Source organism: Lithobates pipiens, unplaced genomic scaffold (assembly GCF_037356315.1).
Source record: "Lithobates pipiens isolate NorthernLeopardFrog02 unplaced genomic scaffold, aLitPip1_a1.2 Scaffold_13, whole genome shotgun sequence".
Taxonomy (NCBI): Eukaryota; Metazoa; Chordata; class Amphibia; order Anura; family Ranidae; genus Lithobates; species Lithobates pipiens.
This window is the reverse complement of record NW_027507718.1, coordinates 231639959-231712047: the sequence shown is the minus strand read 5'-3', so window position 1 is coordinate 231712047 and position 72089 is coordinate 231639959. Positions and strand designations below refer to the sequence as shown.

At 46.0% G+C, this 72089-nt stretch overlaps 1 protein-coding gene across 2 annotated transcripts; it reads right to left on the bottom strand.

The window, feature by feature from the left end:
• Positions 1-19062: 19062 nt before the first annotated feature.
• LSM4 (LSM4 homolog, U6 small nuclear RNA and mRNA degradation associated) lies at positions 19063-47759 on the bottom strand. Of its 2 annotated transcripts, none has more exons than XM_077476327.1 (5): positions 47619-47759; positions 44125-44166; positions 42507-42605; positions 25605-25788; positions 19063-20920 (listed from the first exon to the last, which is right to left on the bottom strand). In XM_077476327.1, exons 1-5 carry the CDS (start codon positions 47619-47621, stop codon positions 20826-20828), a joined length of 423 nt encoding a protein of 140 aa, XP_077332453.1. In that variant the 5' UTR covers positions 47622-47759; the 3' UTR covers positions 19063-20825. The 2 variants fall into 2 exon arrangements, with proteins under 2 accessions (XP_077332453.1, XP_077332452.1); XM_077476326.1 differs by lacking the exon at positions 47619-47759 and adding an exon at positions 44444-44527.
• Positions 47760-72089: the final 24330 nt, after the last annotated feature.

Below are 72089 nucleotides of genomic sequence, written 5' to 3'. Positions count from 1 at the left end.
TATATATATATTTTTTGTAACTGTTGTAACTGTAACGGTTCCAGGTTCAGGTCTCTCAAAATGCGATGGCATCTTGGGGGACCCTGTGAAAGTGTGTCCTAGTCTGTGCAGTGCAGTACCCTACGCTAATACTCAACTAGTGTATGGTAGAGTTCAAAACATTCACCAATGCAAAGACCAGGATTGTCAGGACAGGACAATAATACGCCTATATCTGCGCATGCTGCAGATACGACATCTTCTTTGGGGGGCTCGTTGGGTAGGGGTACTCGGGAGGACATACGGAAAATGCCTCTCATGCAGCCGGCTTACTGCATTTGGATTGGGAAGGCGAGGTGGAGCACCGTCTGGAAACAGAAGGGCTCTGACAATCTCTTCCTAGAATTTAAGGAAGGATCCAGTCCATCCTGAAGCTCTGTATAACACATGAGCATTCAGCAAAGCCAATTGAAATAAACAAACATTTTTTTACCAGCCGTACGGGCAACTAGGTACGGCGCCAACAACTGGTCGTTGAGGTCCATCCCTCCCATAGTAAGGTTATTATTCGTGGACACAGAGGGGCGTCTCCACAACACCAGTCACCCTAGGAATTTGGACCATCGTGTCTGCATGAAGGGAGGTAAGAACGAAAACATTCTTATTATCCCTCCACTTCACAGCGAGTAATTTACTACACTTCAAGCAGTCTCTCTCCCCCAGCCTAAAATGGGAATCTACAAGCCTCTGGAATAAGCCCCAGCAATTAAGTAGCACGGTGCCACATGCTCCAATCTGATGACCAAACAAGTGTCTAAAAAGTGGCACGCTTGTGTAATAATTGTCCACATACAAATGGTACCCCTTTCCGATTAAGGACTACACCAAGTCCCACACAATCTTGCCAGCACTCCCTATGTAATCTTGGCAGTTCTGCGGCTCTACATGACTATTTCTTTCCCTCATAAACCATAAAACTACATGTATAGCCTGTGGCCCTGTCACAGAGCTTATACATCTTGACCCCATATCTGGCACGCTTGCTGGAAAGATACTGTTTGAAAGACAAGCGGCCAGAAAACTTAATCAGGGACTCATCAACGCAGACAACTTGATGAGGAGTAAACAAGTCTGCAAAACGTTGAGGTGGTTTATGAGGGGTCGAATTTTGTAGAGCCGATCGTATCCAGGGTCTCAACGAGGACGACAGAGTTCATTGTTGTTGAAATGCATGAACAGCAAGATCTGCTCGTATCATGCCCTGGTCAGGGAGGCAGAGAACACAGGCATATGGCGAATTGGGTCAGTGGACCAATATGACCGCAACACACTCTTTTTAGTTATGCCCACGAGGAAGGATAGGCCCAGAAAGGTCTTAAATTCGGAAACTGTAATTGGTTTCCAATCTCTGACAAGGGAGAACTGGGGATTAGCGGCGATGTATTGACCAGCATACAAATAGATCTATAGTGAAACACAGCGAATATAAATCAAGTGACGTAAAATCAACTGTTTCCACCTGAATGCCAGGTTGGCCAGTGAATGGGGGGGAGGGGTACGGGTGCTGCAGAAGTGGTGGGTTCCTAATTAGGATTGCCGAATGCAGCAGGAAGGGCACTATGGGCTCGACGGGCCTGCCTTTGTCTTCTTGGTTGCAGCAGGACACTACTTGTGCTTACCACCTCACCAGCTTGAACTGCACTTATGGGACTCGCCACATATTACTGCAGTGCTGGTTTGACTACGACCAGGGTGTACTAGGCCACTGGTGCTTGCCAGTTCACCAGAAGGATGAGCAGGACTAGTACTTCTCTGCTCCATATGAGAGTCCTGCAGTTCTTGCACCTCAACGGCAGAAGATCGAGTCTGGTACGCCTGACCTTGGCAGGGACCACAACTCTGTTGTCAGAGCTATCTGTCATGGAGCCACTGTCGTCTACAGGATCGTATTCTGAGCCTGAATCCGACAGATGAGTGACTTCCTCTTCACTATCTGTCATGCTCAGAAACGGGGAGGCTTCTTCACTAGTGTACCTTCGATTTGCCATTTTGGGCTCTAAATTTACTGGTACACTAGTGAGACTCACAGGTTAAAAAAAAAAAAAAAAAAAGCCGTTAGCGACTGATTCAAATGCTACCAAAAAAATCTGTTATCGATCAGGCCTGACTCTGCGAACGCTGCAGTTATGATCGATCGACACTGCACTTGGGTGGGCTGGGCGGAGGGGCAAAATGCAGGTGCTAGCTGATCCCGCTAACATTGCGTTTTTGTGAACTCTAAACTGCTGGGGACGTTAGTATAGATCTGATCAGATATTGATCTGTCCAGATACTATACCACTAAGGGAGGTGTATGCTACATGCGTGGGTGTTAGCGGTACTGTCACTAACCTGACGCTGCCTGGGGTGACGCAGACTAACTTACCTGTAAACCTAACTGATATCATCGGGGGTTAAACCTTTATTGGGTAATAAACGTCAGGTATAAAAAAGAAACTAACCAACGTCACCCTTAACACTTATACGGTGATCACTGGTGAAAGGGTTAACTAGGGGGCAATCAGGGGGTAGTATATGGGGGTACCTGACGCTATAACAAGCTGACGGTGAACCCAATTACCTACCTGGCTAACTAGTGCCACCTGTGACACTAATACGGCAATCAGAAAAGATTGCTTAGTGACACTGGCGACTGGGTGATCAAGGGGTTAAGCCTTTATTAGGGGGGTACCCTAAACCTAAAGGGGAGTACCACTAACTGCCCTAACACTTATAACAGTCACAAATGACACCAATGCAGTAATCAGTAAACAAATAAAAACTGCTATTGGTGTCACTGTGACAGGGGGTGCAGGGGGGGTGGGGGGGGGGGGGGGTTTATGTGCCTATGTGTGCTAGTGTCAGTGTAGTGTTGGTTCAGACTCACAGTAGATGTCTTCTCTCCTCGGAAGCCGGAACGAAAAGGCTGCACGAGGAGAGATGACATCACTTCCTCTGCTTCTGTTTACATTACAGAAGAGGAAGCTTCTCATTTGCCAGGAGCGATTGTAAGGGAGAGGCCATGAATCAGTGGCCGCCCCCTCAGGCCTTTGTATGACACTACATGTAATATTAAAACCCCAAAACGCAGCTTCTCTCTCCCATTTGCCAAAACCTTTGAACCTGTCAAGTGGAGGTACTGCCACAACAACTTCACGGCCCAAAAATTCTTATCTGAATACCCAGTATAGTAGCCATAATGGTGCCACATTCCGATGAGCAAATACAAAAAAAATTGGATTTTTTGACTTACCATAAAATCCATTTCTCTGAGTTAAATTGACAGACAGCGCTTCATTATTCAGAACCATAGGGTGATACTGCCCCCTACAGGAGTAGGACACTAGGCAGAAAAAAAAAAAATAGGATTTTTGTACTCACCGTAAAATCCCTTTCTCTGTAATTCACCGACCGACACAGCTCCTCTCTGTAACTAAATGGGTTGTATAGCCTGCCATTAGGAGAAACTAGGCAAAATTGTTACACAATGCACAGAACTTTAATCCCGCCCCGGGGGGGGGGGGCGGGCCCTGTGCTATCAACCCTTCCCACTGCTCCAAGCAGCTTCAGTACGTCAACAAGCAGTATAACGTAGAAAAAAGGAGGGGTGGGTGCTGTGTCGGTCGGTGAATTGCAGAGAAAAGGATTTTACGGCAATTACAAAAAATCAAATTTTCTCTTATATTCACCGACCGACACAGCTCCTCTCTGTAACTAAATGGGAAGTCCCCAAGCAGTGCCAAACGAGGGGTGGGAAAAAAACAGCATAAAAACTTCAACCACCATAGCAAGTGGGAACTAGTGAAACTAAACCCACAAAAAAACAGCAGTGTGTGGAAAAACACCATTATATAACCGGGTATCCTCAACAGAAGTGATCCCCAAGACTGCAACATTGCAGAAGTAATGCAACAGTGCATTAACCGAAACAGTACTGCGTTTTTATCAAAAAAACAGGAAAAAATTTAATTTCAACTATACGGCCGCCTGGAGAACTTTGCGGCCAAAACAGGCATCAGCCGATGCACTGACGTCTACCTTGTAGAACTTGGTAAACGTATGGACAGACGACCAGGTCGCCGCCTTAAACACCTCAGCGACCGACGCTTGGTGTCGGAAGGCCCAAGACATTCCGATAGCTCTTGTAAAGTGGGCTGTGACTGGAAAGGGGGGCACCTGCCCCTTCAAGGCGTAGGCTTGGACTACAATCTGTCTGATCTACCTGGAAATGGTGGCCGACGAGCCATACCCTTCTTTGGACCAGCCACTGAAACAAACAGTGAGTGACTTCTGAAAGGGAGCCGTAGCAGACAAGTACACCTTCAGAGCCCTAACCACATCGAGAGGTGAAGGGCCACCTCTTTGGAGTGCTTCGGCTTAGGAAACAACGATGGCAATACAATGTCCTCATTGATATGAAAAGCCGAAATCACATTCGGTAGAAAGGACGGTTGTGGACGCAACACCACCTTATCCCTGTGGATGACCAGATAAGGCGACTTGCAGGACAAGGCCGCCAGTTCCGAAACCCTGCTGGCCGATGTGATGGCCACTAGAAAGACCACCTTCTGTGAAAGGGTCAGCAGAGGAATCTCCCTGATATTTTCAAACGGCGGCTTCTGAAGCGCCGACAACACCAGGTTCAAATCCCACGGAGGTAACGAGGACGCACCGGAGGGACTACATGTCGCACCCCTTGCATAAAGGTACTCACTAAGTGAGTGAGACGCCAGGGGTCTTTGAAAAAAAAGACAGCCAGAGCTGAAATCTGTCCCTTGATGGTGCTCAACGCCAACCTCTGGTCTACACCTTGCTGAAGGTACAGCAGGATCCTGGATATAGAGAAGGAGTGCGGATGCCACCCTTTCTCCTCACACATGGAGATGTAGGCCTTCCAAGTACGATGGTATATTTTCCTGGAAGAAGATTTCCGCACCCTCAGCATAGTTGGAATCACTGAGTCCGACAGACCCCGGTTCCTCAATACCTGGCTTTCAATGGCCAGGCCGTTAAAGCCAGCGATGGTAAAGCAGGGTGAAGGATTGGACCTTGAGAAGGAGGTCCTCTCTCAACAGCAGTCACCAGAGAGCGCCTGCCACCAGGCGTACCAGGTCTATGTACCAGGCCCGCTGAGGCCAATCTGGGGCAATGAAGAGTACTGGAATCCCCTTGGCTTCCACTCTGCAAAGCAGAAGTGGCAACAGTTTCAGTGGACAAAAGGCGTAGATCAGCTGGTACTGATCCCACGGAGACACCAGCGCGTCTGACGCGTCTGCCCACGGATCTCTTGTCCTAGACACGAATCTCGGCACCTTCCGATTGAGCCGGGAGGCCAATAGATCCACATCTGGTGTGCCCCATTTCAGGCACAGCAGCCTGAATATCTCCGGTTTCAATGCCCATGCTCCTGGGTCCAGCATCTGTAGACTCAGATAGTCTGCCTGCCAATTCTCCACCCCCGGGATGTAAATGGCCGACAGGGCTGGAACGTGTCGCTCTGCCCGAAGTATGTGAGCGACCTCCCGAGCAGCGGCTGAGCTTCTTGTTCCCCCTTGGTGATTTATGTACGCCACAGCCGTGGCGTTGTCTGACTGTATCCTGGCCGGACACCCTTGAAGACACGTCGACCACGGAGGCACAGCCTGATCGCTTTCAATTCGAGCAGATTAATCGGCAACTTGGATTCTTACATCGACCAGAGGCCCTGAGCCAACTGAATCCCCATCACTCCACCTCAGCCGGACAGACTGGCGTCCGTAGGGATCACCGTCCATTTCAGAGGAAGGAACGATTTTCCGGACTGAATCACTGGGGACCTCAACCACCAGATCAGGAGTCCCTGACTGGCTGACTCACCTGGATCTGCCGATCCAGGGACAACGGGGATTTGTCCCATTTTGTCAAGATCTCTTTCTGCAGGACTCTGGTGTGGAACTGGGCATAAGGTACTGCCTTGAAGGAGGCTACCATGAGCCCTAGCACCCGCATGCAAAAGCGGAGTGACGACCACTTGCGGTTCATCAGTAGTTTGATCGCAGATCCGCGAGTCAGCACTTTGTCTGAGGGGAGAAAAACCCTTGCTTCCCTGGAGTCCAATAGTAACTCCAGGTACTCCAGACGCTGAGTCGGTACCACCACCGACTTCTTTAGGTTCAACAGCCACCCAAATGCTTGCAGGGACTGCAAGGTGATCGCCACATCCTCCTCTAATTCTGAGGCGGAAAAAGCACTTTGGTAAAGACTCGGGGGCTGATGCCAGGCCAAAAGGAAGAGCCACAAACTGGTAGTGGGCTTCCCCGACTGCGAAACGCAGACACTTTTGATGCCGAAGGCATATGGGTATGTGCAGGTAGGCATACTGAATGTCCAAGGACGCCAGAAAGTCCCCTTGATGGAGTGCAGCGACTACTGAGCAAACTGATTCCATTCTGAACCTCTGCACTTTTACAAAGTGATTGAGGGCTTTTAGGTCCAATATTGGACGTACCCCTTCCTTCTTGGGAACCACAAACAGATTTGAGTAGAACCCCTGGAAGCGTTCCGATTCCTGAACCAGTAAAATCACCCCCTGATTCAGCAAGTCCCTCATCGCCCCTAACAGGGCCTCCCGGCAAACCGGGGACACGAGTATGCTGGAGGGAAAGAATCTGTTTGGCGGCCAAGAGAGAAACTCTATCTTGTAACCTGTAGAAATCAGATCGCAGACCCATTGGTCTGATAACCGGGAGGTCCAACGGGCTGCAAACTCCCGAAGATGACCCCCCCACCCGAGACATGGGTGGGGGGCAAACCTTCATGCGGTAGCACTTTTGTTTGCAGGCTATGCGGTTCCAGGGACGCTTCTGACCGCCCGTGGGCGTCCTGTCGGGCTGGGGTCATTTTGCCGAAGCACCGGGCGGACGAAAAAGCCGATTGTGAGCGGAAAAGGAAGGCCCTTGCCTTTGGCGTGGCTCCTTAGCCTTCCTGGCCTGTGGGAGTAGTGTACTCTTACCACCCGTGGCATTTTTAATAATGTCATCCAACCAGGCTCCAAAGAGCCGTTCGCCAAGGAAGGGAAGACCCATCAGGGCTTTCTTGGATGCCTGGTCAGCAGACCAGAATTTCAGCCAAATGAGGCGCCTCAGCACCACGGCCACCACTGAGGCCTGGATAGCAGAGGGAGTGTATCCAGGGCCACGTCACAAACGTACTTAAGGCCATTCACTAGTTGGTCTGCTAGTTCCACACAGACAGGGGAGGCATTCTGCTCTCCCAATTCGCGGTGCAAACGTTTTGCCCACTCAGGCAGTGTCTGCGACACCAGTGCGGATGCCAGTACAAGTCGCACAGCTGACCCCACAACCGTAAACAAGGAATGAGCCACAGCGTCAGCCATGGAATGCAGGAGTCCCCTCAACCGGGATCGTGGTTACTTTATTTAACCTAGATACTGGGGGGGGGGTCCATGACCGGAGGAGCCGACCACTTTTTGAGAAGGCTTTCCTCAAAGGGTTAACGCACCATCAAATTCTTGGGGACCGAAAATTTCCGTTGCGGGCGACCACATTCCCTGTAGATGAATTTGTCAAAATAAGTCAAATACGGGAACACCTTAGGTGAACGTGCTGGCTTGCGGGACCCAAAAGGGGCTGGTACATCAGCAGAGGAATCCGCTGGCTCCTGAATCTTCAGGATATTACGCACAGCTGTGATAAGTGCTCCAACAAGCGCCTTGTCGTGCCCAGACCTGGAGAGGGAATCATCCTCACTATCTGAACGGTCCTGGTCAGCCACGTCCGATAGGTCAGAGCAGGGGTCTCCAGCCGCAGCATGGCCCGGGTCTGCATCAGAGCTCTCCCCAGAGGAGGGGGGGCAGGGGCCTCTTACGTGCACCTTTCCTGCCACGTGCCGCCTCTATCTTAGCAACATAGGAGTCCAGGACCGCCGTCAGGGTGTCCATGCGCACCGCACTAACTGCAGGTGACCCAGTTGCTATAGCCTGGATTTCGGGGGAAGAAACACCAGTTTCTGAAGCCATGCTGACCCTAGCCTTTCTGCCATCTGCAAGGGGACTTAGGACAGTGAAGGTCCCACCCTCCTGCTGCCGCCGCGTGGGGGGGTACTTAGCGCTAGACTCACCACCCTGGGGGCGTTCTGTGATAGCCACAGCAGTGTCTGTAGTCCCTAGGAGGTTCCCAGTTGCAGAGAGGAGAAAACTGTGTCAGCAGCAGCTCCCACCAGCGCAGCTTCAGCGTTCAGCAAAGAGCCATCCAGCGTCCTGTACACACACAGTGGATCCAGGAAGCAGCAAGAGAAAGCACATGTAATGCTGCCACAAGAGGCCAGCGGTGAAGAGGGCGCTCAGGCTTTAAGAAAATGGCCGCCAATGTAATCAATAGGAATCCTAAAGAAAATGGCTGGTGAAGCTCACCAAATCCAAGATGGCCACCAGAACGGCACCATGGGGTGACAAAGCAAAAAAAAATAAAAAACGTGCTGCCTGCTAACAGTCAGAACAACCTCCATAAACATGTTTTGGGACCCCCAGACCTGGACCAGGACCAACGCCAGCCACACAGACCCCCCACAGGTGAGAAAACAGCAACCCACACACTGCCCGCAGCGCATGCAGCCACCCTCCTCAGAGGGGGGGGGGGGAGGGGCGATAGGGACTTGGGAGAGAAGATAGGGAGGTGAGGTGGCCCCCGAATCAACCCCCCAGGGAATGCCCAGCTGCTCACTTAACCGAAGCAGGGAGAGCCGTACTTACCAGTCCTGAAGAGCTGGGAGACATTCCATCACAGACCCACTCCTGCGCAGTTACAGGGTGGCTGCTGGCCTTGGTATACTGTGATCCAGACATCAGTAGCCCGGTCATATGTATACCCCGGAGCATTGAAGCTCACCGACCACCTCTGGAGCTGCTGCCTGCTCACACTCGATGGCCGGACTGGGGAGACTACAAGGATATCATTAACCAGGAAGACGGATTCAAGAGCTGCGCCACAACCACTATAACTAACCAAACCAATATAAATGATAAATAAATATTTTATATGTGAATAAATAAATTGATATAAATAACATTGATCCCGCATAAATTGATAGGAAAAACTTTAAGGTCACAGTTCATCAACCCAAAGGAAAAAACAGGGCTTGTAGAATAAAATCCTCTGTAAATGTTCTTTTCAGGACACCACGGTGAATCCACACAAAAAAAGCAAACAGTTGCCCGTCACCGAGAAGTGGATGCGCTTACCAGATGGAAACCCAAATAAAGCCTTATTATTGAATCATCTGTGTCTTTTTCCATACATCAGACGCTCATGGATCAGCTTTCCCCCGTGTGTAGCAGCGTCACACAAACACTCCCACCATAGGCAATCCCAGATAACACTATTAGCAACTCAAAGAGAGGAGGAAGCCCTCATAGTGTAAAAACATATGGATAATTGCACTTACATTTAACGCCCCCATTAACAACGTCATCTGTGATGAAACACGTCTGGGAAGGCACGCAGTGACGCCACCACGCTGTACGAGGGGAAGACAGGCTCCCGAATGCTGGCCGGCTTTTCGTTTTTTCTTTGTGCGATTTTTAAATGGAAGTTAAATGTAAGTGCAGTTATCCATGTTTTAATAAAATGTCCAACCGGTTTTACACTATGAGGGCTTCCTCCTCTCTTTGGAGTTGCTAATAGTGTTATCTGGGATTGCCTATCATGGGAGTGTTTGTGTGACGCTGCTACACACGGGGGAAAGCTGATCCATGAGCGTCTGATGTATGGAGAACGACACAGATGATTCAATAATAAGGCTTTATTTGGGTTTCCATCTGGTAAGCGCATCCACTTCTCAGTGATGGGCACTTGTTTGCGGTTTGTGTGGATTCACCGTGGTGTCCTGAAAAGAAGGATTTTATTCTACAAGCCTGTTTTTTCCTTTGGGTTGATGAACTGTGACCTTAAAGTCTTTTCTATAAATTTATGCGGGATCAATGTGATTTATATCAATTTATTTATCATTTATATTGGTTTGGTTAGTTATAGTGGTTGTGGCGCAAGCTCTTGAATCCTTCTTCCAGTCTATTTAAGTGTGTGTATCCCACTTTGAGCTGCTGCCTCTATTTTGTTTTTGATAGTTTATATTTGTTCACACCTGAGCGCAGTTTATTTTTAATTTTATATCATTAACCAGCCTGTCACCCAGCCAGCAGTTGATGAAAGATCCTGTGATCTTCAATCTTGTGCAAAAAGCAGCAAACCTGCAGGAAAAATATGGACCAAGAGGCCCGCATGGTTTCCAAAGTCATTCTCCTTGCTAGGCAAAATAAAAACTGAAGCTGCTAGGAGCAGTGGGAAGGGTTGATAGCACAGAGCCCGCCCCCCTGGGGTGGGATGTTCTGTGTATTGTGAAACAATTTTGCCTAGTTTCTCCTAATGGCTGCTATACAACCCATTTAGTAGAGAGGAGCTGTGACGATCGGTAAAAATAAGAGAAAAAAGACTTGGCTACGCTAGCTGCCACACACAAAGTGCCATGAGCAGGATCTGGATGCTGCTCATGGCATGCGTGCCAGAAACCAGGAAGTGCGTTCCAAGGAATAGGAGATAATGTCAGTGCCACCGGAAATACGTACAAGTTTAGTAACAAGCAGTGTCAGAAGTATTAAAACTCCTTAGAGGGGGTGGGTGCTGTGTGCTGTGTCTGTCAATGAACTAAATGGATTTTACGGCAAGTCAAAAAAACCCATTTTCTCTTTCGTTCATTGACAGACACAGTGCTCCAATATTCAGAACCATAGGGACTTCCCAAAGCAGTACCAAACATGAGGGGTGGGACAATGAAAAATCCCAAGTGAGCCAATACCCCTTCAAGAGGGAATAGACCCTCTAAACAGTAGCCTACAAATACCCCTTCAAGAGGGAATAGACCCTCTAAACAGTAGCCTACAAAACCTTGTGGCCAAAAGAGGCATCCGTAGATGCCAACACATCCACTTTGTAAAGAAGGCTGTGAAACGCTGTGAAAGTGTACACCGATGACCAGTGGCTGCCTTGCAAACTTGTGCAAGGGACGCCTGATGAGAGAAGGCTCAAGAAGCACTAAGTGCTCAAGAAGAATGCGCTGTAACAGGGAAAGGAAAAACCCGATCCCCGACAAAAGTCCAGAAGTCATCATTTGTCTGATCCATCCAGAAATGGTCGCAGACAGCCCCTTTCTTGGCCCACCCGTGATCACAGCGAGGCTGACCTCCAAAAAGACTCAGTGGCTGCCAAATACACCTGAATCACCAAAACCACATCAAGGGCAGATAAGGCAAATTCCTTAGGATGTGTTGACCAGGGACACAAGGAAGGCACCACAAACAATGTCCTTATTCAAAAGGAAATCAGAGGAAGGAACGATAGAAAAATGGGAAAAAACAAAACAAAACAAAAAAAAAAAAACACCTTAACCTAGTGTGACCTTGGGTAAGGTGTATAACGAGATAACGCCACCATTTCCGACACCCTGTGAGCAGAGGTGATAGCCGCCAAGAGGCCACCTTCTGAGACAGAGTAAGAAATGGAATCTCCAGAATATTTTGAGAGTGGCTTAGTGAGAACCAAAATCACCAAGTTCAGATCCCACGACGGTCGAAACAAACGTTGAATCCCTTGAATAAAAAGGTATGTACCAGGGAGTGCGAGACCAGGGGACGCTGAAGAAGACCACCCAGGCTGACACTTGGCCCTTGCTGGTACTAGAGACCCATTCCTGCTCAACCCCCCGTGAAGGAAGATCGGAATCGGAGCCGCGGAGAAAGAACGAGGATGAATGCCCAGTGACTCACACCAGAATATATGCGCTTTCTACATTCAGGAGGTAGACCCCCTAGCCATCAGAAGCGTTAGAACTGCAGCACCTGGCTCATCACAGCTAGGCCATTAAAACCAACGACTCTATAGCAGGATGGAAGATCAGCCCTTGGGACAGTAGATCCTCCCTGAGAAGCAGTCACCAAGGAACGTCTGCGACCAGGCGCACCCGGTCGGGGGTCGGTGTACCCAGACTGATGAGACCCATCCGGAGCCAATAGAATGACCGGAATCCCCAAGGCCATGATCCTGCGCAAAAGCCACAGCAGAAGCTGGGAGAGGAGTAGAACAAACGTTAACAGCCCCATGGCCTACCAGAGCGATTGAGGTGCCCACCAGAGGATTCCATGACATTGACAGAAACCTTAGTACCATCCTGTTGAGCCAGGACGCAAACAGATCTACCTCAGGAGTGCCCCATCTGCAACATATCCGATGAAACATGGCCCGGTGAAGGGCCCACCCCTAGCCGACTGAGGCATCTGACTCAGTATTCCACTCCTGGAATGCATACATTGGAGAGGGCCTGTACGAGACGTTCTGACAAGCGGAGGATACTGGCAACTGCCAGGGCTGCCAACACCCTATTTGGCCCGCCATGGTGATTGACATGGGCCATCGCAGTTGCATTGTCCGACTGGATCCGTACTGGGAGCCCCCGAAGGTCAATCCATCCATGAACCATAGTCTGATCGCTTGAAGTTCGAGGATATTGCTCAGTAGTCCGGATTCCACCAGCATCCCACGACCTTGAGCTCAGTTCCAGGACATCTCCCTATCCGAACAGACTGGCATTGATGGGGACACAAGGGGAGAAAGGATTTACCCTGCCAAAGAACCGGAGAGGGAAGGTGGGGGGGGGGGGGGGGGACCGCACCAATCTGCTGGAGGGTGGACACCCAAAAATGTAAAGTGGCAGCCCCCGCCGCCTACCAAGCACCTAGTCAGTAGGCCGCAAAGAACCGTGGCCTAAATTATGGGGAGGACCACTGCAGGCAGTCCCCTGATCACAGACGTCCAGTCACCAACCTCCCAGGCCCAACCACTGCAGCCCACCCATACTTGACGATCCAGCTAAGCATGCGGGTAATACTCCCAGACAGATCCCCCCTCACCCCCGATGTGGGGGGGGGGGTACACATGCAGCCTTTGCCATATGCAGCAAGTTGATTTACTTGATATTTCTCTATACATATGTGTTTATTTGCATTTATATTTTCAAGATACCACGGTTTACATTTTAGACAGTTGTTCAATCTATTGCTCTTGAGAACCCCCAGATGAAGACCCATGAGTCAAAACACGTAGGGGTGCCCACTAATAGAGGTATTCTTTGGATGAAAAAAAAAATAAAATAAATCAACTTTTGCTAATTTTGCATGGATTACTGTTGCATGTATTTTTACAGTTTTAAGATTGTATCCAATAAAAATTTAGTATTTTTTTTTTATATACAATTTTGTTACGGTAGTACCTGCTCAAAAGTCCCTTTCATAAATCTCCATTTTCGTATTAACTCCATGACACAAAAAGCTGTTCAGGGTTTCTTGCAATTCTACCTGTCCAAAAGGCAACCTTTAGATAATTTGAAAGAAGACAGTGTTGGGAAAGCGATTTGAACTCCAGTCTGGGACATCTGTAACCTAGTGAGAGGCAAACTAACAGACATTCCACTTTTTAGGGTGAGGGTGCCCATTCATTGTGAAGGTGGCTTTAGGGAAGGACCGTGATCATGTGCTTCACCAGACAGACATCTTTATTGGATGGGCATACATGCAAGTCATCTTTTGCAGACAATTTCAACAGTCCAAGCTTTAAGTCATAAGATTCTGTGCATGAAAACATATTTAGAACCATTCTGGAAATATGACACATTCCATTGCATTGCATCCACACACACAAAAAAGGCAGGACAGAAAGCATTTGCTGTAGATGCTCTCTAACAGCACAACTCTGAAATAGTCATGTTGATTGTTCATTGTCCAAGTCCAGTTAGCAACAATTTAACAAACTGAAATGGCAGCAAGAGATGGTGGCAGGGTTAAGGACACTTGTGATCCAATCAAAAAGAAAAGCAGCTGGCACACCACAAGGTACAAATGATTATAGAGCACAGGAGAGGGGAGGGAAAGGAAAAAACTGTGCTGCATTAATCAACATTTGTAAAGAAGCATACTGCAAAATTCTGTGCAGGGCTGGACCTACAAGAGCAAAGAGAGCCTTTAAGCCCACGTACACACGGTCGGAGATTTTGCCAACCAAATCTGTCGGATTTAGTCCGACGGATTGTGTCCGAAACTGTTGCATACACACGGTCGGGCCAAGTTGGCGAAAAATCCGATCTTTCAGAACGTGATGACGTAATTTCGTTACGATGGGACTACATTCAGGCTAGTAGCCAATAGCTTTGATGTAGGAATTTGATCTGAGCATGCGTGGCACTTGGTCCGATGAAAATGCTCTACACATGATCGGATTAGGTCCGTCCGGCCCAGTTGGTCGGGAAAATTGGGTCGGACGGAATCAGTCCGATGCATACTACACACAGTCGGATTATCTGACGACACGGTCCGATAAGACTCATTCTGACAGATTCTCCGACCGTGTGTACAAGGGCTAAGAGCATCTCAAACTTTCCATCTGCATAAGAAGAAACATCTTCAATAGGTACAGCAAGATGTTAGTCTATCCACTTGCAGATCACCCCATTGAAAAAATACTGACAGGGCAGCTGCCCTGCACTAGATCATGTACATGATCCAGCAGATTTGGGGAGTGAGTCGGTACAGCAAAATTCTAGCTAATGATTTATTCTAGCAAATGACCTGCTGATCAGCTTAGCAAATGACAGTACAGAACCGTGTGGTTACGAACACAGGGCTCTGTACATGGAGCAGGGAGAAAAACCCAACATTGACTAGTAAAAGCAGCACACATTGTTAGGCACAGTGTTAACCCTTTCTCAGCCAGTATCATGGTACAATGAGTGTATTTTAGCACCGATTAGTGTCACTGGTGAGGTCAGTTAAATCCAAACTAATGTCAGATTGCCCGCCACACTATCACAGTCCCTAAAAGTTGCTGCTCACCACCAACAGGGTCTTCAGGGACTGGGCTCAATAGCAATGGACCATAGCCCTAGACCTGTAAGATGAATGCCCATGCAGGATCCAGTGCCTGAAGCAAGCATTGCATGCCAATCCCAACAGTGTAAGGACCAGGTACAGCAAGATTGCACCAATCCAGATACTGATTTTGTGTAGGCATTAGACAATAGTAAGGTGCTCATTGTAGTCTCTCCCCCCCCATTCTCTTTTTGCTTTCTTCAGTGAAGCTGAATTCTCCATGAAGAAAAGCACAAAACTGGAGCTTCACAGAGTGGGGTAGGGAGTCTTCAGATACTGGGTCACACCAGAGGCTTGATAGAAGAAAAAACAAACACACTAGTAAAAACGATAGAACTTTTCTTAATTGAGGAGATTAGTCTTAAAAGGAGACATATAAAAAAAATAAAGGGGGGAGGGGGAGGGCTCGCAAGGAACCAATACTTTTTAACCATTGGTTATAGGTTACCACTACTGGATGCAGAAAACCACACTTTTTTTTTTTTTTTAAGCAAGCAATAGGTAACCGTGGAGCCTGTGTCCTTTACCATACTCCAAAAAAAAATAAAAAAAAAGGATTAGATTCTGGAATCTGGTTCTCTCATTTCTAGCGTATCCAAAAGCATCCCAAGAAGGGGGTAAAAGAAACACAAACAAAACCACTAAAAGGCCTATGCAATAGGATAAAGGTGGGTTTTAAATACTAAGAGATTAACTTGATATTAGTTAAGCCCACAGGTTGCAGCATACAACCCATGGTTAAGAAATTGCCAACAGCTGCAGTGCCTGGGCAATGCCATCACCCATAGACTTACTATGGGGCATTCATTGTTGGCTGTCTATCCTCCATCCTGAAGCCAGTGCTGGGACATAATCCTATGACCGAACCAGAGCACAATCAGAATAGGCAATTATACAGATCTTTCCTTTCACAGGGTAGATACAATAGGCTTAGAACTGATATGGGAGAAGATTTAAACACTTCAGCCCCAGAGACCTACAGGTACAACAGAGGGGTTGAAGTGGTTGTACCGGGATGATGTCTGCAGCTACATGCATCCATGTGTTTTTCTTTTTTTTTCAGCCGGCAATGGAATTTTTAATTTTTTTTTTTTTTGTGAAAGAGATCCTAGCGGCTAATTGGGTAGTTATTTAGTTAACATAACAGTTTACCCCCCCCCCCCCCAAAAAAAAATTGGTTATCGTATTGCGTACACTAAAATTGATTAAAGCATATTTAAAAAAATAAAATAAATCTATGTTTGAAAAACTGCGCAAATACCATGTGACAAATTGCAACACTCGCCCTTTTATGTGCTATGGCAGAGGGTCTCCAATGTTCTAAAAGAAAAGGGCCAGTTTACTACTCCTCAAAAGGGGCCAGACTGTGGCCAATGGGAGTGAAAAATGCCATGGCATCAGTGGGAGTAAACAATGTAGGCTTGGTGGTCAGTGGGAGTATTTAAAAAAAAAAAAAAAAAACCCAACACAAAAAGCTGATTTTTACATATAGGCCTGTTCTTAAATCACTTCGATACCAGGCACTTTCCCCCCTTCCTGCCTAGGACAATTTTTAGCTTTCAGCGTTGTCGCACTTTGAATGACAAATTGTACGGTCATGAGACACTGTAACCAAATTTAATTTTTACCATTTTCTTTCCACAAATAGAACTATTGGGGGTTATTTGAGCAGTTTTGTTTTTTGTTTAAAAAATGATGGGCACTGATAGGGAACTACTGACAGGCAGTACTGAGTGGCATCTGAAGGGCACTGACAGGCATTACTGATGGGGCACCAATTGGCACTGACAGGCGTTCTTTATGGGGCACAGGCTGGCAGCTGATGGGGCTGTGCTGATAATCAATGTGCCGATTATCAGTTCAGACTCTCCGCTGACAGGGAGAGCTGCCGATTGGCTCTCCCTGTCGGCACAAACCGAGGAAAGCCTTTCCTGGCACTTCCATGCGATGATCAGCTGTGATTGGTCACAGCTGATCACGTGGCAAAAAGCCTCCATACCACGATCGGAGATGCGGTGTGTCAGACTGCTGCGCTGCACACCCCCACCGGCTTTATCCTGATCATGTCATTGACGTCCGGTCAGGATAATAGAGCCACTTTGCCGACATAATATTGCTATATGGCAGGCGGCAAGTGGTTTGTGTTTTACTGAACTTTCACTTTGGTAGCAAGGAAGCGATCAAACAGCTACTTTTTTTTTTTTTTTTTGCTATTTTCTCTTTACAGAAAATGAATACACACACTACACTTCAATAATGTGTTTATTATTCACATAAAAAACAAAAAATATATATATAATAAAGTGTTCAAGCAGTTTGATCAAACACAAAACTGTTTGACAGGGTACTCCTTTTACTCCCATCTTTTTAAAGAATCACCATAAAAAATAAAATAAAAAAATTTAAGGGTTAACTCTACCCAAAACCTGTTAGTTATTTTTAGGATGATGCTGATGAACTGAACCTGCTTGCTGGGTTTCTTCCTCTTGCACACAAAAGCCTTCTATTCTTTTGCATTATAGATAATCCAACAGGGGAGAGCTCAACCTTACCCTTTTACTTTATAATGGATAAATCTGACAATTCTAGTGGATCTCGTCAGTACAGATCCAAAGAGACAGAAAAGCCAGCATTTTGGTAGAATTTTCCTTAACAGTAAAGTACAAAATTTTAAATTTTTCAAAGATTTAGTTAAATTAAAAAAAAAAAGTGTTTAACAACTGCAAATAAAATGAGGCAAATGTTAAAGTTTGACAAACATTCACAAATTTCACATGATCTCCTTTTAAAAGAATAACCAAATTGCTTTTACTTTCGAAAAAAAAAAAAAAAAAAAAAAAAGCACAAGATTAGCTCCAACAGTTGCTATGACTACTCCAAAATATTTGAAAACATCCAGTGCAGATGAGGAACTGTAACCTTTATTTGCTCAGAACATTCCAGAACCACATACAAGTAGAGAAATGTACCTAGCAAGCTCTCGGTGGGAGCATCTATTAAGTGAACTTAAAACCTCCAGGGAGACGTATTTAAAGGAGCTGGAGGAAAAACAAACAACCAAATGCTATACTTTTTGCCTCAAGACTCTGGTGCCAGTCACTGAAGTTAGAACACATTTTACAAATGGCATTGTATTACACTGTGATGTAATATGGGAATCTAAATTAACTACTTTAGGACTGTAGAAATTTGCAACAGCTAAGTGGATGTCACCCTGCAGTTTGTAATGAAACCGTTCCTCCCCCCCCCCCTCCCTGCTGCTCCTTCCCCAGCACAGCAACCACACTACTTAACACTTTTAGGTCAGGGACAGCATGTGATCTCCCAAGGACAGTGCTTGGGCTAAACAGCCAATTGCAAAGCCACAGCACCAATCACATAAGCAAGGAAGCGATGTTACAGGCCCCCCCTTGAACGTTGACACCAGTAATTTCAGCCTTGACTGAGACAAAGAGCCTCACATTTAGGGTGCATACAGATACCTTTGAAGGTCTTCCTGAGCAGCGCAAATGCAAGGTGCTTTTAACGTGTAGACTTTAGAAATTCCTAGAGGTGTTTAGCCTGAACAATCTACCTTCGAAATTGTAATTGCCAGCAAGTCTGCCAATCATGAAATTGGACTACTGTCATGTTTTTGGTGCTACAAAATGTCACGATTACCACATAATAGTGCCCTGGAGAGCCTGGGCCACTTGAAAGGACTTCTAGAAAAGTTATAGGCATTAATGGGTACCTGCAAATTGTCCTGTGTTTATAGCACTTTACAAACAAGATAGCTATATTAAAAAGATAAATATAATAATCCCAATCCCAGTGCATCCAGGTGTAGCAGAGCTCAACTCTTGTAAATGCTTGTTAACACTAGGCACGTTTTGCACGCAAGTGTCAATTCACTTCAATAGCCAGAATAAATTATTCTGGCCAATTAAATTAACTAATGTCCAAGCTCTTGATGCCTGTAAAGCACTTGTAAAAAGCTTTAAGATACTTTTACGATCGTCATGTGTTTTGCCTAAATGTGTTGTTCTTTGGTTTCATAAGGCACTTGTACAGGATTTCAGCAATGCATACAGGAGAGGTAAGCATTTATTTACTTTATTTACAACACCTTTTTTTTAACAACTTAAATGATGGAATCACTTCAAACTCCTTAAAGTAAAATTATTAGAACCAATTTAACATAGATTTAGAAAATCTATTAAAACATGTATTTTTAACAGAGCTTAAAATGTGAACTCCAGCCTAACTTTCTGTCTTGCAAAGTTTTACAGTCTCCTCTCCAGTACCGAAATTGCTTACTAATTTCAGTGCACAGTACAAGCGTCTCACAGCATTAGAACCGTGCATCATGTCAGATATGGCCCATAACCTCTTAGATGGATGACTTCCAGGATCAAGCCCTTTCCTTCCCAATCTTGCTGTCCCTGGCCTACCACCCCGCCCCCCCTTTTTCTATTGGGTTCAATTCTTTCACTTAGGGAGGATCACATGTGGACATTTGTTTTCAGGTAGCTATGTACTGTAACCTCTCAGCCCTTTCTGAATTTCCCCGATTCGCACAAATACTTAGTTATGATGTCACCAGGTCTATAAAAAAAATAAAATAAAAAGAGAAGAAAGGAAGTTATGTAATGAAGAACAGAAAGGACTTAAAATTGTATTATGTTTGGAGGGGCAAATTAAACTTCAGCTTGTAGGGTTCACATCACCCTAAAAGTAGCAGTTTTTTGCCACTTGCAGGTGTCAGATTTCCAACATTGCAATCCTTTGTACTGGGCTCAGGGAAACCGACAAGCCTAGCCCAAAGCAGTCAGAATTCTTGTGGACTCCAAATTTCCATGAAAGGGCAAAATTACAGTGTCTGGAGATAGCTTACCCATCAAAAATAATTACTGAACCGCATTTCCAAGCCGCAACAGCCTTTTGCCAACTTCCTCTTCGAGCTTCTGGGTTAAAGGGAGCACGTGAATGCCCCCATGTGACAGACAAAGCCCAATGGGCGGGGGGCGCAAATCTGTAGACACTGTCAATGCATTATTTGTGGATTCGATTTAAAGAAGTATGGCCAAAAGCAGTTTTGGCCATACTTTTCCTGTGGGTCACGGGTGTGCAGTTAGTTCTGCACTCCTGTGACCCATTTTCAGACCTGGTTCAGGCTCTGCAAAGATCCCAGCCATATGGTTGGGATCAGCTCACAAGCCTGAACTGGCAACTAGCTCACCCTCTCAGCGCTCTCCCACTCCCTCCACAGCTCAAACTCTAGTAAGCACTGGAGGGGCAGTCGAGAGCCAGTCACCAGCTCTCTGCAGGCTGAAGACCGAGAGCTGAGCGATCAGCGGTGTTTGATTGACCAATTTGCAGTCTTCGAGGTGGTTGGGGACAGCTGCAGCTGACTATGCAAGTATGATTTTTCTTCTTTTTTAGATTCCCAGACTTCTCTTTTAAAGGCTACCTTTACCCACTAGAGCAAAGTGACAAAAATAAATAGATGTCAGGTATAGTTATTCCAAATGATGTGTGTGTTACATTCTACTGCTTTTGTGTTAACCACAAGATTAAAGTACAACTAAAAGGGATTTTTTTTTTTTTTTTTTTTTTTTTTTAGATATGGATAGAGAAGTGAGGTTGCAAATTTATCAAGGGTTTTACCTGTGGCTTTTCATTACCTGCTCACATTAATATAGCTAAACTCAAGACAATAATGCAGAGTTGTAAGGACATAATATAGGGATCATTCTGATGATGGGTTCCACTTCAGACACTTGACCAAACAGTCGAACAGAATTACAGTCTCCAACATTTGTAAAGAAAAAAGGAAGAATCCCACTATATAGTCTGTCATTCATTGTTTCCCAGCTTGCCGTCCTGGCTTTTTATCCTGGGAACCACCTCTGCCACCTCCAGGCATTCCTCTACCTCTTCCACCAAAAACCCCCCCTGTAGAGGAAAAAAAAAAAATGCAAATTAAAAAGATTTTATAGAACTGTAAAGTGAAGTTTAACACACACACTAAAAAACTGGTTATTCAAGCAAACTATACCACTCAGGATATAGCTAGTGGTTAATGCATTAAAGCGGAAGTAAACCCTCTGACTTTTTTTCTCCTGATCTGCAAGGGAAAAGTCATAATGAGCTAGTATGCACTGCATACTAGCTCATTATGAAATGCTTACCTTAGAACGAGGCCCTGACATCTCGCCCGAACCCCGCCGAGGGAGCCGACATGTTCCCTCGGCTTTTCTTCTGGCGATATCGTCACTCCCACACATGCGCGCGGGAGATTTCTTTCCAGCAGGGACTTCAGCCGAGAGGCCCCTGTGCGCATGCGCCGCTGCAGTCAGCAGCTCATTGCGAGGGGAATATCTCCTAAAACCATACAGGTTTAGGAGATTTTTTTTACCTATAATAAGGCTTACCTGTAGGTTAAACTTATAAAAAAAGACTTTACTACAGCTTTAAGAAAAGTGTGCTTCACTCACTACAGATCACTTCTATCGTAACAGAAGAAGTGAGAGAAACCCATTCCAGTATATGAGGTCACAAAGAAAAAATAGGACAGTGCCAATACCAAGTTTCTCTTTTTTTGTACAGAGATGTCAACCAAGTCTCTGCAGAGAAACAATGTGTCAAGAACCGCAGCAAGCATACCAACAATTTTCTGGTTTGCTAGCGTCCCCCCCTATACTCTTGTGATTTTGGGCAGAATATTGACATTTAGTAACAAAATAAAAATTGTGCATTGAACCTGACATTTCCTAAAGCAAAAAACAACTCTGCATTTACATTTTATTCTTAGTTACCATTTGGCAATACTGACATCTAGTGACCAATTCATGTCACTGCATAATGCTAAAAAGAATTTTGGGTGTGTTTTTAAGCTTTAAATAGTATGGAACTTCCGTGAAGCTGGGTACACGTTGACTTCACCCCCCCCCCCCCCCCCCCCCCCCCTTCAACCAGCAGGCTGAATGTAAAAAACACTCACAAAACAACAAAAAAAAAAAAAAAAAAAAAAAAAAACACACAAACACAGCTGCCTTAACACAAGCAATGTTGATGCAGCAATCTCTCCCTCTGTGTCAAACACGTGGCTCGCAGGGCCATTTCATGTGGCCCTTGCAGCTGTGGCACCCCCTCCTGTCTGCCCACACCTTGTCTCAGCAATTGGCAGCTGAGAGGACAGAACTCCTACAGATCCTGTGCCTCGCTGTTCAGCCGCAGCACCACTTAGTCTCTGCCTCCCCTGGTCTCGGCATTCAGCTGAATCCAGCCCTCCTCTAGTCCTCGCACTTTGATTTCCAGCTTTGCCCCCAGCTTCTGGCCCGCCGCAGCACAATGTAAAAGGGGGTGCACCATAATATACAACATCTAATCTAACAGATACAACCGGCCCTTTGAGGGCAACCATAATCATGATGTGGCCCGTGGTGAAATTTAGTTTGACACTCCTGCTCTAAGGCTATGGGGTTTATTCACTAAAGCTGGAGTGCGCAAAATTAGGCTCACGTCTGCATAGAAACCAATCAGCTTCGAACCTCAGCTTGTTCAATTAAGCTTTTGCAATAAAACTTGGAAGCCAATTGGTTTCTATGCAGATGTGAGCCTGATTTTGCATTAACCCCATTGTATTCTGAAAGGGGGATGGTTATGCGTTTCACAGATTGTATATACATACATACAGACACAATACAAAACGTATGTAATGTGTAGGTATGGTACTCAATATGGCTATCCCAAACCACCCGGGAGGGGACTGCAGGGGACATAAATGGCAGACAGATTCTACCCTACCAGCAGACTACATATTTCAAACCAGCAGTCCAGCTGAAACCTAGGAAATATGTGGACAATGCTTTTAGATCATCAAAAGATTCTACATCTCCAAACCACCCAGAAAGCAACTGGATATCCATGCGTCTGGTTTAAAAGTTCTGCACACCCTCTACCACCCAAGAACAGCACTTCCCATATATTTGGACACACTTGTACAAAAGAACCAGATTTTATTACAGCGGGCAGACCTAAATGTAAATATACAGTACTAGTGGTGCAACGGATCAGAAAAACTCACAGATCGGATCGTACCTCGGATCAGTGTCATGGATCGGATCATTTTTCGGATCAGCAAATAAATGAATTTGCAAAAACCTGTGAAAATTCCACCACCATATAGTACCCACTGTAATAGCCACAATCTCCCCCACTGTAATATTGGCAGAGTATTGGCAGGGTATTGGCGGATGGCTCGACTACAATTGTCACAGAGCAGCGCTGTGGGCACTACAGATCCAGCCCACAGCTGCTGCCATCCGATCTCTCCCCTACACTGTACAGATCTGTACACAAAGGGGAAAGAGGAACCGGCGTCAATATGATGGCGGTTTGTTTACAAGTGATCGCTCCATCATTTGACAGAGCGATCACATTTTAAACGGCCGACGGGTGCACCAAGATGGCTGCCGCTCCGGAGCTAAGCTGAAGCCCCGGCCTTTCCCAAGGCCAAGGCATGCTCCACGGATGGAGACTGACAATCCGTTGCACCCCTATACAGTACTGTGCAAAGTTTTTTTCGGCAGGTGTGAGGGCTCATGCACACAGGATGTTTTTTCCAGCTGTTCGGGGCATTTGAAATTTTTTTGTAACTGCCTCTAAAAGCCCCTCCATGTTAGCCTGTGTGGCCATGCGCACAAACTGTCAAAGGCTTTTGGAGGCATAAGCGTGTAGTGGCAGAAAAAACAAAAAAAGCCAGCCTGTGCTTCCAGGAGTAAGTTAAAATGAAAAACGCATCTAAAATGCGTTTTTTTTATTGAAAACACTCTCTATAATATAAAAACGTCAAACGTGGGAAAATGTGCAAAACCACTAATGTAGAAACATGGCTAAATATGAAAAAAAATAGGGGTTTTTAGCGCTGGCTTTTTAAAACGTCCTGTGTGCATGAGCCCTAAAGTGTTTTTTTTTAATCAAATTAACAAAATGAAAGTTAATGAACAGGGGGGGGGGGGGGGTTGGTTGGAGGTATACAAATTGATTTGATTAAAATTTTAAATAAATATATACTGTAATTTATGAAAGCATTCCTACTTTATAGTATTTCTTCACACCTGCCTAAAACTTTTGCACAGTACTGTGTATTTAACCTCTTGGCGGTGCCTCCTGCCGGCTTAAGAACATGTGACCGCCATGGTTGGCTGTGATGTGGTCCGAAAACTTTCAATCACAAGGAGCGATCGGGAGTTTTCGGTAAAGCGACGATAACTGTTGGGAGCGCACAGCAAACGTGCCGTCAGCACAAGTGTATTGGGGGCAATTAAAGCAAATATATAGCTCCTCTGTGCTAAGCTATAGGTGCCCAGAGACAACATATTCGCATACGACTAGTGGCAAGGGGTTAAATGACTAGCAGTCCTACCTAAAACATTTAAGCTTAATTCACACTAGGGTTGCACGAATACCTTTTTTTTTTTTTTTAAAGACTGAGTACAAGTACCGATACTTCCCCCAAGTACTCGTCGATACCTTTAAAATGTCATGCGACAGTGGCACTAATATGCAGCACTGATGATGCGTGGACCATTTCAGTTTTTTTATTTAACTTTTTTTTTTTTCACATGGCTTTTTTTTTGGGGGGTGGGGGTGGGGGCCAGGAAGGAGAGAGTGACCCCTGACATAGGGACTGAGGAGAGAAATTCCTTAGTCCCTTTCTCAGCAGCCTCAGCTACACTGAAGGTGTATGGACAGGAGACAGTCATTGTCCATTCATAAACAAAACAGTTAGAATGCTCAGTGACAGTTATATGAATGGACAGTTAGCAATCACTGACTGTTCTTTCAGAAAAGGAAGGAGCCAGTAAATTTACAGATTTATGGGCTACTTCCTCTGGAAGTAGCTGGACCCGTGGATGCCTGAGGAGGCCACAGGGGACAGCTCAGGACGATCGTTGTGGGTAGTTACAGGCACCGATCTACCGATATAGGCAGTTCTCCTCCTCTCCCTCTCATGGCTGTCAGCTGCTTTACTGAAAGGTATACAGCAGGGATGTGCAATTACCGGACCTTCAGCTGTTGCAGAACTACAATTCCCATGAGGCATAGCAAGAGACTCTTAGAGCCACAAGCATGTCAGCCAGAGGCATGATGGGACTTGTAGTTTAGCAACAGCTGGAGGTCCGCTAATTGCATATCAAAGGTATACAGAGAGATCGGTGCCTGCAATGATCATCCATGGGGCTGCCCAGCCCCCACTCACTATGCAGAGTATACCACAAGTATTGGCTTAGGCATCAGAAGCATTTGCAGGAGTACAAGCACTCCTGCAAATGCAGAATGGTTTACCTTACTGCAAAGGAATCAGTAAGGCAAAACAAATAAAAAAACCTTCTGCCTTTACAACCACTTTAAATGCAAGTGCACTGCTGCACGTTGCCGTGTATTTTAATGTGTGCTGCAATGCACACCATTGGACATCATGTTGTGTGTTTTTGCAATGACATGAATGCTGATGCATTTCCACTTTAATGAGAAAAACCATCAGGTAAAAGTGCAAAGGTGTGAACCCAGCCTAAAAAGGGTATTGCATTCACATACCCTTCCATTAATTCTACTTTTTAGAAAGACATACCGCGTCCAGCTCCACCACCTCCTCTTCCTTTCATCTGCTTCTGTTGCTGCATTCCACCACGACCTCTGCCTTTTGACATCACTTCTTCTTTCACCATATCAATAATTTCATCAGGGATGCGCAAGTATTTAATTGTGCTACCACGTATGTAGCACTCAGGCATTCTCCAAAATTTGTCACCATCCTGTTAAGAGAATAATTTAAAACCCATATCAAAACCCCTTTGCTATTACATCCCTTTACTTTGATCTCCATCATATAAAACGTGTAGGAAAATCTAACATTCAAATATCAGTTTTAAGTTGGTCTGTGTTAACACTTCTGCATTTTTCATGTGGTGCGTAGGCACCTATTAGCCGTGTTAGCATTCATCCCTAAGAAAAGTGGAGCCAAGGGGAGAGGGGAATTAGTAAGGGTTGTTTTGTGTTAAAGTAGTACTATAGACAAAACCTCTTTATTCTAATTTTGGATAGTGTTACAACCCGTGAGATCTTTTTTCGCCATCTGTGTCCCCATTGGAGGATTTCCCCTCTTTTCTGGGGACAACCCAAAATTTGTGATTTTCTTTTGGTTTTCACTTTAAAGGATAATGGTAAAACAGGAAAAATGGAGAGGGTGAATCTTCTCAGGGGCACAGACAGCAATAAAAACTGCCAGTTTTAAATCCCTCTCCATTATGGGAAAAATAAAAAATTTGCCTTTAGTTATACTAAAGCAGAATTAAATCCTTTTAGCCTTTACAGCCAAGGAAGATCCCAGCTTAGCCAGTGTTTGATCTGCAGTTGCCAAGGTGCTGTAAATGTGGTCAGTTATGACACCAACCATTAAAATGGCTTGACAAATTGAGCACACAACTGCCATTTAGGCTACTTTCACACTCAAACCGCCCGAGCGTTAGTGGTAAAGCACCACTAGTTTTAGTGGCACTTTGCGGGCAGGATGCTTTTCAACCCCAAAGAAGGCGTTAAAGGTGCCGCTGCTGAAGCGCTTTGCAGGTGCTTTGGCAGTACTGCCTATTAATTTCGATGGCAGTGGCGGTTTAGGAGCGGTGTATACACCGTTCCCACACTGCCCCAAAAAGGTGCTGCTTGCAGGACTTTTCTCCATCCTACAAGCGCACTGCCCCAGTATGAAAGCACTCTGGCTTTCGCACTTGGGAGGTGCTTTTTGAGCTCTAAAACACCTGAAAAGCGGGTCTTAGCATTCAGGGCATGTATCGAATGAAAGGGTGCTTTCGTCTGTCTTTTTTTATCCCTAAATGGATGGATGTAGAGCTGCAACCAACGATTAATTTGTCTGTCGACTAATCTATCGATTATTTTTTCGATTAGTCAACGACTATCCGATTATTTTTTTATTTTTTAATGAATCTAGTGGGTTTTTTTTTGATTAGCTAATTAATCCTTTGGATAACCTTGAGTGTATTGGCCGGCAGCAGAGTATTGGCCGGCAGCAGAGTATCGGGCTAGGTATGGAGGGATGGCTGCTAACATCCGACCTCTCCACTGCACAGATCAGTACAGAGAGGGGAGAGAGAAACCGGCGTCATGTCATGGCGCCGGTTTGTTTACAAGTGATCGCTCCGTCGGAGCGATCACATTGTAAACGCCTGGGTGTAGAAAGATGGCTGCCGCTTCGGAGCTAGGCCGAAGCTGCGGCCTCTCCTAAGGCCGAGATCGCGGAGGGCGGCATGTGCGCTCGGATCACGGATCGGTGACGATCCGTTGCACCCCTAGGGACGGCGGCACGGAGGGGGGAGAAGAGAGGGGGGACGGCGGCACGGAGGGCAGCGGTAGATACTAAGCACTGCCACCACTGTGACGCATCGACGCCCTGCACGCACGTCGACGTATTTTCTTAGTCGACGTAGTCGATTACGTAGACGCAGCTCTAGATGGGTGTATGAAAAATTGATGTAAAAACTGATTAAATCGGTGTCCATTCAGGAATCGGACCTAAATGGATGTAAAAAAAAACAGACATAAGATCAATTTTTGCATTATTAGGAGCCAGCAGCTGCCCAAAAGTTTAAAAAAAAAAAAAAAAAAAAAAAGGGGCTTTTATAGTTTTCCTCATTTAAAAAAACAAAAACATATAAACCAAACAAATGCCATCTGAACACTGCGATGGCAGTAGTGTCAGCTACTCAGAGCTGAATAATAGTACAAATCAGAATAATACATAATAGACCATCTTTACAATAGTACATCTATTGGTAGAAATAATCTACCAGTCATTTGTACAATAATCCTGGGCCAGTCATAGCAGACAGTAAAAGTGGGGGGAGAAAAAAAAAACAAAAAAAAAAACAAATAAAAAAAAAAAACAAACACACACACACACAGTAACAAAAACAGCTACACATACAACTACCCACTACAACACACACTGCTCTCTCCAAATAAAAAGGTTCATAACAGACCTATTAAACACACACAAAAAAAAAAAAAAAAAAAAAACAACAATTTAGAGGAGGCCAGATCCGCCACCTGAGAAGCCCTGTTGTCTAGCCATGGTTGCCACACTTTAGTGAATTTTTAAGAACAGGCACGCCCCTTGTAAATAAGTTTGTACAAAGGCAGCGCCTGATTTATCAGACGGCAGACACATGGCAGAGTGGACGTAGCTGGTTCCTTCCAAAGCAGCAGAATCCACTTTTTTGCAGAGACATAAAATATCAGACAAAATAGAATACAATTACAGGTAAGCGGAACATAATTAAGAACACCGAGCAGGCAAACTTCAGGAGTTTTGGGAGCTTGCAAACCAAGATGGGTTGTTAGCATGTAAAAGCCCCAAAAGGGGACAGGTTTGGACAAGACCAAAACATGCAAGACGTTAGCTGATACTTCCCCACACCTGAGGCAGCAAGCTTATTCTGTCAACGTCATACCATTCAGTTTAGCAGGAGTGTAATGCAATTGGTGAATACATTTATGGGTGCGGTGCGGGTGAAGTTGAGGCTTGATAAACAGACAGCAATCACTACAGATCGCACTTAGACCTCCCACTGACAGTCGATATATAGTAACCGTGATTGTTACCATGCATCAGGCTGTCATTTTATGAACGAATGAGGAATCTATATACAGATTCCTTATTCAATCAAGTAAAGTGCTGCAGAGACTGTCTCAAAAAAGAGATATGTGGGGGGGGGGGGGGGGAGGGCGGTCTGTTTAGACTGCTGGTGAGATGTATCAAAGACCCCCCCCCCTCCCAAAAAAATAAATACAAATAAATTAAACACACACACACAGTAAGACCCAGTGACTTTTTGGGGGACGGTGCCTTCACCCCATCCACAGCGAGGTCTCCCTCCGCCCTCACCCCTCCTTGGCTCGAATGGAAGACAATAATGAATATTTATTTGCCATTGTCACAAGTGGGTGGGTTCAGAGTGCAATGCTCTGCGCCCCAAGCCCAACCCTTTTCAAGCCAAAATTAGAGTCTCAGGCTCTAATAAATGTGGCTTGTAAACAAAACAAAAACTAACTAACACCCTCATACAAATGACACCCCTGAACCCCTAACGAACCGGCCACTCCTGGTAAAAACTCCCTTTCACATTAAGCGAACTCTGTCAAGCAGATTTAAGTGCTCAGCAGGAGATCTGTCTGCTGATCCCTTCTAAGCAGGGGGATGACAGGTCCTCTCCCACAAACAAAGCCTGTCCAGTCCCACTGGATATTGTCTGATCTGATCTGCTAGATCAGGGGTGCCCAACTAGTGGCCCGTGGAGCCCTCTAATGTGGCCCGCGATCTCCTGCTCTAAGATGGCAGGTTGGCAAGCCCAGATCACAGGTTGCTGTCCCGCCATCCCAGAACAGCAGTTTTATGAATGAAGCCACTGATAGTGCAAGCAAGTGGCTGCGGAGCAGAGCCACAAAACCCAATGCTTTCTGTATAGTGCCCGCTCCTGTCCCAGGCGGAGTGATACCAAATGCACTCCACCTAGGACAGCAACAGCCAGCAATACCAGAATGGAAGATGGTTATTAAAGGTAAGTTTACTACTAGATTCACAGTATATATGGATATATCTGTTTTGCAGTGGTTACTGGTCACTGGGCTGCTTTCAAACGGATCCACAGGTGCAGTGCAGCTGCGGGTTACCTGCATTGAGCCATAGACTTCTGTTATTACCTGCGGGTTTGTTGCGCCTTCAGAAAGTGCGCCAAACCTTCAGGATATAATAGAAGTTTAAGGGCAAAGTGCAGCTAACCTGCAGAAAATCCACAGGTTCACTGTGGTTTGGGCAGATCGCAGCGCATCAGTGTGAAAGCAGCCTTAGGCCCCTTTCACACGATTGGGTCAGACGCAATCGGACTTACTATTCACCTCTAAGGAGCAGCAGATGTAAATGGACTTGTGTCTGTTTACACTTACCTATCTAAAAAAAAAAAAAAAAAAAAAAAATAGAAAAGGGATCTGCCCCTTCCATCTGGGCGTATCGAATTGGATCAGAGGGCCCATGGAGTAGAACCCGGTCATCCTCCGGCTCCACTCATTGTGGCCCGCGACCAGTTACCAATTCGCTTAAGTGGCCCTCGCTCTTCAAAAGGTTGGCCACCCCTGTGCTAGATGGATGTGGAATGGGATCCCCATCCATTTTTAGCAGCCTGGACTGGATTAGGTGCAGGAGGGGGTAAACATATGTCCATTTACCATGCAGATCCAAATCGGCGTGCTTCCGTGAAAGTGGCCTAAGGCCTTGTTCACACAGTGCATACACTGCGTACATTTACAGGGATGCACAGGTGTTCTATGCATCTCTGTGCAGGTGCTACATCCCAAATGACATCAATGGGGCTGCCTGCATAAAGAGCCGTTGCTCCCAATTTTACATCCATGTAGGTCTGCATGCATGTCCCTGAGCTCACACGGTCTGCGTTCAGGGTCATGTACCCACATGGATGTCAGATTGGGAACAGCAGCTATGCCTGTGCAACCGTTGCATCCCATTTGACAAATGGGACTGCCTATACAGGGATGCATGAAACACCTGTGCATCCCCGTGCGTGTAAACATGCCCCCCCCCCCATGGGGGTAAACTTTAGTATGCCACATGTGAACTATGCTTTAGTAGCAATTTAGCAGGAATTTCGTAAGTTATGTTGTGTTTATGTGCACGATTTTAGTGTATTTTTAGTGAAAAAAAAAGTATTTATCTTTTCACTATAGAAGGATATGCTTTATTCATATTTCATGTCTGAGGTTTACAACCACTTTAAGCGGACTGCCTGATATGTAGATTGTACAGTAACATGCATAGCATATTAGCACATTATGGCAGATATACCTAGCAGCCCTTCCAGTACTGAGCTGTTAGTGCTTCTTCTTGTCATAGGTGCTTTCCTCTTCTCCCAGCTCTCCTAGATTTGGACTGTTCAGCCACTTGATTGGCTGGGCTGCAATAACGTGCATGCCTACAGGAGTCACATAATCGGAGCGGTGCCATATATGTACACTAAGCTGCACACACACAACTTCGTGTACGTTAACACTGTCAAGATCAGCACTTACAGTATGATAGAAGAAACCAATAAGGGCTACTCTCATGAAATTCTCACCTGTCAGGTGTTTTTTTTTTTGGTTCAATTGAATTTTAAATTCTATTTGTGCAAATAACTTTGCCCTGTGTAATATTTTTTTGATAAACCTTTGTGCAAATATTGTGCTGCCTTAAAAATTGTGGGGGGGGGGGGGGGGCACAATTTAAAAAGTTAAATATTTGTTATTCATTAACTTAATACAGGTTAAGCTTTTATTTAGTAGGAATCTTGTAAAATGTGCGGCGTTTTATCTGCCAATAATGGTTTTAATGTATTTTTTGCAAATATATTGGTTTTATAAACATTTGCGCAAATACCGCAGGTCTACAAGGGGAAAACAAACAAAACAACCCCCCTCCCCCCCCACAGTAGGACCTTTTTAGTCTACTCATGATGTGCTTTCAGGAAATATTGTGTTGGGGGGAGGGGGGATTCTTCTTTCTTCTACAAACTCTGAAAGCTGTAAGTGAAAAATAAAAAAACAAAACAAAAGGAAAAAATTTGCAGAAATGGTCTGGCCCCCCTGTAGCCAATGACAGGTCAGCTTAGCCTTGTGTTTTGGATCGTTGTCGTACCAGAATGTCCAAGTACGTCCCATGCGCAGCTTACTGGCTGATGAATGCAAAATGTTCCTCCAGTATTTTTTGGATAACATACTGCATTCATCTTCCCATCCATTTTGACCAAGTTTCCTGAGCCTTTGCAGCTCACACAGCCCCAAAACATCAGTGATCCAGCGCCGCGTTTCACAGTAGGAATGGTGTACCTTTCATCATAGGCCTTGTTGACTCCTCTCCAAATGCAGTGTTTATGGTTGTGGCCAAAAAGCTAAACTTTGCTCTCATCACTCCAAATGGCTTTGTGCCAGAAGGTTTGAGGCTGGTCTCTGCGCTGTTTGGCGTATTGCAAGTGGAATCATTTGGGTAGTAATGGCTTTCTTCTGGCAACTCGACCATGCAGCCCATCTTTCAAGTGCCTCCTTATTTTGCATCTTAAAACAGCCACACCACAGGTTTTCAGAGTTCTGTATTTCACCTGAAGTTATTTGTGGGTTTTTCTTTGCATCCTGAACAATTTTCCTGGCAGTTGTGGCTGAAATTTTAGCTGGTCTACTTGACTGTGGTTTGGTTTTAACAGAACCCCTTATTTTCCACTTTTTGATTAGAGTTTAAACACTGCCGAGTGGCATTCTCAATTCCTTGGATATCTTTTTATATCAGTTTCCTGTTTATACAATTCAACTAACTTTTCCCGAAGACCCTTTGACAATTCTTTTGCTTTTCCCATGAATTAGTAATTACAAGTAAACAGATCACAGGTGAGGATGATTACCTTTTAATAGCCATTCAAACCCCTTTGTGCCAACTTATGTGCATGTTATCATGCAGTTTTGCTCTCCACCTGCTGAGACCTACAATGAATAGCAGCTAGACTCAAAATCTGTTTACTGAATCAGAACAGGCAGCGATTGGTTGCCAGAGGTTACAGTGTCTCATTACAGCTCACTGACTGGTTACAGCACATTATTTTTGCTTGTTGATTGATAGCTAGAGATTATTGTACATCAACATTGCTCACTGGTTGCTAGAGGTTACTGCACATCATCTCCTCACTGCCTGCACACCATGTACTGCGGAGGAGAGGGGACTCATTAATAGACGGAAAACTCCTAGGGATCCTAGGACTCCTGGGATCAGTAGCAGTGCTGGGGGTAGGTAGGGTATGATCAATGGCAATGTCTTTTTTTTTTTTTACTGACTACCAATATAAAGAGGAGTGTCAACACTGGCCATTAATGTAATATGGGTTTATACTGACCCTTATTGTAATAGGGGTTTACACTGACCACTAATGTAATAGAAGCATTCACAGTAATCACCAATGTAAGGAGGGATTTACACTGACCACCAATGTAAGCGTAACATTCAGACTGGCCACTAGCATGAAGGAAAGGATTCTACACTAAGCAGCAATGTAATGAGAAGATTTACACTGACCACCAATGTAACAGACACTTAGCCTGCATTCACATTTGTGTGTTGGGAACGCATGAAAAATCGTTTTTCCTGACACTCAAAACGTGCTTAACCTTAACAGATACACAGCAGTGCCATTAATTGTTAACGATACCATCAGGCTTCTGTCATGTGTCTTGACACTGTGCGATTTTGAAACTTTCTTCCACATTTGTAGCACATAGAGCGGCCCACTGAAATGAATGGGCTGCCCTACACGTGACCTACATATTTATACACCCTGTCAGTACACCTATGCAATCCTAAAACCCATGCCAGCCTCTGCACCCCAAACCTCCCCCATCCGGTCCACTCCAATTACCCTCCCCTTTAACTATCTGCCTCTTCTGCTCATCTTTGCACCCACCTTTCTTATCTCTACACATCCCCTCCTTGCTTACCTGTGCACACCAAACCAATTCCTTCCGTCTACCTCTGCACACCCCACACTACCCTCCCCCCACTAATTTGCTTACCTTTGCAGAATAGGCTGATGGTAGGCTTAATGACCAGTTGTAGTCAGGACTTTCAAGCATGCCCCTTTATCTCCCCAGTGGGCAGCATTCAGTATAGGTCAGTGATGGCAAACCTATGGCACATGCCACAGCTGGCACGTCAAGCCCTCTGTCAGCACGCCAGAGGAATCCCCCAGCCAGAGATTAAAAGGTAGTGGTGCTACATGTTCCATGTGTGCCATTTAGGAGGGGTGTAAAATTCTTCTTCCTCCACCATCCGACTATTTAGCAGCTTATTTTCTCCCCCCGGACCCCTACACTTCTGGTAAGGCATTTTGGGATTCCTTTCTGCAGGTACTCCATTTCAGCTGCCCCTGTTCCAGGACGACTTTGGTTCAGTCTGTCCTAGTGCAGCCTGTGAAAAAGCGGAGGGGGAGGGGCAGTGCTCAGAGCTGATCTTCCATGGGGAGAGGTGCAATGGCTGCTGACATCCAGGTGGCGGGGATAGAGGAGCGGCTGGATGGTGGGGATTTCTTCAATACCAGGGAGAGCTGGACGATGAGGCAATGGAAAGGTAAGGAGAAGGATGGATCCTCTGATCTACATTGTACTGTGTGGGGGGATGTTAGTAGTGCAGGCGAGTGCATGTTGCACAATGCATTCTTTTTGGTTCCTTAGGGCTCATTTAGAGGGATGATCAGTCCCATCCTCTGTACAGAGACGCTGGCAGGTTTAATTCTGTGTTGGCACTTTGAAAGAAACAAGTTGGTTTTGCATCACGGTTTGGGCACTCAGGCTCAAAAAGGGTCGCCATCACTGGTATAGGTGATGGTGGATATGAACTCGGGGGGGGGGGGGGGTCCCCCATGATATACACATGAATACTGCCGTCATTTACAAATGAATGTTGCCGGTCACTATTTACATATCAGGACACAGCACGGGACTAAAACCTCAAGGGATGAGGGGAATTAAACCGGGATAGTTGGCAAGTATGAGGCAGCTGCTTTGGGCCCCACAATGACAGGGCCCAGGGCAGCTGCCGTTTTGCCCTGCGTGATATTTGCTCAGTGGTTTTTCAAATGCAGGTGTTTTTTTTGTTTTTAGAAAAAGAATACTTTTTTTTGTACAGAAACACAATAGAATACAAAATTTTCGGTAAAATGTAAAAGATGGCGTTACTCCATGTAAATACCAAACATGTCACACTTTAAAATATGGTACTTAAAATGCTCCATAGGTGACGCAGTTTTACAGGTTACCAATTTAGGGTTACACAGGTCTTGTGCTAGAATTATTGCTCTTTCTCAGATGCTTGCAATGATTCCTCACATGTGGAGCGATCACTGTTTACATACAGTGGGGACGGAAAGTATTCAGACCCCCTTAACATTTTTCACCCTTTGTTATATTGCAGCCATTTGCTAAAATAATTTAAGTTTTTTTTTCTCCCCCCTCATTAACTACTTTCAGACCGGACCATTTTGCTGGTAAATGACCAGAGGTCTTTTTACACTTTGGCACTGCGCTGCTTTAACTGGTAATTGCACGGTCATGCAATGTTGTACCCAAACAAAATTTGCGTCCTTTTCTTCCCACAAATAGAGCTTTCTTTTGATGGTATTTGATTGCCTCTGCGATTTTTATTTTTTGCGATATAAACGTAAAAAGACTGCAAATTTTGAAAAAAAATGATATTTTCTACTTTTTGTTATTAGAAAAATCCAATAAACTCAATTTTAGTCATACATTTAGGCCAAAATGTATTCAGCCACATGTCTTTGGTAAAAAAAAAAGTCAATAATTGTATATTTATTGGTTTGCGCAAAAGTTGTCACATCTACAAACTAAGGTACGTTTTCTGGAATTTATGCAGCTTTTAGTTTACGACTGCCTATCTCATTTCTTGAGGTGCTAAAATGGCAGGGCAGTACAAAACCCCCCCAAATGACCCCATTTTGGAAAGTAGACCCCCTAAGGAAATTGATAAGAGGCATGTTGAGCCCATTGAATATTTTATTTTTTTGCCTCAAGCGATTGAATAATGACAAAAAAATATATATATATTTTTTTTTTTACACAAAGTTGTCACTAAATGATATATTGCTCATGCATGCCATGGGCATATGTGAAATGACACCCCAAAATAAATTCTGCTGCTTCTCCTGAGTACGGGGATACCACATATGTGGGACTTTTTGGGAGCCTAGCCGCGTACGGGGCCCCGAAATCCAAGCACCGCCTTCAGGCTTTCTAAGGGCGTAAATTTTTGAGTTCACTTCTCACTACCTATTACAGTTTTGAAGGCCATAAAATGCCAAGATGGCACAAAACCCCCACAAATGACCCCATTTTAGAAAGTAGACACCCCAAGCTATTTGCTGAGAGGCATGTTGAGTTCATGGAATATTTTATATTTTGCCACAAGTTGCGGGAAAATTACAAACTTTTTTTTTTTTTTTTTTTTTCCACAAAGTTGTCACTAAATGATATATTGCTCATGCATGCCATGGGCATATGTGAAATGACACCCCAAAATAAATTCTGCTGCTTCTCCTGAGTACGGGGATACCACATATGTGGGACTTTTTGGGAGCCTAGCCGCGTACGGGGCCCCGAAAACCAAGCACCGCCTTCAGGCTTTCTAAGGGCGTTACAGTTTTGAAGGCCATAAAATGCCAAGATGGCACAAACCCCCCCCCCCAAATGACCCCATTTTGGAAAGTAGACACCCCTAAATTTAGGGGTACACTAGTGAGACTAGGTAATAAATGGTGGGTGCCCTGAAACTATAAAAAAATAACTAACCAACCAGCGTCACCTGTAACCGTTATATGGTGATCACTGGTGAAAGGGTTAACTAGGGGGCAATCAGGGGGCTTTATGCGGTAGTATATGGGGGTCCCTGGCGCTATAAAAAGCTGCGGCAAACCTAAATACCTACCTGCCTAACTAGCGTCACCTGTGACACTAATACAGCGATCAGAAAAACGATCGCTTATTAGGCTGGGTTCACACTGGAGCGATGCGGGAACGCCACGAACCCGCGGCGGGTTCCCGCATCGCATGCCTCCCGGCGGCAGTTCACACTGCCCTATGCGAACTGCTGGGAGTGTCAGTGAAATGTTAATGACACCCCCAGATCAGTTCGCATATCGCAGTGCGATCTGCAAACTTGGATCGCATGGTGTGAACACCCATGCGATCCGATTCTGCTGCGGACCAAAAAAAAGGGTCCCGTGCGAGTTTGCGGCGGGTGCGACACGAATTTAGCCATACTATCTGTATAGCTGAACTCGAATCGCACAGAGATCGGATGTGATTTGCACTGCAGTGCGGTGCGAATCACATTCGTTCTCATAAACCGCTGCAATGTGAACCCAGCCTTAGTGACACTGGCGACGGGGGGTGATCACGGGGTTAAACCTTTATTGGGGGGGGGGGGTTAGGGGGGTACCTTAGAACTAAAGGGGGCTAACCCTAACTGCCCTAACAGTTATTACAGTCACAAATGACACCCGCCGGGTGATCAGGGGGTTAAACCTTTATTAGGTAATAAATGGCGGGTGCCCTGAAACTATAAAAAAATAACTAACCAACCAGCGTCACCTGTAACAGTTATATGGTGAAAGGGTTAACTAGGGGGCAATCAGGGGGCTTTATGCGGTAGTATATGGGGGTCCCTGGCGCTATAAAAAGCTGCGGCGAACCTAAATACCTACCTGCCTAACTAGCGTCACCTGTGACACTAATACGGCGATCAGAAAAATGATCGCTTATTAGGCTGGGTTCACACTGGAGCGATGCGGGAACGCCACAAATCCGCGGCGGGTTCCCGCATCGCATGCCTCCCGGCGGCAGTTCACACTGCCCTATGCGAACTGCTGGGAGTGTCAGTGAAATGTTAATGACACCCCCAGATCAGTTCGCATATCGCAGTGCGATCTGCAAACTCGGATCGCATGGTGTGAACATCCATGCGATCCGATTCTGCTGCGGGCCAAAAAAAGGGTCCCGTGCGAATTTGCGGCGGGTGCGGCGAATGGCTGAACTCGAATCGCACAGAGATCGGATGTGATTTGCACTGCAGTGCGAATCACATTCATTCTCATAAACCGCTGCAATGTGAACCCAGCCTTAGTGACACTGGCGACGGGGGGTGATCACGGGGTTAAACCTTTATTGGGGGGGTTAGGGGGGTACATTAGAACTAAAAGGGGGCTAACCCTAACTGCCCTAACAGTTATTACAGTCACAAATGACACCAATGCAAAAAAAAAAAAAAAATGACATTGGTGTCACTGTGACTGGGGGGGCAGGGGTAATTGGGGGGGTGTGAGTGTGCCTGGCATGTTCTACTGTGTAGTGACGTGTTGGTGCAACTCACCGATCCTCTCTCCTCGGTGTCGGAACGAAAAATACCGACACGGAGGAGAGAATACATCACTTCCTCTCCTGTGTTTACATTACAGGAGAGGAAGTGATGTCACGAACGATTCCTATTCGTCGGGAGCGATCGCGAGGGGGTGGCCATGAACGAATGGCCGCCCCCTCGTCCGGGATCGCTCCCGCACGAATACCGACCGCCGCAGGCACCGGGCGGGGGCCCAATCGGGCCCCCGACCCGCGGGAAGGCAGGGACGTACATGTACGCCAATATGCCTGCCCGTGCCATGCTGTCGACGTACATCGTCGTGCGGCGGTCGGGAAGTGGTTAATGTACACACAGCACCCCATATTGACAAAAAACAAAAACAAAAAAAAAAACAGAATTTGAAATTTTTTGCAGCTTTATTAAAAAATAAAAACTGAAATATCAAATGGTCCTAAGTATTCAGACCCTTTGCTCAGTATTTAGTAGAAGCACCCTTTTGATCTAATACAGCCATGAGTCTTTTTGGGAAAGATGCAACAAGTTTTTCACACCTGGATTTGGGGGATCCTCTGCCATTCCTCCTTGCAGATCCTCTCTAGTTCTGTCAGGTTAGATGATAAACGTTAGTTGACAGCCATTTTTAGGACTCTCCAGAGATTCTCAATTGGGTTTAAAGCAGTTGTATACCCACTGATGTGTTTTTTTTTTGTTTGTTTTTTGCCACCTGCAAAGGAAAAGGCATAATGAGCTAGTATGCACCGCATACTAGCTCATTATGAAATACTTACCTTAGAACGAGGCCCCGACATCTGGCCCAATCCACGCCGAGGGAGCGGACGTTCCCTCTGAGTTTCTTCCGGGTATCGCGGCTCCAGCCACGATATCGTCACTCCCGTGCATGCGCGCGGGAGATTTCATCCCGCCAGTGTCCGGCGTCTGCCGGGCTTTCAGCCGAGAATCCGCTGCAGTCAGCGGCGCATTGCAAGGGGAATATCTCCTAAACCATACAGGTTTAGATTTTTTTTCACCTACAGGTAAGCCTTATTATAGGCTTTCCTGTAGATAAAAGTAAAAAAATTTACTATACAACCGCTTTAAGTCAGGGCTCTAGCTGGGCCATTCAAGAACAGTCACGGAGTTGTTGGAAAGCCACTCCATTATTTTAGCTGTGTGCTTACCTTGGCCAGATCTGTTCCTTACCTCAATTCTTTCTCAGCTGTTCAGGCAGTTCCTTTGACCTCATGATTCCCATTTGTTCTGACATGCACTGTGAGCTGCAAGGTCTTATATAGACAGGTGTGTGGCTTTCCTAATGAAGTCCAATCAGTATAATCAAACAGCTGGACTCAAATGAAGGTGTAGAACCATCTCAAGGATGATCAGAAGAAATGCACAGTACCAGAGTTAAATATATGGGCATCACAGCAAAGGGTCTGAATACTTAGAACCATGTGATATTTCTGTTCTTTTTTAATAAATCCGCAAAAATGTCGACAATTGTGTTTTTCTGTGTGTACATTAATGAGGAAATAAAAATGAACTTAAATGATTTTAGCAAATGGCTGCAACACTTAAGGGGGTCTGAAAAATTTCCATTCCCACTGTGTGTGTACCGGACTGGTGTATGCATTCTTATTTGCGCATAGGAACACATTAGACTACAATGCTACCGATCAGGCACAGATCATCAGTCTTATTAGCCCGCTTTCCTGGCAGCTAACAGCCAAGTAAACAGAGAGGTGGAACCGGAAGCAACGAAATTCTCATCTCTTACGGTTTCCGGGGGTCACAGATAGGGAAGAACATCATCAGTTCCTCTCTCACTGAGCGCTCAGATGGCAGAGCCCAGGGAGAAGTGGTGGCAGGACGTGTGGAGGAGTGTTCAGCCACTCTAATTCCTACTGCATTAGAGGGAACCACTGGCTGCAAATTTGAATACCGGGATGAAGCCTGTACCTGCAGGTAATCAAAGTATGACCATCACAAACCGATGAAGTCATATGACAGCCTATGGTCAGCAAGTGGTTAAATCAGGATCCACTTCTCTTGGTTTCAACAATGGTCTGAGTTCCATTAGGTATAGGTCCCATTGAACTCAGACTTTCCAATGTCACTTCAATGCTGTAGCTCCATGACAGCTATGGGATGTTAACGTGTAACCGATACAAAGCAGCACATCAACCTGTCGTGAGGATCTCTAAATACACAATGTTCTAATGTTTAAAGTTTAGATTCTAGTCTATCAAAATGTGGCTTGAAGGGAGATGGTGCCAAGTGGCACATGAAGGGAACACAGGAGCCCAATTCACCTGCAGCTATTTGGTAACATTTGGAAAGGAGAGGGTTATCAGTAGGGTGTATACAAGCTTCTTTGTTCCCATATGCCATATGTGCATTTTAGTCCTAATTGTAGAACCCTTATAGGTCATAAAAGAGCAGGGAATGAGGCTTAGAAGCCCAACTAATGGGACTATGATAAGCACACCTAAAGGCTAAATAGGTGTTGGCCACACCTACAGCTACCCATACCAAAATATGAAATCTCACATGAATATTTTGCATTTCTACATCGATTTAGCTAGTTGAGCACCTTTCATGAATTTACTGTTACATCCTCTTGTAAAAAGCCATTTGTACACATTTCTCATTAGAGGACACTGAAATTGACATGCAAAATGATAGTCGTGGCTCTTACCTCCTTTCTCCCCTTCCCTCACTACAGCTTCATCCAAGTTTTCAATCAGACAAAGCGTGCCTGTAAGTGGACCACTTTGCCAACCGAAAAGGCAATTGCCAAAAAGGCCAATGCCCCTCACAAACGCTCAACTTCCCAAGAGCAGCTAAGCCACCACACTAAAAGACCTGAACAGGACAAAATCAATGGACCAACAAGGTCAGAAAGGGCAAAGTCAGTGTGCCATAATTACTACTCTGTTGTTCTGGTCCCACAAAACAAAACCAGGCAAAAAGGTTGGTACATACACATACTTACACCTCAAACCTTGCTTAGAGAAACTGGCTTTAGGCTCCAAATATCCAAGAATTTGGTGATATTTACAGATGTTTATGATTCTAAACTAACCAATGAATTCTCCCTGTATTTCTCTCTCTTTCTCCTCCTATTCTGTTCATCTATAGCTACCCTGTATAGAAGATGCACCGCAGGTTATTCCTTGGCCACAACACACTGACCATAGACAGCCTCCTATAGGCTGTACTGCTCTGCCCTGACTCCACTTAGCCCACACCAGCCTAGTGTTTAGCAAGAAAAATATGATGGAGCAAAATCTCAAATAAAAACAAAGAATGGTTCCAGGGAAAAATCATGTTGGAGAATGGAGAAATGAACTCAAACTGTTTATTAGTCACTGTAGAGAGACTACAAACTAGCCCCATATGTTGAGGTGCTACAAGACCCTAAAGACAGACAAACCCTGAGCCTCTACAGACTGAGCATCCACAGCCTGGAAATTGAATTAGGATGGCACAGACAGACCTACAAGCCCAGGGAAAGTAGAGACTGCAGCAATGTGACCCAGGGGGTCCTGAAGGATGAGGCCCACTTCCTGCTTCGGTGCCCTAAGTACTCAGGGACACTTCTCTCTCTCCCCCCCCCCCCCCCCAGGTATTCTTTGTAACTTGTCTTCAGAACATTAAAGCGGAGGTCCACCCTAAAGTGGACCTTCCGCTCATCGGAACCCTCCCCCCCTCCGGCGCCACAATTGGCACCTTTCAGGGGGGAGGGGGGGGGTGCAGATACCTGTACAGTACAGGTATCTGCACCCACTTCCGGGATAGCTCTCTGCGGAAAGGGGCGTAGATTACTCCCCTTTCCGCAAGTGCCCGCCCCTTTCCGCAAGTGCCCCGCTGCCTGCTGGGAAACACACAGATCCCAGAGGTAGCGGGGACCGTCTCGCGCATGCACAGTAGGGAACCGGTAAATGAAGCCGAAAGGCTCCATTTCCTGATTCCCATACCCAAGATGGCGGCGGCAGCACCCGAGAGACGATCTAGAGATCGGCTTAGGGTGCCGACATCGCGGGCGCGCTGGACAGGTAAGTGTCACTATTTTAAAAGTCAGCAGCTGCAGTATTTGTAGCTGCTAGCTTTTAAAAAAAAAAAAAAAAAAAAACGCGGAGTCCCGGCGGACTCCCGCTTTAAGGATTATTGAAGGGAGGGTGTATGCAGCCATGGGTAGGCACCAGGAAAGGAAAATTACAGAAAGGTAAGTATTCAATTTTCCTGGTGCCTCCATGGCTCTCTGCTCTCATCCCAGACTTCAGCTCTATAGAGAGAAGAATCCAAACAGGACAGCATATCACAAAAACATAAAAAAAAAACGTTATGGATTTTTCTCTGAGCAAATCATCTTCCGATTTATAGACATTTTCAGTTGCAAGCATGTGTATGCATTGATGCATCAGAAAATAGAGACCATTTATAGTCAAATCTACTACAAAGGGAAAAAGGAAAATACATACAACATAAGTGCAAGAACAAACATACCCTAGAAGTACAAATTACTTCACGTAGATTGATGTTCATCCAGTTGTCACAGCTAACCAAGTGCCCATTGTAGGTTTCACCATTCTTTAATTCAACCAACTAATCAAGAAAAAAAAAAAAAAAAAGTTAAATTTTTTTCAAGATTACTACAACTAAGACCAAAAACCGAATAAACATGTTTGTAAAGCATGAAATAAAAAAATAAAAATAAAAAAAATGTATAAAAAAAAACAAAAACAAACACACCATACCCCTAAAGCTGGCCATACATGGATCAAAATTCTGTTGGTTCAGCAGGTACCAGGTGAATTTCGATGTATGAGCAGGCTAATTGTACTTGATTGACTTGGGCACAACCAGCCTATTGGATTTTTCTACATTATTACTGGCAGCGACCGAGAAGGCTCCCTGTGCCCCCCACTGGCAGAATACAAACAAGACTCAACCCACCCATCGCCCCCCCACCCCCCAGTGTTTGTTTCTTACCATTCTCACCAGCAAGCCTGGGCAACAACAAAGCAGTTTGTTTGGCTGGCCATAGAGGGTAGAAATATTTTTTAATTTTTTTTTTTAAAGTGGCCTTGTCCCCCAGCACAGAGGCGAATGCATAAGTAGGTCTCGCAAGCACATGTAATAGTATTTACACATGTGATGTATCGCTGAAATCTTTATAGCGAGAGCAGTCATTTTAGTGCTAAACTGGTAATCTGTAAAAATTTCGAAGAGTCGCCTTCGAAGATTAATTATGGGGGGTATCTGTATATTTGGGGGGGTTCCCAAGTAATTTCTAGCAACTTATTTTACCTTGTAAACAAGAGTGTCAGAAGAAGGCCTGGTCTTAAAAGGGGTGGTAAAGGCATAAGGTTAAAAAAGGATAAAAACCCTTCTCCATGTAGCAGCTGCCCCCAACACACCCTAATTAATTACCCAAGCCCCTCCTGTCTCCAGCAATGTCCACAAATGTCCTCCCGATTGCCTGAGACACAGCAGTGAACAAAATAACAAAAGCAAACCGAACAAGGTTTAGGGTTGTGACCCTACCTTACGCTTTCAAAAAAAAAAAAAAAAAAAAAAACACACACACATTTTGCCTTTAGTTAGAGTTTGAAAAAGCCAATTGAAACCCAAGTATTTTAACCACTTGTCGACCACACTACAGCCAAGTGACGGCTACAGTGTGGCTGGCTAGTTCTGGGAGGCCATCATATGAGGGCCCTGTGATCGCGCCTGCGGCACACTCTGTGATCAGTGTCCTGCTTATGACAAATTGAGGTGTAGAGCCAAAATGAGCAGCTCTTTACCACGTAATCAGCTGTGTCCAATCACAGTTAATCATGAACGTAAACAGAAGCCGGTTTACTCCTTACCTCAAGCTGACAGCGGAAGAAAGGGAGAAGATAAGTGATAATCAGCTTCTGTAAAAGGGACATATACACTGATAATACAGGCACTGATTATCAGTGCAGACCCACCAGTGCCCCCTACCACACAATTGTCAAAGCTTGAGTGCTGAAAGCTGAAAATTGGTCTAGGCAGGAAGGGGGATGAAAGTGCTCAATAGGCAGGTGGTTAATAGATGCTCAGGGGAGAAAATAAATAAAATAAATAGACTACATACCATAGGATGGTTTTGCGCCGTCTTCAACAGAGATAAAGGAAGCTGCAAAACAAAAAACGCATTGTACACCATAAATGAAAAATGTAATCATTTGAAAAATAGGATTTTTTTTTACTTACTGTAAAATCAGTTTCTCTGAGTTCATTGACATACACTGCCTCTTTATTCATAACAATAGGGTTATATCGCCTCCGCAGGAGTAAAAAAACCCAACCACACCACACAATTGGCCACTCCCACGGGCCATCCTCAGACAGTATATAATATCTTCCCTGCTTTAAAAAAAAAAAAGAAGAAAAGAAAAGAAAAGGGCACACACCAGGGCACGAGAGACCCAGGAGACACTGAAGATGACCATCCAGGCCGACACCTGGCCCTCAAGGCCCATTCCTGCTCATCTCTCTGCAACTGGAGGTCAGAAACTGAGCCACCTAAAAGGAACGAGGACAAATCTGATAAAAACACAGCCCGGAGAAAGGTCCACCCCATAGCCCAACCCTAGCCAACTGAGGTATTCGTCTGACAGCATTCCACTCCTGGAATGAGTTTGTAGGAAAAGGCTGGAACTAGACGTTCTGCCCACCGGAGGATACTGGCAACAGCCAGGGTCACCAACAGCCTTTTTGACCCACCCTGGTGAGGGACATGAGCCACCGCTGTTGCCTTGTTCGACTGGATCCATACTGGGAGCCCCCAAAGTTGAGCCGTCAGTGATCCAGACCTAGTCTTCAATTGAAGTGCCGGTATATTACCTGGTAGTCCAGATTCCACCAATGTCCAATGCCCCCAGAGAGATCGGTATTGGTGGTCACCCTGTTCAATACAAGGGGAGAAAGGATCTTCCCCACTGAAGAACCAGAGAACGAAGCCCCAAGAATAGGGAACCTCCGATTTCCTGACTGAGCCAAATCCAATTGTTCAGAGACCTTGGGTATTTGTCCCATAATGCCAGGATCTTCCCCCGAAGGGAGCCTACATGGATAGTAAATGAAAAAACACTGCATGCCACTTCTGGAATCTGTCCAGGGGGAGAAACACGCTGGCCAGAGCTGAAGCCCGGTCAGGTTTAGATAAACGTTCTGGCTGGACCACAAAGTAGACTTCCGACAGTATAGATGCCAACTGAAATCAGAGAAAGTCAGTATAGGATCTACATTGCTCCTCAGGGTAATCGAGAATTTGGCACAGGAGGGGATCGCCTAGGACCGTCAACCCACACTGACATAATCATGCTTGATCTGAGGCCAACACCTCAAGAACGTCTGAGGAGTGGTGGCCAGATCAAAAGGACCACACCACGCATCGATAACCCACAGCAGATGGAAGTGCTGGAGTCGGGCACATAAAACAGAATGCTTTGTGATGTCGTGGAAGTCAGAAAGACCCCATGATGAAGTGCCACTGCTGCGTGGACAGACTCCATCCTGAACTCTTGTACCCACACAAGTCAGGTCCGGGCCTTGAGGTTCAGAATTAGATGCACCATGCCCTCCATCTTTTAGACTGAGCACAGGTTCGAACAAACCCCCTGACATTGTTCCCAGCATAGGAACCAGGACAATCACACTCTGCAGCAACAGGGCTTGCACAGCCCCCCGCAGAGAACAGCAAGCAGTCTGGCGACAGACGACCATTGGGAGCAACAAAACAAACTGTTTGGAGGAACACAGCCGGAAAACTATCTTATAACCAGACAAACTCAAAGACGCGACATGAAGTCATTCAGAGTAGCCCCCCAAAACACATGTCTAAGCGCCACTGAGGCAACAGACTCAGCAACCAGGAAAACTGCGACCAAGAGAAACCGCAGCACCTACCTAATAGGTCCCCGCAGCAAAGGCCCCTCCAGGTATTTCAGCTGGGCCTTCAGAAGCCAGAGATTCATCTATTGGAGCCATGGTTGCCTCTAGCAGCCTTGGGACAGAGGGGTTCACTACTGGTGTAACACTCCCCAAAGGGGTACCTTACAGCCAGCATTTTTGGAAACGCAAAAAGCATTTTGGACACTCCAAGTCTGCATGGACGACAGAGACCCGTTCTGCTCACCCAAGTCTACTGCCACATCTCCTACTGACCTCCCCACCTCGCCCCACCTACGCCGCCCCACCTCCTACTGACCTCCCCACGCCGCCCCACCTCCTACTGACCTCCCCACGCCGCCCCACCACCTACTGACCTCCCCACGCCGCCCCACCACCTACTGACCTCCCCACGCCGCCCCACCACCTACTGACCTCCCCACGCCGCCCCACCACCTACTGACCTCCCCACGCCGCCCCACCACCTACTGACCTCCCCACGCCACCCCACCACCTACTGACCTCCCCACCTCCGACTGACCTCCCCACCTCCGACTGACCTCCCCACGCCGCCCCACCTCCGACTGACCTCCCCACCTCCGACTGACCTCCCCACCTCCTACTGACCTCCCCACCTCCTACTGACCTCCCCACCTCCTACTGACCTCCCCACCTCCGACTGACCTCCCCACCTCCTACTGACCTCCCCACCTCCGACTGACCTCCCCACCTCCGACTGACCTCCCCACCTCCGACTGACCTCCCCACCTCCGACTGACCTCCCCACCTCCGACTGACCTCCCCACGCCGCCCCACCTCCGACTGACCTCCCCACCTCCGACTGACCTCCCCACCTCCGACTGACCTCCCCACCTCCGACTGACCTCCCCACCTCCGACTGACCTCCCCACCTCCGACTGACCTCCCCACGCCGCCCCACCTCCGACTGACCTCCCCACCTCCGACTGACCTCCCCACTACTTACACTGGTCAAAACTCAGAGCAGAAAGCCAGGCCTGAAACTAATTAAGCGAGTCAACCTGCAGTACCAGCTGTTGAGAGGGTGACCAAAACTCCCCAGTCATTGTGAATGAACGTGAATGTCAAGTTTTTGGCTGAAGCTAACTTTTTAAAAAGGTAGGCTACATTTGTATTTTTTTACAGTGGCATTAGTTGTATTATATTTTCTAAGTTTTCTCTATGCCCATCCGTTGTCGGTGCTCCTTCCTCTCCCCTTCAGCTGCTGCTGGCTGTCACAGGGGATGGGGGGGATGGGGGGGGGGAGAATCACCTGACTGGCCTAGGCTGAATATTGGCAGGCATATACACCGGTCTCACACGTCTTAGTCACCAGACATGTTAGGGGGGGACAATTTCAGGATTACTTTAGGTATAGCCTGGAATTCCACTTTAAGGTGACTGGAGTTGAGCTGAACGGTTTGCCGTCCCTCTAATGTATCTCACATGCATATTAAAGCAGCAAGAGAACATTATCCCCCTACAAAGAAAGCTTAGGATTCTGGAACCGTAAACTACACAGCTTTCAGGTAAACATACATAAGCTCTTCTATCCTAACCCTTCTGGTCACACAGTATCAGACAGCTTGTATGATATGAGAACACTACAGCGTGCCTTCATTTCACTCAAGCCTGTGCTACTAGAACGGCCTTCCAGTAATCGTTCGCCGTACCTACCATGTTTCACTTTGTCCCGCGTTCCCGACACACACTTCCTGTCTGTTGCTCAGAGACAACTCGCCATCGAAAAATAACGTCTGTTTGACTGACAGAACTTTCCACCTATCAATGAGCACGTCTGACGGCCACAAAACAGCATTCCGCATGCGCTTTAGCGTTTAAGCGCTAGAGGCCAGAATACCGCTCTTCCGGCGGCCATGTTTAAGGAGACCCCATTTTTTTTATTTTATTTTTTTGGTGCGTTAGAACGCAAATTCATTAAACACGGCAAACACAAGTTATTCAGATATACAAAAACACGTGAAAGAAATTCCAGACGTTTTTGGTCTGGGAGAGGTGAATATATGAAGTAAAATTCTCTAGCTTAAGAGTTTGAAACTGAAAATGTCTTTGGTTTTCAGTCATTAAAGCGGAGGTCCACCCTAAAATGGACCTTCCGCTCATCGGAATCCTCCCCCCCTCCGACGCCACAATTGAAACCTTTCAGGGGGGAGGGGGGTGCAGTTACCTGGATAATCCAGGTAACTGCACCCACTTCCGGGATAGCTCTCTGCGGAAAGGGGCATAGATTACGCCCCTTTCCGCAAGTGCCCGCCCCCTTCTGCAAGTGCCCCGCTGCCTGCCAGGAAACACACAGATCCCAGAGGCAGCGGGGACCGTCCTTATTGCGCAGCGCTACTCGCGCATGCGCAGTAGGGAACCGGGAAATGAAGCCGAAAGGCTCCATTTCCTGATTCCCATACCCAAGATGGCGGCGGCAGCACCCGAGTACCGATCTAGAGATCGGCTTCGGGTGCCGACATCGCGGGCGCGCTGGACAGGTAAGTGTCACTATTTTAAAAGTCAGCAGCTGCAGTATTTGTAGCTGCTGGCTTTTAAAAAAAAAAAAAAAAAAAACGCGGAGTCCCGGCGGACTCCCGCTTTAATATTTGTGATGTAAACCAGGGGTATGCAACCTTTGTGAGGTAGAGATCATGACAATATGGATAACAGAAAATATTTTTTTTCTCAGTTTAGGCCAATACTTATTCTTCTACATATTTTTGGTAAAAAATTAGATTTGCGCAAAAGTTATAGCGTCTACAAAATAGGGGATAGTTTTATGGCATTTTAAAATCTGGTATGTATCTACCACAGGGTGGTCCTGGGGATACGTTACATAAAACACATGCCATGTAATATATGACTTTACTAAAAAAACTCATGAAAATTGTTGAAAATAATGGACTTTTTAGGCATAAATATATATATAACAGAAAAAGGGAAGATAAATTTAAAACAATTTTTATTTCTAAAAAGACAACAAACAGAATCTCAATGCCTCAGAGCATAATCCTTCACTGTTTAGCGTATTATAAGTACATCACATTCTACATATATTCCCATAGGCATCCAGCATAGGGACATCAAGGAACAAATAACTATCAGTACAGAAGATAATTTATATAGACAGTATATCACATAGGAATCAGCTCAGAGATACTTAAATGCTCTACATGTTTCGCGTTCGCGCTTCATCAGGAGCTTATCATTTTTCTAAAAATAGAAAAAAACATAGCATTAAGATAGTTTGTTATAAAAGAAAATGATAAACCATAAAAATAATTATAGAAATAATTCCCAAATTTAAAAAAAAAAAGAACACAATATAAGTACAAATAAAAAATAATAATAAACTTGCTCCCAGGGTTAACAAGGGGGAGAGGAGAAAAAAAAGAAAAGAAAAACTTTCTGTAGGACTATTAGCGAATTGGGGCAACATGGGAACGGGTGTGACATTCTCAAACAAAAATTAGAAAAATTAATAATATAAGTAATATATATATATATATATATATATATATATATATATATATATATATATATATATTATATATTATATATATTTTTTTTTTGAGAAATTGTTCAAAGAAAGAGGGATGAGGTAAACAAAAAAAATATTTTTTTTATTAATTAACCACTTGCCGCCCACCCTATTACAAATAGACAGCTGCAAAGTGGTTTGATTATCCATATGACGTCCTGCAGGATACAATGTCCCTCGGACACAGCGCATCCCCGATCAGGGTAAACAGCCAATAAAATTGGCTGTTTACCATGTGATCGGCTGTATCCAATAACAGCCGGTCACATGTCAAAACAAATCGGGCTCGCACGCAATACGTGCCGCCGGGGGCGCGCAGTGCGACGATCGGAGATGGCATATGTCCCTTGGACATAGCCCCATCCCGATTAGGGTAAACAGCCAATGAAATGGCTGTTTACCCACGTGATCGGCTGTGTCCAATCACAGCCGGTCACAAGTATAAACACTGCAGCGGTATCTAGGGATCTCTCCTTCTCTCTGCTCACACCGATTGTGAGGAGAGAGAAGGAGAGATCTGATCAGTGAGTCAAACACCTTTTGTATCATAAATTTACTGTGCACAACAGAAATCCCCCCTTGCCAATAAAGAGAACCTGTCACAGCCCATTAGGACCTGTCACAGCCCACCTGTCGCAGCCCATCAGGACCTGTCGCAGCCCATCAGGACCTGTCGCAGCCCATCAGGACCTGTCGCAGCCCACCTGGATCTGTCGCAGCCCACCTGGATCTGTCGCAGCCCACCTGAATCTGTCACAGCCCACCATCAGCACCCCCATTGGTACCACCATCAGCACAGCCACCGCCATCAGCACCGCCACTGGTACCGCCATCAGCACAGCCACCGCCATCAGCACCACCACCGGTACCGCCATCAGCACAGCCAATGCCACCGGTACTGCCATCAGCACAGCCACCGGTACCACCATCAGCACAGCCACCGCCATCAGTACTGCCATCAGCACAGGTACCGCCATCAGCACAGGTACCGCCATCAGCACAGCCATCAGCACAGCCATCAGCACCGCCATCAGCACCGCCATCAGTACCGCCATCAGCACAGCCACCACCATCAGCACCGCCATCAGTACCGCCATCAGCACAGCCACCACCATCAGCACCGCCAACAGCAAAGCCACCACCATCAGCACCACCATCAGCAAAGCCACCACCATCAGCACCACCATCAGTGCCATCTGAATCTGACAGCCCATCTGTCACAAAGCCTGCCATCGGTACCGCCATCAGTACCATCTGCATCTGACAGCCCATCTGTCATACACGCCACCATCAGTACCACTAACAGTACCGCTATCAGTGCCGCCATCAGAACCATCTGGATCTGACAGCCCATCTGTCACACAGGCCTGACATCACTACCGCTTCACAGTCCCGCCATAAGTACCATCACACAGGCCATCAGTAACCTGTCAGTACCATCACACAGGCCCGCCATCAGTGAGCTGTCAGTACCACCACCAGTTCTGTCACACAAGCCCGCCAAAAGTACCACCATGTTCCAAAGAGTTTACACAGCTGAGGAGGCATATAACATCCTCACCATGTCGGATGATGAGAGCAGCGGGGAGCTCTCATTATCCAATTCTGGTTCGGAATACGAGCCAGTGGAGGGTAGTGGATCGGAGTCCGAGTCAGCGGAGGAAACCACCTCTCCTAAAAGAGTAAGGCGATCAGGACCTAGATCAGGACCAAGATCAGAACCAAGATCAGAACACCTGCCTACCACCAGCAGCGCCAGACCCCAAGAAGAGGAACCCAGTAAAAGTACTGGAATTGCACATCGAGCAAAGAGTCCAGGCCCAGTCCTACCTTCCCGATGCCCTGGCAAACCCCTTATGGTTGCCTGCCAACTAATGATCCGCTACAATCCCCCCTTTCACTGCACAGCCAGGTGTGCAGCCCAACACTTCAAATTTTGCACATTTGGACTATTTCTATTTGTTTTTCCCCGAAGATTTGTTGCAGTACATGGTGGACCAAAAAAATCTCTATGCAGAGCAATTTATTGCTGCCAACCCCAGTTCGTCCTACGCCCGTATGTTCCAATGGCGACGTCTAACACTAGAAGAATTCAAATTGTTTTTGGGCCTTACTTTTAATATGGGGCTTACAAAGAAAAACGAACTGCATGCCTACTGGTCCACCCACCCCATCCACCACATGCCCATATATTCTTCTGTTATGTCCAGGTCACGGTACGATATGATTATGCGCTTCCTACATTTCAATGACAATTCGCAGTGCCCTCCCCAAGATCATCCCAACCACGACAAATTATATAAGATTCGCCCCCTAATAAATTCTTTTACCAAACGATTTTCTGAAGTCTTTATCCCCAACCAAAATATTTGTGTAGACGAATCCCTTATCCACTTTTCTGGCCGGTAGGGCTGCAACTAACGATTATTTTCAGAATTGATTAGTTGGCCGATTATTGTTTTGATTAATCGGTTAATAAACTTAAAAATAAAAAAAAGGAATTTTCAGACAGTGTATGTGGTTTTTGTTCAGAAATGAAGTGAAAATTTCAAACAAAATTCTTTCATTTAGCGAATGTACAAAGATTTTTCATCTGAATATTCTCACCTGAAAATTGATCCGTGATGCCAGCATAAGGCTCGGTACCCACCTATGCAGTTTTTGCTTTTTATCTGTTTCTGCAGTGCTTTTTGCTGTACGTTTTGATTTTTCTGCATGTGATTTTACTGCAATTTGCGTTTTTTTCTTTTTTTTTTTTTTTTTTGGGGCAGATTAAAAAAAACACAAATTGCTGCAAAAACGCATTACATTCTTTTCTGCAGCTTCTCCATTGAAGTATATTGAACCAAAAAAGCTCCATTTTGCGTAAAAAAGTCTCTGACCCTTTCCAAATATGCAGCGGCTGAAAAAAGCACAGAAAAAAGCACAGATATGAACATGTCCCATAGGAAATGTAAATGAACTGTAGTGCGTTTCTGCAAAAAGCACCAATAAACATATAGATGTGAACCAGGCCTAAGATGTTTAGTAACATAATGGGGTTAAAAAAACTAAAATTAGCCCTTTATAGTACAAAAAAGCAAATAATCACTACTGGAAGGGGTTCATTTTTTTTACTGTAGAACAGTGAAAATAATATTTACAGTAGTGATTATATTTTTCTACTATAAAGGGCTCATTTTAGTTTTTTTTAACCCCATTATGTTCCTGGCCAATTAATCAATTATGATAATAGTAATCAATTAATTTCATAATCGATTAGTTGTCGATTAATCGATTAGTTGTTTCAGCCCTACCGGTCGGCTGCATATGAAGCAGTGTATCCCAAGTAAGAGAGCCAGGTACGGTGTGAAATTTAATAAATTATGTGACCGAGCCACTGGATACGTGTACTCATTTCGTATTTATGAGGGAAAAGACTCCCAGCTCCAGCCCCGTGAGTGCCCCACATATATAGGAACCAGTGGTAAAATTGTGTGGGACCTTGCATACCCCCTGTTCAAAAAAGGTTACCACTTATATGTAGATAATTACTACAGGAGCTTACCCCTTTTCCGTCACCTGTATTATGAAAAAATCCTGGCCTGCGGTACCTCCTGAAAAAATAGGAAGGGCTTCCCACAGAATTTATTATCAAAATGGCTACAAAAGGGGGAAGCCGCATTCATGAGGAATGAGGAGGTGTTGGCCATGAAGTGGCGGGACAAGAAGGATGTTCACATGATGACTACCATTCACAATGACGTGGCCTGGTAGTAAAGCCTGAATGTGTCAATGACTACAATCTTTATATGGGGGGGTGGATTTAAATGATCAGATGCTGCAACCATATTTGTCAACCCCCAAGTCCAATTATTGGTATAAAAAAGTCAAATTTCATCTGTTTCATATAGCCATGTTCAATTCATTTGTCTGCTATCAAAAATCGCCCCAAAACCAACCCATCAGCTACCTCAAATATATTGAAAACATTATCACTGCCCTTATTTACCAGCAAGGACCCGCCCCAGGAAGCATTTGCTCTGACAGTGTGAGTTGACTTCATGAGCAACATTTTCCCTTTAACATTCCCCCCCGCAGAATCTGGAAGAAGACGCCAAAAGAGATGTCTTGTATGCTCAAGTGGTGGAGCTAGAAGAGATACAAGTTATTATTGTCCCGATTGTCCCTCCCAACCTGGCCTGTGTATCGGTGATTGTTTCAAAAAGTATCACACTTCCCCTTATTAGTACCAGACTGCCATTTCCCCATTTCAATTACCTGTGTGCATCATTTGCCTGCCACCATGTTTCTACCTTCCATGTTAACTGACCCTGGCCTGTTTACCGACAATGTCTTTGCCTGTCGTTTTAAAACCACGTTTCTGGACTTCCACGTGCACCAACCTCAGCCTGTTTACCAACGATGCCTTTACCTGCCGTTTTAACCATGTTTCAGACTGCCACGTGCACCGACCTCGGCCTGTTTACCGACAATGCCTTTGCCTGCCGTTTTAACCACGTTTCTGATTTCCACGTGCAACGACCTTGGCCTGTTAAATCGACCATGTTTTTGCCTGCCACTTGGACTGATCTTTTGCCCTTTTACTTCAGTACACAGGGGTCTCACATATGTGAGGGGCTTCAGAATAGCGTTCTGAGTAGAGAAAACGTTTTTGATTTTCTGTGCTCCCAGAACAGGGTCTGGTTGCCCGGGGGCTTCAAAGAGATTTGGGTGGGAGAAGCCTCTACCCCTGTCCCCCTGGCCCTAAGCTTGATGGCCCTCCCTGCTGCCTGGACCAGTACTTTGGCTGTGCTGACCATATCGCTGCCTGTAATGACCCAGGACTTTATTGACTGTGTTTCTTTCTGCTGCCTGGACCAATACTTTGGCTGTGTTGACCATATCTCGGCCTGCTGCCTCTACTGACTATAGACAGTATTTCTGCCTGGACATCTCTGCCTGCTACCTGGACCAATGCTTTGGCTGTGCTGACAGTATCCCTGCCGGAACTAACTATGGACAGTATTCCTGCCTGCTGCCTGGACGATTGCTTTTGCTGTCGCTGACCACATCCCTGCCTGCTGCCTGGACCGATGCTCTCTTGTGTGGACCACTACACTACTAAAACCACAGTGCCTTCAAAAATTTGATTGGTAGTCAGGAAATTATATGTGTAATTTATGCTCCTAGGACGACTGGAGGTGCTATTTGGATGTTAGGCCTCTGTATGTGGCCAGACTGTGTAAAAGTCTCACACATGTGGTATCGCCATACTCAGGAGGAGTAGCGGAATGTATTTTGGGGTGTCATTTTTGCTATGTACATGCTATGTGTTGGAAATATCTTATAAATGGACAACTTTGTGTAAAAAAAAAAAATGCATTTTCATTTTTTTCACACGTTTTTCAAAAACTTCTGGAAAAAAATGAACTGTTTAAAAGACTCATTATGCCTCATAGATTATACGTTGGGGTGTTTGCTTTCCAAAATGGGGTCATTTTGTGGGCGTTTCCATTGTCCTGGTGCTCCAGGGCCTTCAAAAGTGAGCTAGGTCGTCATGAAATTATATGTGTAATTTTGCTCCTAGAATGCCTGGAGGTGCTACTTGGATATTAGGCCTCTGTATGTGGCCTAGCTGTGTAAAAGTCTCACACTTGTGGTATCGCCATACTCAGGAGGAGTAGCAGAATGTATTTTTGGCTGTTGTTTCAAGTATGCGCATGCTGTGTTCAAAAAATAACCTGTCAATACAATAAGTTTGTGTAAATAAAAAATAAAAAAAAGTCTTAATTTTCCCAAGAATTGTGGGAAAAAATTACAACTTCACAAAACTTACCATGCCTCTAACTAAATACATTGGACTGTCTACTTTCCAAAAAGGGGTCATTTGGGGGGTATTTGTACTTTCCTTGATTGTTAGTGTCTCAAGAAGTGAGATAGGCCTTCAGTACATCAGGTGTGATCAGGTGTGATCAAATGTGATCAATTTTCAGTGATTTGCACCCTAACTTGTAGACTCTTAACTTTCACACAGACTAAATAATATCCACTAATTTGGGTTATTTTTACCAAAGATATGTAGCAGTATAAATTTTGGCCCAAATTTATAAATAAAAATTACTTATTTGCAAACTTTTACAATAGAAACGGAAAAAAAAGTGTTTTTTTTTTTCAAAATTTTCACTCTTTTTCCGCTTATATGGCAAAAAAGAAAAAACCCAGCAGTGATTAAATAGTACCAAAAGAAAGCTCTAATTGTAAGAAAAAAAAATATAAAAATTTTGTTTGGATACAGTCTAGCTTGACAGAGTAATTGTCATTCAAAGTGTGAGAGTACTGAAAGCTGAAAATTGGTTTGGGCGGGAAGGTGTTTAACCACTTCAGATCCGCGCTATTGCCAAATGACGGCATTAGCGCGGACCTACATTTCCAGGACTACGCCTATTGACGTCGTCCTGGTTACGAGCGGCCTGCGCGCCCCCTGAGGGGCGCGCGCGGCGCGCTCTGTGATCGGCGAGTCCGTGAGACTCGCCTGATCACCGATCCGTGTAAGGGGTCGATCCCGACCCCTTATCACGTGATCAGCTGTCAGCCAATGACAGCTGATCATGTGATAGAACGGAGCCGGTAATCGGCTATTATTCCTCCTCGCGCTGACAGCGCGAGGAGAGAAAAAAAAAGCCGATCACCGGCGGCCGTGATCGGGACATCAGTCCCGATCACGGCCATCAATACAAGGGACCACCTGCCACCTGCCTGTGCCCACCTGCCTCCCGCAGTGCCATCCTGAAGTAAAATAAAAGAAAAAGTAAGTGCCCCCCGTCAGTGCCCCCTGTCAGTGCCCATAGTGCCCACAGTGCCACCCACAGTGCCACCCACAGTGCCACCCCACAGTGCCACCCACAGTGCCACCCAATCTGCCTCAAAGGTGCTGCACCCCAGTGCCGCCCATCAGTGCCCAGCAGTGCCGCCCATCAGTGCCCAGCAGTGCCACCTATCAGAGCCACCTATCAGTGCCACCTATCAGTGCCCATCAGTCCCATCTATCTGTGGTACCTATCAGTGCCCATCCGTGCCACCCATCCGTGCCACTTATCCGTGCCACCCATCCGTGCCATCTTATCTGTGCCCATCTTTGCCCATCAGTGCCGCCTTATCTGTGCCCATCGGTGCCGCCTTATCTGTGCCTATTAGTGCCGCCTTAACTATGCCTATCAGTGCCCACCAGTGCAGCCCATCAGTGCCCACCAATGCAGCCCATCAGTGCCCACCAATGCAGCCCATCAGTGCCCACCAATGCAGCCTATCAGTGCCGCCTAATCAGCGCACTTCAATGAAGGAGAAAAATGACCCGTTTGCAAAATTTTATAACAAACTATTAAAACATGATTTTTTTTTTTTTTTTTTTTTTGCATCTTTTTTTGTTTGTTTAGCAAAAAATAAAACTCCGAGCTGTAACTAAATACCACCAAAAGAAAGCTCTATTTGTGGGAAAAAAATGATAAAAATTTCATTTGGGTACAGTGTTGTATGCCCGCGCAATTGTCACTCAAAGTGCATCAGCGCTGAAAGCTGAAAATTGGTCTGGGACTGAGGGGGGTTTAAGTGCCCAGTAAGCAAGTGGTTAAGTGCCCTGTATTGAAGTGGTTAATATTATAAATTGATAATTACTTACATTCCCTATGGATAACCAAAAAGAGGAGTCTCTACAGGGATAAAGTAGTATTGTAGCCAGTGTATCATATATAGAGAAGCCCCAAAGGATGCGAGAACTCCAGAAATAGGAAGGAAAAAGGGAGAAGGGTTGTATAACCCGTAATCTGTGCAAAAAAAAAAAAAAAAATCACAAAATAAAATGTATATATATATATAAAAATATAAAATTTATTCATAAATAATTATCTGTTTTTATTAGATTAAGTTAGTTTACTTACTAAAGAGTGTTTTTTTTGTGATCATATCATATAACTACTTAATTAATTTTATTCTATCCCTATGCATTATTTAATGTTCAAGTGTATAATAATTACTGTTATTTATATATGTATTTATTTAATTTTTGATTAATCACATGAAATAAATAGTGTAATATTTTTATTCATTAATTTTGAGAAAGCCGGCCCTCCCCCATCCATCACTCAGCTTACTGTGACATCGTTGTAGGCCTCAGGATAGTAGAACTCCAGGGGAGCAGCTTTCCCACACAGCCCCAGCCTCTGTGCACACTGACCCGGGCACGGCCGCCCTCACCCTCCCGCGCCTGGCTCCCTTTCTCTGCGGGCTCCACACAAACCTTTATTGATGGTGTATAGCATCGGGGAAGAAAACCGAATTCCAATAAGGGAGACATCTAGTGGCCAAAGAAGGATTGTGGAATGGCAGTTTAAAGGCTTTTTTGATTTCGAGTGTTCGGTGAGTGCATCCCCAAAGGGGATCGTTCGTGTCCCACAAGTGGTGAACTACATGGTGGAAGCTGCACCTTAATCACAATAAGAACGGATAGAACAAGCACCTTCTTTTCTGGACACTGATCAGAATTTTGATTAACTCACTTTCTAAAAAAAAGTGTGCATGCGCTGCTGTATATGAAAAGTGGACTTTTTTAAGTTGCAATTTTTTATGTATTTTTATATTTCTGTGTTTTTTTAAAAAAAAGCAGCAGCTTTAAAGTGGGTATTTTACGCAAGTGGAGTACCGCTAAATACCGCATGCATATTGGTTTCCAAGAGCGCGGAGCGGTGTACTATTTGGGCCGGCATTTATAATTTTTAGTACATTTTTCTACTATATATATATATATATATATATAATATAATATATTTGCCCATCTGTCTTTGTATAAATAGATAAACCCAATACCGTGTTAGAAAAAAATATATAATTCAGGTGAATAATAAAAGTTTTTAAATATATTATTATTCATTTATAATCAATTAATTTCAGTGAAAAAAAAAAATTAAATGAGAGTCCGCAATTACCTTCCAGCTAATCCAGCCAATGGTTTCCAAACTGTCCTTAAGGTAGAGGGGAAGAAGAAAGACACCCCTCAATGCTCTCCTAGCCTCACACCAGGGCTGCTGTGAAAAGACGCTGGCCCACCGCGTCCGTCTTATGCACAGCCGTCCCGGTAGTGACGTCACTCCGCAAACAGCGGAAGTGACGTTCACTAGCCCGGCCATTTCCCGTCGACTGACGTTAGCACTCCACGCGCCCCGAGCGTCATGGACAGGAGCGGGCGGCCCCGGGGCTGGTGCAGATGCCTGAGGACAGCGGTAGGAGAACCCGCCCATCCACCAACCATCATGCACCGAACCAAAACTCGACGGCCGACCACGCCCCCGCCCCTCCGGCACCTGGAGGCTTCCGAGGTCATGGGAGAACCTAGACTACAGGACAGACATCCCATCCTGGAGCTAGGTAGCACCGCCTAGTCAGGCAAATTTATCTTCCCTTTTTTCTGTTATATCTATATTTATGCCTAAAAAGTCCATTATTGTCATATATGAGTTTTTTAGTAAAGTTTATTGCATTTTTATTATTAATTTTATTTTTTACTAGTAATGGCGGCGATTATTTTATCGGAACTGCGACATTATGGAGGAGATGGACACTTTTGGCACAATTTTGGGACCATTCACATTTATACAGCGATCAGTGCAATTAAAAATGCATTCATTACTGTGTAAATGTGACTGACAGTGAAGGGGTTAACCACTAGGTGGCGTTGTAGGGGTTAAGTGTGTCCTAAGGAGTGATTCTAACTGTGAGGGGGGCAGGAGCTGTGTGTTATACAACACTGATCAGTGTCAACAAAGAAAATAATGTGGGTTCCCATAGACGAGAACCCCCAAAGAAAAGTGAGGATCCCTGAGGAACAATGACCATAAATGTATTATTACAAAAATGTATTATATACAAAAGTATTTGTCATCTAACATTAGTAATTATTAACCTAGATAAGTCACTAGACCAAATAAAACAAAATATGTGAAAGGACTCCCTTAAGACACCCTATATAAAATAAAAATTATATAGGTATCCAAGATGTTAGAAAATGCTCTCCAATCCTGGCACTGATCAGTGTCAATGTCATTAGGCAGAATGGGGAAATGCTTGTTTACATTAGCATTTTCCCTGTTCTTCCTCTCCGCGAGTCCATTGCAGGTATCCATGTGGACATCAAGTCTGCAATCACGCTCACTGAGCACCCGGTGGGTGTGCGCGTCTGCAAGCCGCCTCTTAAAGGGCAACATACAGGTACGTTAATCTTCCTGTACGTGCCCTTCTGCCACAGTATAACTGCGTGAGGTGGTCGGGAATCAGTTAAAGCAGAGCTCCATCCAAAAGGGGAAGCAGCAGTTGAAGTTCTAGCAATTTAGCCAAGCTAGCATTCAACCGCTGGGCATGTGGATGGCTGGGAGTGAACTTCTTTCGACGGTCCAACAGCTGGGGCAGGGAAATTTGCCTGCTATAATCGGACATGGGTGTACTGCTAGCAGAGTGCCCGCAAGCACTTGGCTATGACACACCCAATTCTACACCTTCATTCCTCTCAGCGCAGGTTTCAGAGAGGACTGAAGGTCTAGTGGGGTTGGAGATCCCAGCTGATGAGGGGCAAGGAGAGGTCCGCTTTGTTCTTTGGTGTGGGTCTTTGAGGTACGCTTGCCAACGAGCTGCATGGCAGGTCAACATATGTCTGTTCAAGCATGTGGTGCCCAAGCAGCTGATGTTTTGGCCACGCGAGATACGCTTGAGACATATGTTGCAAATAGCAGCGGTGCGATCTGATGCGCTCATCTCAAAAAAGGCCCACACCAAAGAACTTTTGGAATAACGTGCAGAGGCAGCGTCCTGCACAGGCGGAGCTCTGCGGTGTGATTCAGTCGGTGTGCTGCCCCTAAACTGGCCCGCGGAGGGCATCCTGCCTCGTTGGAGATGTGCCTCCTCCTCCTCTCTCCTACCAGGCACCCACATGGAGTCAGTGCCCTCATCATCCCCTCCCTCTTCATCGCTGGAGCAAACCTGGCAGTATGCTGCAGTATGCTACTGCCTTCCTCTAGCTGAGTATCATCATCAGAGCCTACAAAACACTGGGCATCCTCCTGAAGCATGTACCCAACACTGTGCTCAGGAGGACGTGGTGGGTCTAGGGAAGGAGTCACTGATGATGACATTGAGACGAGGGAAGACGATGCGTTGGCAGCTGCTTTGCTAGTACTCTGAGCCTGGGTGAGAGAGGATGAGGAGGATGAAGAGGGCTTGGTCATCCACTCTACCAAGTCTTTGGCATGATGTGGCTCAACATGTCCAGCTACCAAAAATAAGGACACGCGTGTCCCATGGCCACGTGCTGATGACGATGCACCGCGTCCACGACCAGCACTGTTGTCTCTAGACACAGAGCCTGCTTGCCCTCTTTTATCGGCTCATGCCTGTCTGCCTCTCCTTGTTGGCCTTCCAGACATGGTAATGAAGGGAGATTGCAAAACCAGCAATTGGTTAGTGTATATTGTGCTGGAGGCACACAACACCCACTAACTCCTGCAGATGCCTTTATTATAGAACAACAGGAATTAAAGGGTAGATACCGGTGTATACTGTGCTGTGCTGGAGGCACACAACACCAACTAACTCCTGCAGATGGCAGATGGCTCAATTAGAGAAGAGCAAAATAGGTGGATAATGGTGTATACTGCACTCAGGTCACACAGACAACACCCACAAACTCCTGCAGCTGGCTGAAAGCTCAATTACAGAAGAGCAAGAACGCTAAATCGGTGGATAACGGACGGTGTATACTGCGTTGAAGGTACACAGAGAACACCCACTACCTCCTACAGACGGCAACACACTACACAAGGCCGCCGTGCTGGCGGCCTTATATATTGTGGGGCGTGTACTACACAGCCTGAGCTATGATTGGCCACAGGAATCCTGCCTGTGGCCAATCGTGGCTCTCCTCACTGCCGGCGCTGTGATTGGCCAAGCATGCGGGGTCACAGTGCATGCTTGGCCAATCATGAGCCAGCAATGCACTGCGATGGCGCAGTGCATTGTGGGCCGTGAGCGCCACACAAATTTGGCGCGAACGGCCCACAGAGTTCTGGCTTCGCCGAACGGGCGAACAGCCGGTGTTCGAGTCAAACACCAAGCTCATCCCTAATGGCTGTATTAGAGAACACCAGCAATAAAGGGTAGATACAGGTGTATACTGCGCTGGAGGCACACAACACCCACTAAATACTGCAGATGGCTCAATTGGAGAACAGCAATATAGGTAGCTACAGGTGTATACTGCGCTGGAGGCACACAACACCAACTAACTCCTGCAGATGGCTCAATTAAAGAACAGCAATATAGGTAGATACAGGTGTATACTGCGCTGGAAGCACACAACACCCACTAACTCCTGCAGATGGCTGTATTAGAGAACACCAGCAATAAACGGTAGATACAGGTGTATATTGTGCTGTGCTGGAGGCACACAACACCCACTAACTCCTGCAGATGCCTTTATTAGAGAACAGCAATATAGGTAGATACAGGTGTATACGGCGCTGGAAGCACACAACACCCACTAACTCCTGCAGATGGCTCAATTAGAGAACAGAAATATAGGTAGCTACAGGTGTATACTGCACTGGAGGCACACAACACCAACTGAGTCCTGCAGATGGCTCAATTAGAGAACAGCAATAAAGGGTAGATACAGGTGTATACTGCGCTGAAGGCACACAACACCCACTAACTCCTGCAGACGCCCGAACACTACAAAAGGCTGCCACGCTGGCGGCCTTATATAGTGTGAGGCGTGTACTAAACAGCCTGAGCTATAATTGGCCACTGGAATCCTGCCTGTGGCCAATCATGGCTCTCCTCGCTGTCGGCGCGGTGATTGGCCAAGCATGTGGGGTCACAGTGCATGCTTGGCCAATCTTGAGCCAGCAATACACTGCGATGGCGCAGTGCATTGTGGGCTGTGAGCGCCATACGAATTTGGCGTGAACAGCCCACAGAGTTCTGGCTTCACCGAACGGGCGAACAGCCGATGTTCGAGTCGAACGTGCGTTCGACTTGAACACCAATCTCATCCCTAATTATTAGGTATTTTGGGGTTTATTAAAGGCAAATCCACAGCAAAGATGCTATTTTTTCATTTTCCTTGCATGTCCCCCTAGGATCTCCAGCAAGTACACTTGCAGTGCAAAGTGGATTTGCCTTTAGTAAATAGACCCCAAAGTTCAAGATACCTAATTATAACAGAGCAAAATGCTAGAGTGCAATTTACCTAATGGGGAAGCTATTTAGAGCTGTGTGTCCCCAAGGAAAGACATTGGTAGGGTTTTACCCTCACTTCCTGTTTGGCTATTTGACAGGAAGTGAATTTGAAGGAGAAAGTGGCAAAATTTGGGAGGTGTCTTCACACTATCAGGGGTGTAGACATACATAAAAACTGATAAGTCTTCTAATCACTCTGCACTCTATCCCCAAGCAAAATTAACAAAGGATTTTATTTAGTTTAACTTTGCAAAACACATTCCTAAGTTCAACTGTGATGTATGTCAATGGCCCATTTAGACCTTGTTTAATAGAAAACATCAGTTGCCTTTTATTAGAAACATTTGTTAGTCCAGTCTTGGAAATCTGCATCTTGTTTACTATTTCCCTAAAAATTGGGTTCCTGCAGCTAGATGCACCAAATGCATCTAGATGCGCGACCGCTGTGTATATGAGCTGCGCAACTGCTGTGTGTGCAGAGGTATGTACCCGTGGTACATATCTGGTTCCCAGAAACGGAGGCCAGCACACAGGAATGACATCATGCCCCTACAGGAAGTTGCTTGTACTGCTGCTAATTTCTTACCACCACCATGCCCTGCTTACTGTTCTGAGGAAGTGATGATCCTTATTTGCAATAATTTTTTAACACAGGGTGGTGTTTGGCGCCCTTAAACACATTCATACATATTAGGGCCAATTTTTTTTTTTTTTTTATATTTTTAAGAGTTTCATAACAGACAACACTTATAACAACAGTGCTTACAGTATACAAGAGTCATCGATTGACATAGAAGTATGCATTGCAACACAGCATTTCAATATTCCACAATTATAAGGGTATTTCACTGGTAGCCCCAACTCAACCAGCATATTATATTCGATCCCCTGTTTGGACTCACAAGAGAACAGAACATCCCCCAAAACCCTGGGGGGGAGGGGGGGGGAGAGAGAACAGAGCCCTGTCAGCAGCCCAGCTCCCTCCCACCATCTAGGCTGTTTCAGGGTCAGCCAACCAAGAGTGCCAGACCTTATCGTATTTCTTTGGACAGCCCCGGTGTAGGTAAGTATCTTTGTATAGGGGAAGACTGTTGTTCACAGGTGTTTCCATTGCACCATGGAGGGGGGTTCTGCCTTCTTCCAGTGCATAGCAATATTCTTGCGAGCATAGAAAAGCAATAGACTAATCATTGTGCGTTTAGCAGTAGACTGCACCGTGGGCTCAATGAGTCCCAGCATGCAAACCTCCATGGCCAAAGGCACAGCAGTCATGGTGACCTTTCCAATTAGATTCAGCACTAGATTCAGCACTAACTCCCAGTACTGCTGGACCATTGGACACTGCCAAAAAATGTGCGAGAAGTCCCCAGGTGAGGCACCACACCGCCAACAGCTCAGAGAGTGAGAGGGGTTCATCCTATGGAATCTGTAGGGGGTGTAGTAGGCCCGGTGCACAATTTTAAATTGCACTAGGCGGTCTCGAATAGAGACCAGGGAGTTAAAAGGAACATCCCATACATCATCCCAATCATCCGTGTCTAGTGTGGGGATATCGGTCTGCCGTCTGGTCCAAAGTTTATCAAGAGTCGGCAGCGACACATTAATGAGATGCGAGTATAAGATGGAAGTAGGTTTTTTGTCGCAGTCGACTCTGAGTGTGCGTTCCAGTTTCGACTGTGTCATATTGCAGGAGGAATGTGGGAATTACGCTGCAAACATGTGGACCAATTGAAGGTATCTGAATAGGTAGTGGCCAGGCACGTTATATAGAGAGGTCAGGCTGGCAAAGGGGAGTAGAGAACCCTGCGCCACAACATGCGACATAAGCTTAATCCCGTGCCTAGTCCATGCGTATGGGTCAGGGATCTTGTAGAGGTGAAGTAAGCAAGGGTTCAGCCACAGTGGGGCATTTGGGGATATATCAGTGCGCTTGCGCTCCTCCAGGGCCAGCCCTGCTCGCCATGCTCGCAGTGTAGCGAGCATCGAGGGCCTCGATAAATGAGAAGCTGGAGGGCCTCCAGCGAACCCACAACAGTAGCCTCCAGCACAGTGGAGAAGTTTGTTTGGTCCGGTTGCAGCCACCAGGCCACTGTAACCAACTGCGCGGAGAGGTAGTATTTGTAGCAATTTGGAAAAGCCATACCTCCCTGTGCCCGTGGTCTCATCAAAGTTGTCAGGCAGTATCTGGGTGGCGAGGGGCCCCAAATAAAGGAGGAAAAAAATCTGGTTCAGTTTTTTGAAAAACGACTTGGGCAGCCACTGTGGGGAGTGACGAAAAAGGTAAGTAAATCTGAGGATGATCTTCATTTTAAGGAGATTTACACGCCCCCAAAGCGACAGTGGCAGGTTGCCCCATGATTTGAGCTTAGACTGGACATCTAAAAGTACCGGGGTAAGATTTAGTGTGAGGTAATCTGATGCCGAGTTTGATACCTGAACCCCCAAATACTTAAAGGAGTCAACCCAGACAAGGGGGTTGTCCGAGAGCGATGTGGCCCTTGCCTCCTGATCAATTGGAAACAGAAGGGATTTGGACCAATTCACCCTGAGACCGGTGACCCCAGCATAGGTATCTAGTACACCCAACACTCCCCTCAGCGCAGGACCAGCATCATTCAGGAAGAGCAACATGTCGTCTGCATACAGGGCCACACTCTCCTCCAGCAGCCCAATACGCAATCCTGTTATGTGGGGTGAAACACGCAGGGCCTCCGCCACAGGTTCGATTGCAAGGGCAAACAAGGCCGGAGAAAGAGGGCAGCCCTGCCTGGTCCCCCTGAAGAGCATGAAAGGGGCGGACAGGGCCCCCCCATTCGCACCGACAAGGTAGGGCTTCTATAAAACACCTGTAGCCAATTGATAAACAGTAAAGGGAAGCCCATTTTGCGTAGTGCTTCCCACAAAAAAGGCCATTCAGCCGTATCAAAGGCCTTTTCTACATCCAAGGAGGCCACCACCCGGGTTCCTACATTTAAATGTTGGGCATGAATGTTAGTAAAAAGCCTCCTGAGGTTAATATCCGTAGATCTACGGGGCATAAAACCTGTCTGATCAGAGTCTATTACCGAGGGAAGCATGGGATAAAGTCTACGGGCCAGGAGCTTGGTCAATATTTTAAAGTCGGAATTTAATAAGGCTATGGGCCTATAGGAAGCACAAGAGGTGGGGTCCTTAGGGGCCTCATGAATCAATGTTAGGTATGCATGATACATTGAGGTGGGCAATTCGCCAGCAGTCAAACAGGTGGTATAGAGCTGAGCTAGGAGGGGCGCCAGGAGATCTTCGTGGGTTTTGTAGAAGGCCATCGGAAACCCATCAGGCCCCCGGAGCTTTACCCGGGGGAAAAGATCTAATGGCCCCAGGACCTCCTGGGCTGTAAAAGGCTGGACCAGAGTTTCCCTCTCCGAGTCAGACAACCAACCGAGTGCCAACTGGTCCAATAGGGTGTGGAGTAAATCAGGTCGAAAGTCAGTGGGGAGGCCTGATGAGTACAACTTTTCATAAAAGGTGCTGAATGTCTGTAGTATACCCGAGGGGGAAGTCACGGTTCCTCCTTTCCGGAGTGTGTAGTGCAGACACTAGAGTGAGGGGTTGGTCATGCTGAGCCATCATCGCCAGCAGACGGCCATTCCTATCTCCCTGTTCAAAGACCCGCTGTCTCCCCTTATCAGGGCCGGTGCTACCACTAGGCAAACTAGGCAGCCGCCTAGGGCGCACTGCTGCCTAGGGGCGCCCAGCCACTGATTTTCCTCTGCGTCTGCATGGTCTGCAGGCTGCAGCATGTAACTAACTCAATCCCAGGCAGCTGCTCCATCTGGCTGGTATTGTAATTAGAGGCGCAGCGCAGCACTGGAGCCAGTGCTAGAGGAATTAGAGTCTATGCTTCCTGTATAGCGCCGCCTTCTGTCACACAGGCAGGGCAAAGTGGGTGGAGTCAGGGGTGGAGCCAATGGGGCGGCAAAATTAGGTTTCGCCTAGGGTGTCAAAAATCCTTGCACCAGCCCTGCCCCTTATACATGTCAAGTCGTGTAATTTCTGTCAGGTGTAACTGTAAGTCTCTCTGAGCTGCCATCAGTAAGTCAAAATTGGCAGGGTTTGGGTCCGTAGTGTATGTGTCGTTGCAATTATCAATGGCTTGTTGCAGTGAGAGAGTCATACTCGTCTGTTTTTTTTTTTTTTATGTCAGCAATACAGGAAATGTATTGTCCCCTGGTATATGCCTTGAAAGCATCCCAAACATTTGCAGGGGAGGAGGACCCCACATTCTTGTCCCAATATTCAGCTAGCTGGTCTGGCAGTTTGTCGGAAAGGTCAGGATGAGAGATCCATTGTGTACCCAACCGCCAAAGTGCCGCGTTACGGGAGGCCAGGGAGTGGAGCACCACCGACAGTGGGCTATGATCAGACAGTCCACTGGGGAGATAGGACGCCTCCAACACGTCCGCTAACAGTGCGGGGTTGGAGAAAGCCAAATCTATCCGGGATGCCATTTTGTAAGAAGATGAAAAACAGGAGTAAGCCCTTTTTTCAGGGTGTCTCCACCTCCAGACCTCCACCAGACCAACCGCCTGAGCCCACACGGAGAGTTCTATACACTGCTGGTGTAGGCTTGTCCAGATCCGGAGACAGGGTGGCATTGAAGTCTCCCATCACCAATACCCACCCAGGACAAAAGGGTGAGATCTTGTCTAAAACATCATACAGCAATGCGGGTGAAAACGGAGGGGGAATGTAGAGATTGATAATAATGTACATTTGAGACCATAGAGTAAACACTATTATCACAAACTTCCCCAGGGGGTCCGTGCGGACCTCTTCAATAACACAAGGGAAATTCCTATGAATAAGGATCGATACCCCCCTGGCGTAGGTAGAGTAGGTGGCATGCAATCCGCCTTGTATCCAGGGTTTCTTAAGAGTTAGGACCTTGCTGCCCAAAAGGTGAGTTTCCTGTAGGAGAATAAGCTAGGGGGAGTGAGTTTTCAAATATTGGAAGAGCAGAGCTCTCTTAAATTTAGAGTTAAGGCCTCTAACATTCCAGGAGAGGATGGTGAAAGAATCCGAGACCTGGTTAGCCATACGGCATAGAGGGAAAGGGGGAGCAGGAGTATTGAACGGGGCATTCCTAGGAGTACCCTGTAAGCAGCAAGATCACTACTGCATTGCAAGTAATACTGTCAGCACTGAGACATAATACAAAACATAAACAGACATAAACATGTGCATAAAAAACTGTGGAGACCCAAACAGGTTCCAAACTTCCCAGGCACGGAGTGCCTTTCCTACTCAGGGCCAGATTAAGAATATCATGGGCCTGGTGCTGAGGATTTTGATGGGCCTTTTTATGGAAATAAATAAAATTTAAATGAAATATTAAAAAAAAAACACTCATTCACACTGTATGCACAAGAGAACCCATGTGAAGGAGCCCTTCATTTTTTAAATTTTTGTATTATTTTCTTCATTTATTATTATGTGTTGGAGTTTTTTTACATTTTTTTTTCAGAATACTTTTTAGGGAGAAAGGAGCAGTGGAAGGTGTCAGTACTGTATACACAAGGGGGCCCAGAGCAGGTGGAATCTAATGGACAGTCTGGGGTGATCAGTACGGGGGGGGGGCACAATTACAAGTAGAGATGGATGAACTTCCGACGGGACGTTTCGCGAACCGCGAATGCGGGCAAAAGTTTGCGCACCGCAAAGTTTGCGGCGGGCCCCATTGACTTCAATAGCAGGTGAACCTTAAAAACCTACAGGTCATATTTTCAGCCACAAAATACTTACTAGCTGTGCACACATAGTCCCACCACATGGCCACTGACATAACACATGTATGAAGTGAATCTGGGATCAACAACTACAAGCATTCTTTTTTTATCTATGAAATATTGACAATTCAGGACTCAGGAGCGCATGAAGGCAATGGAGGAGAGGAAAGGTCAGGGTAGGCTATGAAGAGGGTGCAGGAGATGATCACCAGCACCGTGATAGAGAGCACTGACACCAGCACCAGCACCGAGATATAGAGCACTGACGCCAGCACCGTGATATAGAGCACTGACGCCAGCACCGTGATAGAGTGCACTGACGCCAGCACCGTGATAGAGTGCACTGACGCCAGCACCGTGATAGAGTGCACTGACGCCAGCACCGTGATAGAGTGCACTGACGCCAGCACCGTGATAGAGTGCACTGACGCCAGCACCGTGATAGAGTGCACTGACGCCAGCCCCGTGATAGAGTGCACTGACGCCAGCACCGCGATAGAGAGCACTGACGCCAGCACCGTGATAGAGTGCACTGACGCCAGCACCGTGATAGAGAGCACTGACGCCAGCACCGTGATAGAGAGCACTGACGCCAGCACCGTGATAGAGAGCACTGACGCCAGCACTGAGACCACACCAGCACCGAGAGCGAGAGCACTGACACCCCACCAGCACCGAGATAGAGAGCACTGACACCAGCACTGAGATAGAGAGCACTGAGACCACACCAGCACCGAGAGCGAGAGCACTGACACCCCACCAGCACAGAGATAGAGAGCACTGACACTAGCACTGAGATAGAGAGCACTGACACCAGCACTGAGATAGAGAGCACTGACACCAGCACTGATACCAGAAACTCGCTGCTGGGCCCCAAAAATATGACACTGCTCAACCTCTTCAAACAGGAGGGTACAGGCATATAATACGGTGTGCTTTTTTTGTACAAGGAAGTGAGCCAAATGTAGAAAAAAGGTCTGTGTGCTCGATTAAATAAATCATTTATAGAGATATACATGGTCTACTGGTCACATGTGTTGAATTTCTCCATGCCTCATTCATTTTTATAAATGTGAGGTAGTCAACACTGTTGTGAGCTAGGTGAGTGCGTTTATCGGTCACAATCCCCCCCCTGCTGCGCTGAACGTCCTTGTAGACAGGACACTGGACGAGGGACAAGCCAACAGTTCCATTGCAAGTTGGGCAAGCTCTGGCCAGAGGTCAAGCCTGCCCGTCCAGTAGTCCAGGGGTTCATCACTCCTCAGAGCGTCCACATCGTCACCTTCCCCACCGCTATAATTAGAGATCTCCGAGTAGGCAGCAACAGCGGGAACCAACCTCCTCCTTGGGCTGATCTGGGTACTGTCGTCAGACTGCTGAGTGGCGGTTGTTGCTACCTCCTCTTCTTGATCCAATGCCAAGAGTGGCTGCACATCAGAAATGTCTTGATATGGATCGGAAAATAATTCTTGTGACTCAAGCGGAAGGTATATGGTGGTGGTGGTGTTGGTGGTAGTGTCTTTGGGGGCGCACATAGCAGAGAGTGAAGAAGAGGGTGCAGATCGAGAGGATGAGGAGGGTGCAGAAGAGTAAGGCTGGGTGAGCCACTCAACCAAGTCTGGTGCATCCTTTGACGTAATTGCACGCACCTTCTGCAATTTGCCGAGGAAGAGGGCCTGCCTCTTCCTCTGCCTGTCATTTTTTAAATGACCCTGTGACGAAAATCTCTATAGAAGTGCAGTATGTATGTTGAAGAAGGTATAGAACACCCCGCTTCAATCTGTCGTTTTTTGGGGGCCACTGGTCTATCACACTAGTTTTAATATTTTTATTTTGATTGCGTTTATCACTCTTTGTAGTATCGCTGCAGAACCGCTCAGCAGTCAATGCTGCACAGTGGAAATACACGATACTATGCTTTCTATATGTGCAAGTATTTTATATGTGTATTACACACCTATACACTGAACACCAAATAATACACCTATACCAGTCCTTAAAAGGACCTTTGTGGACCTAGTAGCTAGTGATTTGCAGACTGTCCCTCAGTCCCTACACTTATAAAAGACTGCTGCAGAAACGAGCAGTAATCTGCAGCACAGCAGTGCACCACAACCCTATATATTGTACACCTATACCAGTCCTTAAAAGGACCTTTGTGGACCTAGCAGCTAGGGATTTGCAGACTGTCCCTCAGTCCCTACACTGATAAAAGACAGCTTCAGAATCGGGCAGCAGTGCACCAGCACCCTATATACTGTAACCCTATACCAGTCCTTAATAGGACCTTTGTGGACATAATAGTAATAGATAGCTAGTGATTAAACTGACTGTCCCTGCTGAACACAGTGTCCTGTCCCTACACTGACAAAAGACAGCTGCAATCACCAGCACAGCAGTGCACTGAACCCTATATACTGTACTACACTTATACCAGTCCTTAAAAGGACTTTTGTGGACCTAATTGTGACGAACGCGGGTGTCAGATTCCTGCCCTCCTCGCTAACTGGCGACAAAGGACCGGCCAACCTCACACCACGCTGTCACTTACGTAACAATGCCACACTCAGCTGCACCCAGCACAAAGATTTTCCAGCTTGCAGGACCACAATCTAGGTGCGGGCAGCCTGAGAGCGATTGTCACTGGGCTAATTACACAATTAACCCTTTAACTGCCACCACCCCCGTTTATAAGACAGAGCCGGGGGGACTCGTAATTTTAGCAATACCAATTATAAGTTTAGAATAAGCGCCTGCAACACACACACTGCCACCACAGACAGGTCTGCTCAGTGCCTTACTCTACCACAGTAGCGCCCTTTTAAGAGACAGGTTCGTTTATAGTTTGCATCAAGAGCTTTAAAGACAAGGTTAACACTTTTCAACATAAGGATTTATTATGAAAAGGTCAAGGTTGGTGCGAATAAAACATTTACAGAAAAAGGATGTTTCAAAAAATAAAGACAATATACAGCCACAAAGAAATAAGGTAGAATTGGGAAGGAAGTATACTTGCAGTTAATGTCCAAGGGTTGATCAGAGTTCAATCGATAAGCAAAGGTAATCGGTTCTCAAATTTGGCAGATGTTCCTGCTTGGATGGTAAAAGGAGAACTGACCATTGCCTTGGCCTCTCCTCTTTTCTGTCAAATCAAAGGGGGTGTTGACAGCGACCAGTGACCAATCGTCTGGTCATCTTGTTTAGGGGTTGGTTGCTGGGAGGTGTCTACACTCATGACCCTGTCCCAGGTACACTTTGTTATACATATTCATATCTCTGCCTCTCTATTGTTTATAGACTGCAGATATCCATTTTAGTGATCAGCATGATATTTGCTTCAAAACAAGTCCACACATGACAGCAGGGCTCGAGTCCTGCGGGAACGCATGGGAACGGCGTTCCCGTACTATTCCCACAGCGGGAACGCCGTTCCCATTAGCTGCCTGAAGGCTGAGGCTATGCAGCGCGTAGTTCGCCGCCGCTCCTCAGCCGCCGAGTGACTGGTTGCTAGGCAGGGGCCGCTCCGCATCTAGCAACCGGTCACATGACTTCGGCCGTGCACGTGGGCACGCACTG

Coding starts and splice junctions, on each gene's coding strand:
- LSM4 (XM_077476326.1), bottom strand. CDS start 44,512: ATGGGCCTTGAGGGCCAGGTGTCGGCCTGGATGGTCATCTTCAGTGTC. Junction 42,606..44,124: donor CGGCGCAAAACCATCCTATG/GTATGTAGTCTA, acceptor TTTCTTGATTAG/TTGGTTGAATTAAAGAATGG. Junction 25,789..42,506: donor AAGTAATTTGTACTTCTAGG/GTATGTTTGTTC, acceptor TTCTCTTAACAG/GATGGTGACAAATTTTGGAG.